Source organism: Eumetopias jubatus, unplaced genomic scaffold (genome assembly GCF_037043125.1).
Source record: "Eumetopias jubatus isolate StellerSeaLion01/CBP00866 unplaced genomic scaffold, mEumJub1_p1.0 scaffold_1, whole genome shotgun sequence".
Taxonomy (NCBI): domain Eukaryota; kingdom Metazoa; phylum Chordata; class Mammalia; order Carnivora; family Otariidae; genus Eumetopias; species Eumetopias jubatus.
In genome coordinates this window covers 150,795,898-150,867,986 of record NW_028274807.1, presented here as the reverse complement: position 1 = coordinate 150,867,986, position 72,089 = coordinate 150,795,898, and the positions used below count along the sequence as shown (strand labels likewise).

General features: G+C 45.7%; 1 protein-coding gene across 1 annotated transcript; it reads right to left on the bottom strand.

The window, feature by feature from the left end:
• Positions 1-35,150: 35,150 nt before the first annotated feature.
• Positions 35,151-62,829, bottom strand: DCLK3 (doublecortin like kinase 3). The gene is made up of 5 exons (XM_028106968.2): positions 62,399-62,829; positions 60,129-61,960; positions 43,227-43,359; positions 40,402-40,569; positions 35,151-38,178 (listed from the first exon to the last, which is right to left on the bottom strand). Exons 2-5 carry the CDS (start codon positions 61,818-61,820, stop codon positions 37,985-37,987), a joined length of 2,187 nt encoding a protein of 728 aa, XP_027962769.2. The 5' UTR covers positions 61,821-61,960; positions 62,399-62,829; the 3' UTR covers positions 35,151-37,984.
• Between the last annotated feature and the right edge of the window lie 9,260 nt (positions 62,830-72,089).

Sequence of the window (72,089 nt, the reverse complement as noted above, 5' to 3'; positions counted from 1 at the left end):
TGAAACCGTATCCTAATTGTCTGTCTCTGCCTGACTTATTTCACTTAGCATAATCCCCTCCAGTTCCATCCATGTCAATGCAAATGGGAGGTATTCATCCTTTCTGATGACTGAGTAATAGTCCAGTGTATATATGTATGACATCTTTTTTATCCATTCATCTCGGCTCCTTCCACAGTTTGGCTATTGTGGACACTGCTGCTATGAACATTGGGATGCTTTTATTTTATAACTAAGCTTGTAGCAGCGGGTAGACTATTTTCATATAACCTGATGATAATGCCACTCCTAACATCAAACCAATCATCAAATCAGAGTTCCTTTCCATCCAGATAATCTAATTTCACTTTTCAATTCAAATAAACATATTAATATAGGACCCTATTCCCATCTCAATTTGGAAAGCAACAATAGTCTAGAGTATTTTGAGCCTATTTTCTTCAATGATCAATTAAAACTTTTGAGTTGAACATCCTAGATTTATTAATATTGACCCGTTTAATGGCATCATCCAGTGGCACATGCAAATTTTGACTTAACTTTTTAGAAATGAAACCTTATGTATGAGAAAAATGGTATTCCCAAGTGCAAGGAAGATTTAAACCACAAATATGAAGAATAAAACTGGTGTTTGCCCAGGCATTGAAACAGCTAGTGAGCAGAGAAACTTACATACTCTTCCCAAGAAAAACCCAAAGCAACTCAGTTACAGGAGTGGGCATGTACCAATCCATATTAACAGAAGGGGACAACCCAAATCACACTAAGAAAAGAAGTGGTTCTGTAAACAAAAATGGTATACAGGAATTTTGCTAAGCCTTGATTGGCAGTGTAAAACTCTGATTATTTTAACAGAATATGGCTGTCTTTCATTCTTTCTCCTATTTTCATGGATCCTTGGCCTTCTAGAGTTCTATCAAGAAGAGAAAAGAGAAGAGAAGAGAAGAGAGGAGAAGAGAAGAAAAGAGGAAGGGAGGGGAGGGGAGGGGAGGAGAGGGGAGGAAATGGGATGATTGACAGCTGGTGAGGAGGATGAGACAGCAGAAGGTTTCAAGCTCTGAGGACCAAAAAGAATGTGGAAAGAGTGGGACTTTTGAGGAAGAAGCTCCCTAGAGTCTGTGAGCAAGCTAGCTAAAAGTGGATGAAAGGAGGGAAAGCTGAAGTCCACCTCCTTTTCCACTCTCCATTCCAGGATGCCTTACATGTCACTGATGGACTTTTAAGAGAGTCTTCTTCCCCTACTGAACTTTGCTGTCCTGCCCATCAAATATTCACAGCTTTGCAAATAGACTTGCATTTAGGTTCTGCCTACACCATAAATGTGATTTGAAAAAAGAAGAAAACTCCCAATGAGATTTGAAGCTTTCACTTTTCCAGGAAGGAGGAAGGAGGAAGGAGAGTGGCGGGCCACCCATGGGAACTACCTGAGGCCCAACAAGAAGCCAGACCAGTCAGATTCCTGGATTAGGAAGCACAAAACACACAGCTTCCACTCTGCACAATTGGGCGAATCCTTCACATCTCATTCACACCCAACTTCCTGCATCTTAGAGTCAGACAGGCCCTCAAGGTTGCTTGTCTTCAGGAAAGTGCACTCTGATTATCTTCATGAATCAAATGAAGCCTGGAGAATTTCCAGAGTCCTATAGTTAGGAAGTGGTGCAGAGATTAGAATTCAAGTCACCTGTCTCTCAGCTCAAAGAGAAAAGCACAAAAACTATAAAGTAGGCAGGCATCATTTGCATAATATGGAGAAATATAACATTTGAAGTTTATCATTCTATTAAAGAACAAAAATTCATCTGAAAAATTTGAAAGCCTAATTGTCTTTATTAAACAATTCATAAATCGGGCAGCATCCCATCTAGTAGAGAGATGCTCAAAGGAGTTGTACAAAGTGGAAGGTTTTTAATAGGAAGGAAGGTGGGGCAAGAATTACTAGGAAAAGAAAAGAAAAGGTTGTTTCAGTCAAGGTCACCTTCCATTAACGATGAGAGCAGAGGCCAATTACATCACCTTCCTTTAGGGGATGGACAGCCCATGTGACAGTTTACCTCACAGTGCTGACCAGAAAATTCCTGACTGACGCATTGAGAATACATTTCTGGAGGAAGGTGAAACTGCACTTAGGTTAGGTATTAAACCCCGGTTTGAGGACATGGCCTAGCATAAGTGACTACACCTTGGGCCTGTGATTTTCTTTTTGACAATTCCTTCCAGTAATTTTTTTCCTTCTATCTTCCCTTTCTTTCTCTCTTTTTTCCAGGGAATATAATCATGCTGTGGATTTTCTAATATATAAAAATTAAACATTTTTATCCTTATCATCATATTTTGCATAGCTGTGAACATGAGATTCAAGACTCAAAAGATCTTCTTTTCAATGCACAAAGAAACTGATGACCACATTACCTTTAATCATTATCACCAATCCTGTTTGGCAGAATTCTAAGATGACCGTGAAGTGACATTTGCTTTGATAAAAGTTCTGCCGTTTGTGAGTGGGAAGAACCTGTGAATATGATGAGAAATTTTTCTCATGATTAGGTTATGTTATATGGCATAGTTAACTTTAAGAAAGGGAGATGATCCAGATGGGCCTCACTTAGTTACTTGAGTTCTTTAAAAGCAGAGAGTTTTCTCTGGCTGATGGCAAAAGAAGTCAGTGATTCAAACATCTGGAGGATTCAACGTGCCACTGTTGGCTTGAACATGAAGAAGGCTATGTGAAAAGAACCTACAAGCAACCTAGTTGCTGAGGGTGAGCTCCAGCCAACAGCCAGCAAGAAAATAAGATCTTAGTCCTACAACCACAAGGAACTGGATTCTACCAATGACCCAAGTAAACTTGGAGACTGATTCTTTCCTGAGAGCTTCCAGGTAAGAAGGTATCTTTGAGCCCTAGAGGAGAGAATCCAACCATACCTTACTGGACTTCTGATCTACAGACCTGTGAGTTAATAAGTAAGTATTGCTTTAACCTTCTAGATGTGTGGCAATTTGTTATGCAAACAGACAACCAATACTCCAGTCTTGGATTTAAAATAAGTATATTCACACAAAAAGAATAAGATAAAGGAAAAAAATTTCAAGAAACTTTGTTTCTCCTGGTAATCCAATGACTGGACATGGATTTATACACCCTGGATGTGCTAGAATTGGCTTAGGGAAGGAGTTATCTATTTGCTTTCCAAATAGTACGTGTAATTAACAGTCATCCCTTCTGATTCTTGCAGTTACAAATGTTGAACTTTTGAGGGGAGAAGAAAAGCTTTTTAAAAAGAGTAGTAAATGTTTCTAGAGCCAAAGAGAACAAAGGAACAGGTTTTTTTTTGTATCTCATATTTGCATTTGAAACACAGGGGTTATTAGTATTCATGGTTGTCATGTTTATATCCAAAATTCATACACCATCTCCTCTAAAGGTGCTGTTACCAAAAGAGAAAGTTAAACATGTAAAAACCAGGAAAAAAAAAAGGATGCCAGATGTAAATCTACAGTTTTAGCAGTTGGGCAGTAAATAACAGGGAGAAGGGTGAATATCTCCTGAAAAATATCTTTAACTGTCATTACTGGGATAGTAAATTCAACTAACTGTAAAAACATGCCTCTTATAGAAATGGCTCTGTGAAATTATTCTCTAGGAAATGTGAAACTTTATACATTCATTCCATCAGAAGAGAATTTAAAACCACTCATCCATTACCAGTTTACAGATAATGAGAGATGAAGGTTCTGTATCAATAATAACAGATACACTGCTAAGGTCAGGATGCTTTCACAATAGCAGTGCAAAAAAAAGGAGCCCTACAGAGGCTCCCCTGATCCTGAAACATCCTAACAATAGGGAGATTGTTGGCTCACAAGGCAGGCTACCCCAGCTGTGCCTGCCTAAGAGGCGGGGAAGAGGAAATTTATCAGTGAGACTGAAGAATCCTCCAAAACCATCATTCCACCCTTCATTGGTCTTAACTCCCTTCCTCTAGAGCTATCTAGTTATAAAATACCAGCAGAGATGTATGTCGTTATACCACATTTGTTATATTTATCTTTGAATTTGGTTCAAGAGCAAAACTTTATCATGGTACATTGAATGAATATAACAAGTCAAACTTTTGTAAATATTTTCCAATTTATGTCCCCTTACCAGGAAGCCAGTTTCTCTGCCTGCATCAAATCGATTATGTCTGAAAAGAAAGCAGGGCAAATGTTGTATCAGCAAAGAGGATGACATGATGGAGGGTAGCCCACACCCAACAAGAGAAAAAGGAAGCCCACCCAGCTAGCTCTGGAAGACCCAGGCATTTCATAGTATCTAGCAGGTGAGGAGGCTCTGGAGGAATGCTGGATCTATAATAAGAGAAATGAAGAGGTGAGCTTTTCTTTCCACATTTGAATATGATGTGAGTAAATCCGGAACCCTCTCATACAAAGGTTTGATAGTAGACTGAACAGAGGGAATTAGGGAAGAATGGAGTCACCAATGACCCACAGCAGTAGAGTCAGAATGAACTCAGAAGCCTGCATCTTAAGGTCAAGGTTGGTGCCCAGTTTGCATTGCATGTCAATGTGTTGAGTGTTCCAGCTTGAACAGCTAAATTCCTGGCTTGCCTGGGAATTTCCTGGTTTTAGCACAGAAGTCCCATGTCTCAGGAAACCCCTCAGTCCTTCATGAGTTCTGTCTCTGTGTATATCAGCTTGCAACTGTGCATTATGAGTAAGTATAGTAGGAAATATAAGACAGAGAAATTTAATTAGATTAGGTACCTAGTTAACACAGATTTTAATAATGTGGCATTGCTAACCTTATATTCAAGGGACTGTAGAAGCCTAATAATCCTCAGTGGATTCTCATTTAAACTGCCTTTTGAGAAGTGCTTACTGGCAGAGTTTTGCATGAGGTCTGATTTCTTAAAACAAAACAAGTCTTAAACTGACCTGTATTGTCCTGACAAGTCCTTAAGATAACAATTATTCTTTACATTAAGTGTGCCAGGATAACATACACATATGTTAATTTGTGTTTGCTTTAGCTGCTGCAGGACGCCTGAAACATCCAGAATGGTGGGGACCAGCCAGCTGGAATAGCACAAAGGCAGTGGCCACAGATGCATCACTGACATGAACTACATTGAGCAGAAGGGGAGTGTGGGAACGAAGGGTCAGGTCACCACCTCAGTCAATGTCCTATCTACATGCAGGAAGGAAGGGCAGTTGGAAGGTAGGAATGGAAAAAGGCTTAAAGGTCCTGCCTCATCTTTACCCTCACTCCAGACAGAAGAGGAGTCACATGTCCACTGCCTTCAGCTACTAAATTTAGCTTCTAGAACTGATCAATGATCTGCTTTTCTCTCATCATCCAAAATCAATAATAAACTTACCAACGGCATCTGTGCAAATTATGAATACTTTTAGGGAAATGTGTCCTATTTAAATGAGTCACATTAATGCAAAAACCATGTAGGAAGGGTCAACATATAATAATAAGGAGCTCAGTATTAACCAAGCTCATTTGAATTTTAGGCCCATTTGAGTATTACTTTCTCTCTTCTCACCTCCCAGTCCCCTAAGACATGTGATAATTAAAAGTAAATTATATCGAACTGCATGAATAATCAAAAAACTAAATCATTATCTTCCAGTAAAAATACATTTTTATAAATATATTTTGTATATATTTCCAGTAAATATATATATTTTTTGAAACAAGGAATATGGTCATGTGCTACAGTCTTGGGCTCTGACACCATGAGAAGTGAAATGGGAAGCCCCATGACTTTGTAAATAAAGGATGCAGAAGACTGATGGTCTCTCTCCAGAGGAAAATGCAAAGCATTGTAAAAGAGTCTTTTCTCTATTAAGTATGGGGAAGAAAGGGGCCAGAGGCACCTCAGATCAGGAGAGAGAAATGAAAATGGGAAGGACTGTCACAATGTTAAATCCTGCTAAAGCTGCCCCTAACCGCCATGCATTCTCAGTACATAGGACTCTAAGGGGACATTTCCTGGCAGTGTTCCACCCAGATCCCCTTGATCTTCCCACTATTTAGACACGTCCCTCTCTAGCCTCTGCATTCCCCCCTCCTAACAGTTTACTTCTGGGGATTTCCTCCGAGAACTGCCCTTGTTCTACCAGAGCTGCATTGCCACAATATAAGCAAAGAAAGCCAGAGGCTCCCAGGAGTTTACATCCTCCCTCTATGGCCCGTGGCCAGTGACTGACAGGTAGACGTGTATAAAAGTCTAGCTCCCTCCTTGAGGGTAGACACATTCTGTGTGCGAAATTTGGGGCCAGAGAGGAGAATCCAGACATAGCCAATGAGCCAGCTACTATCCTCCATGTAGAGTTAAAGTTCTGTATCATTCATAATTATTAAGGGAAAAAAATCTCTATCAATCCAGATCATAAGGTGACAAAAGAACTAATCCTCTACAGAGGTGAATGTGAGGTCCAAAGTTAGGCTGCCTTCCAAAAACACAGAGAAGGAAGGTGCCAGCCTTCCCTTTCTTCAGTAACATGGAAAACATCAATGTTACTGTTATACCTAAGAATATAGGCTCTTTTGGACTCTGGTCCTGTCCAAAGATGGCAAGATTCAATGGGAAAAGCATGGGATGGGCTGGAATCAGAACCCATATCGTAGACCAGCAATGAACAATTAGAATTTGAAATTGAATAAGTAATACTATCACATTACACCCAACAAAATGAAACATGTAGGTAAAAATCTAACAAAATACATACTACCTATTGCAGAAAAGTTATGAAACTCTAATGAAAGAGATGAAAGATCTAAATAAACGGAGAGAGAGTCATATTCATGCTTTGGAAGATTCCATGCATGCTATTGGTATTGGAAAAAAAAGGATATAGCTATAGATCTTTGGGAAAGAATAGAAAGTACAAGAACAGATCACACAAATATTATCCAACTGTGAGGAGGGATGAATTGGTGAAGCACAGGGAATTTTTAGGGTTGTGGAACTATTCTGTATGACACCTGAACGGTGGACTCTATGCATTCATCAAAACCCACTGAACTTTATAGCACGGAGTGAAGTTTAACGTATGCAAATTCTAAAAATTATTTGGGGGGTCAAGAGAATCCTAGAATGGAAAGCAGAGTATAGTAAAATAACTTAACTATATTTACGAATGTAAGAAATAACTTCGCTAAAGGGGTTGGCGGGGGAAAGACTTTGATCTAAGTGTCTTTGGAAATGACTAGAGTTTGTAAAACTAAAGGCAAGAAAAACCTGCACATCAGCACTGTACTCTGGTTGATAAAGTAGTTTCCTATGGGAATAATGAGTTCACAACTCTGATACTGCATACATATATGCAACTGAACAATTAAGTAAACGGATGGCAGATGGTAGGAGCCAGGTTTCTCACTGTTGGAGCGGGAAGTTACAATTAAGATTAGAAAGGAGGCTAGAATGATCCATGTAGTAATAGAGTACAGTTGGAGACATCAGTATAAACTAATTTTAGCTTAATATAGATACAGATTGTTACATACAGAAATATGTATGGATATGTATATACAGATGGGTTAGTATGTACATATACATTTTCTTGCTCTGTCAGCTTAGAAGACCTAACAATGACACCCCAGTAGCAACCAGCACACCCAGCACCCAGATCTTGGCTTCTAAAATCATTCCCCAATAAAAGGAACCAGGGCTCCTTGGAAAAGTGGCTGATTCAAGGACTGGGGCAGGAAATATACAACATGAGCCCAGAGTATCTTGTAGTGTTAGGAAATAAGGCAGTACTTAAACAAACAACCTCACAATGATGGGAGTATGTGAAAGGGATACAGGAGCCAACTGAAAGACCTCCTAATGGCCCAAGCTGGAACAATTTGAGCAACAAAATTAAGTCGTATTGGCTTACAACCCAAAGTATGAAATAATTGTCCTTTGAAAAAAATGATTTTATTTTCCTTTGAAAGCAAAGGAGAAGGAAAGACTTTCCCAGATAAATAAAAGCTGAGGGAGTACATCACCACCAGACCTACCTTTAATGGTAAAGGGAGTCCTGCAACTTGAAATAAAAAATAGTAAATACCAAAACAAAAACATATAAAAAGTAAAGCTCACTGGTAAAGATAAATCTATAGGTAAATACAGAATACTGTAATACTGAAATGATGGTCCATAAAGCACTTTCAGTTTTGGCATACAATCTAAAAGACAAAAGTATAAAAAATAACTATAACTCAGGGCACCTGGGTGGCTCAGTCAGTTAAGCATCTGCCTTGGCTCAGGTCATGATCTCGGGGTCCTGGGACTGAGCCCCACATCCAGCTCCCTGCTCAGTGGGGAGTCTGCTTCTCCCTCTCCCACTGCTGCTCCCCCTGCTTGTGCTCTTTCTCTTATTCTGTCTCTCTCAAATAAATAAATAAAATTTTAAAAAAAACTATAACTCTAAAATGATGTTAATGGATATACAATATATAAAGACGTAATTTGTGATATCAAAAACATAAGGTGAGGTGGGGAGATGTAAAAGAATAAAGTTTTTGTGTACAATTGGAATTAAGTTTTTATCAGCTTAAAATTGTTATGTTTTACATAAGCCCTATGGTAACCACAAAGAAAATACTTAAAGAAAATACAAAAAAAAAATTCAATGAAACATAAAGGAAGGCAGCAAGAGAAAAAAAAGAGGAAAAAATAGCTACAAGAAAGACAGAAAACAATTAACAAAATGGCAGTGATAAGTCTTGCCCTGTCAGTCATTACTTTAAAGGTAAATGGATTAAGTACCCAATCAAAAAAAAAAAAAAAAAGCAATGACTGAATGGAAGTAAATAAACAAACAAATAAGATGAAACTATATGCCATCTTCAAGAGACTCACATTAGATGTAAAGACATACAGGCTGAAATGAAAAGATGAAAAAGTTTTCCTGTACAAATGGAAACCAAAAGAGAGCAGAAGTGGCCATACTTACATCAGAGAAAATAGGCTTTAAGTCAAAAAAAAAAAAAAAACTCACAAGAGACAAAGAAGGACATTATATAATGATAAAAGGACCAGGTGGACAGGTGGACATAATGATCAAGTGGACAGGAAAATAGCAATTATAAATATGTATCACCTAACATCAGAGGTCCCAAATATAAGAAGGAAACCAATATTTCCTTCAGTAGATTTTAGTACCCCACCTTCAATAATGGATAGAACAACTACAGAGAAGATCAATAAGGAAATAAATGACTTAAACAATACTGATTGGATCTACAGGTATAAACAGAACACTCCAGGCACCAGCAGCAAAGCACACATTCCTCTTAAATGCACATGGAACAGTTTCCAGAGAGATCACATGTTGGGTCACAAAACAAGTCTTAACAAATATAAGATTGAAATCATACTGTGTATCTTTCCAACCACCATGGAATGAAACTAGAAATGAATAGCAGTAGGAAAACTGTAAATTTCACAAATATGTGGAAATTAAACAACACATTCTTGAACAACCAATGGGTTAAAGAAGAAATTACAAAGGAAATTAGAAAATATCCAAGACAAATAAAAACAAAAAACATACCAACACTTATGGAATACAATAAAAGCAGTCTAGGAGGGAAATTTATAGCAGTAAATGGCTATATTAAAAAAGAAGATCCCAACTCAAAACCTAACTTCACACCTTAAGGAACTAGAATTAAAAAAAAAAAAAAAAAAACTAAACCCACTCTAGCAGAATGTATGAAATAATGAAGATTAGAGCAAAAATAAACAAAATAGAGATTAAAAAAATGATGAAACTAAGACTTGGGGTTTTTAATAGATTTACAAAATTGGCAGGCCCTTAACTAGATCAACTAAGAACAAAAAGAGAAGACTCAAATAACTAAAATCAGAAATGAAAGAGGAGACATTACAACTAATACCACAGAAATACAAAGGATCATGAGACTACTGTGAACAAATATAAACCAACAAATTGCACAACCTAGAAGGAATGGATAAATTCCTACCAAGGCTGAATCATGACTAAATAGAAAATCTGAGCAAATCTGTAACTGGTAAGAAAATTAAATCAAGAATCAAAATCCTCCTTAAAAAAAAGACCAGGACCAGATGGTTTCATTAAACAATTCTACCACACGTTCAAATAAAACTTAACACCAATTTTTCTCAAACTCTTTTTAAAAATTTAAGATGGAATACTTCTAAAGTCATTTTATGAGGCCAGCATTACCCTGATAACCAAAGCCAAACACAGATAAAAGGAAAAAAAAAAAAAAAAAAACTATAGCCCATATCATTGATGAATATTGGTGCAAAAGTCCTCAACAAAATACTAACAAACTGAATTTAACAGCACTTTAAAGAATCATACACCATGACCAACTGGGATGTATCGCTGGGATACAAGTATAGTTCAACATACACAAATCAATGAGTATAATACAGCACATTAACAGAATGAAGGACAAAAATCACATGGTCATCTCAATTATGCAGAAAAAACATTCAACAAAATTCAACACCTTTTTATGATAATAACACTCAACAAACCAGGAACAGAACAAAATTACCTCAACATAATAAATGCTATACATGAAAAGCCCACAGCTAACATTGTAAGCAAAGTTGAAAAACTGAAAGTTTTCCTCTAAGGTCAGGAACAAAGTAAGATGCTGACCCTTGCCACTTTTATGCAACACAATACTAGAAATCCTAGATAGAGCAACTAGGTAAGAAAAAGAAATAACATCTATCCATACTGGAAAGAAAGAAGCAAAATTATCTCTTTCTTAGACTGTATATGCTATAACACAGATGTGCCTTGAGGTCATTAGGCTAAGGGAAATAAGCCAATCACAAAAGACAGATACCATATGTTTCCACTTATATGAAGTACCTAGAATAGTCAAATTCATAGAAGGAGAAAGCAGAACAGTTGTTGTTAGGGGCTTCAGAGAGAGAGAAATGGGGAGTTGTTGCTTAACAGTATAAAGATTCAGTCATGCTAAATGGAAAACCTCTACAGATTTGTTGTACAACAATGGGCATATAGTTAACTATACCATACTACACCCATAAAAATTAAGAGGGTAAATTTATGTTACTTGGGTTTTACTATAATAAAAAAATAATAATTATTATCTCAGTGACCACAGGGGTAGGGGTGGTGAAAAGGTAGGGCTTCAAGAATTTTAGATTCATGAGTTATTTTTCCTGTAGATATTTTAAATAAGAGTTTTTCTTTATGGTTATATCCCATAGTTGCAAAATCAAACATCATTGAGCTCATGTAGGGTTTTATTTCACTTGGCTGTTGGGCAACACTAATGTCCATGTTTCCCTTTCACCACCAGCTCATTTAGTAGCTCACTGGTCTCCTCACACATTCATATCACTTTTATCCTGCTTATCACCCACTTGTGCTGGGTACTCTCTACTTGCTGCACCCTGGCTCTTGTCCACATTTCCTTGCCTGGTCCTTGACCCCAGAGGGCTGACCTTGGTGGAATGCATCACCCAGGCTCTTTTTCCCTCTGGTTTCTGTTGGCAGATGGAGATACCACCAAGCACCTGAAGGGCAGGGGAGAGAAGTTACATGTTTAATCCCTGGCCTCCTCCCAGCTATACAACATTTGACAAATGTCTGCATTTTTCTCTCCAAGGTTACAGCACCGTTCAAACAGCTCCTCTCTGACAGCTACAGGTTTTGCCACGTTCCCATTGCCATTCCCACCCCCTTGCCCATCACGGAAGGCAGTGGCTTCCCACAGATTTGGGTCCTTCACTGCCTCACCATCCCTTGTTGGTGTCTTTCACCATATCTACACTTTTATAAACACTCACCTTCTCATTAAACTCTCCTAAATTATATTTGCATGTGCCATCTGTTTTCTGTGGGACCCTGACCAATCCATCACTGTTAGGATAAACCAAGCACAGAGCCACCCCAACAAAGTACAAGTTTCAAGCAACAACTTTTTCCTATATTCATGGAGCGAGCACCATGTTAAAACCATTATCTTTCTCCACATTGCAAACCAAGCTTCCTCAGTAAACCAGCACATCATTTCCAATCTGCATTATGAAAGTTTGTGCTAGAGAGAAATGTCTGTATTGTGAAATCATGCCACAAAGGACTGAGTCTGCATCAAGGAAGAAGTATTCCAATGTCAGGGAAGACTGAGGGTGACAGGGGGTGGGGAGGTCTTGCTGGAGGGAGCCAGCCTTCAGCAGGTGGTGTCAGGGTGTGTCAGAACCAATCTTGAGGGGTTAATTCAGGCTGTTCTGAATGGCTGGCCCCAAGAAGACAAATCAGAGCAAGTGACACTCATAAGCAATAGGGCAGCAGAGGGTTCTCATGGTGATTAATGAAAGTCTTGGTCTCTGATTCCCTTAAACTCACAAAGAAAATTAAATTTCCCACCAGATCTCTCTCCTGCCTGGGGCCAGAGAAGCCAGTTGTTCATCCCCTTGGGATGTAGGCAGAGAAACAAGTTATCCTAAGAATATATAATTACCTGGGTGTCTAGAGCTGCCTCACCTTTCTCTCCAACTGCCAAGCCTCAGCTAAGCCACAATGGAGGAAGGGATAACCTGTACCAAGCCTCCTACCATGTGTAGGGCACTTGGCACGCATTGTCTCCTTCAGGATGACTCTCTGCATAGTCGTGCAGGATGGCCATAGATAGAGGGAGCCTTCTTGGCCTTCCTGATGAAACAGAAGTCAAGAAGCAAAGCCACTCTAGTTAAATATTCCAGGGTCATAGAAGAGTGTCCTGCCTTCCCTAATCCATTTATCAAAACAGAGCTAGGGGGCTTTAGAAAGGGGAGAAGGGAGGGTAGGTGTGAATAGGGGAAGCGCAGGAGATGTTTAGGGTGGTGAAATCATTTTGTAGGAAACTGGAATGGTGGGCATATGTCTTTATGCATTTGTCAAAGCCCATGGAACTGTACAACACAAAGACTGAACCCTAATATAACTATGGATTATAGGTAATAGTAATGTATCAATATTGGTTCATTGATTGTAACCAAGTGGACCACACTAACGCAAGAACTCTGTGCTTGGGATGGGGGTGGGGGAGGGTTGAACAATGAGTATATGGAACTCTGTGTACTATCTGCTTAATTATTCCATAAATCTAGAGCTATACTTTAAAGATTAAATATGTTAATTACAACAATGTATAATAATAATAATAATCCCATATACTGAACAGCTGCTCTTCCTATTGCTTTGCCGTGCATCTGGCCTTTCTCCCAATAGAGGAATAGGCTATGTTGTGACTGAGACTAGTGGCTGATGTGTACATGCATGACATGGGGGATGGTCCAGTATCAACATGCACAACTGCAAATGAGTATCAGAGGATGCTAAAAACTCCGTGGGGAAAAGGGGGAGGAAACCTCCTGGTCAAACATCTCTTAATTAAGGTTGTTCATAGTGACAGGAGGGCTCCTTTCTGATAACACTGATAGCAGGTGACAAAAATTGGGAAAGGCTGTGAAATCCTCCTGTGGTTATGTTTCATTTTATTGTTGTTTTTTTAATTTTCCTTCATTCATGAGTGAATATTTCTGAGGTAGGGAGGAGATAACTGTGTCCAAATTCCCATAATATAACGGTTATTGTAGTATTAAAAAAAAAAAAGCCTTAAGATTCTAGGAGCCAGCTCTGCCTCTGGATTTTTAAAGATATTCCATGAACCCAAGTCCAGTTATTTAAAAGAGTCTTGTGTTGCTTTGGGTTCCCAGGAGGGCAAAGCTGAGACGGGGGTGCAGCCAGTTTATTAGAAGTGTGATCCCAGGAAGCACAGTGAGGGGTGAGGAGAAAGAGGAAAGGAAGGAAAACCAATATAGGCAGGATAAAAGGACTTAGTGTTGTCAACTGCTTGCTGACACCAAAAAACTTCCATAGACTCTCAAAAAGAATCAGATAAGACCACTCATGGCAGGTTAAGACAAAAGCAAGACCACTCCATAATCATGACTGAACACAAAGATAAGGATACTGTGTGACCATGAAAATAATCAAATATCCCCTTTTTCTGACATAAGTGAGTTCTGCCTCTTTATCAACAATAACCCAAGATCTGCTTTGTTGGTCCTGCCTCTTAGATAAAAATTATTAAAATACCCAGTTGTCAAATTGCTCTGAGCTCCCAATTCAGCACTCAATTCGGGAGTGGGGGGATCAACTCATGTCTTACAAACCTTTTCAAAATCACCCAACACAAGTCCTCCTATACTAAAATCTCCTTAACTCTCTCACAGTCGCCCATGGTATGTATTTTCCCTGTTGCAGCCAACTAATCAACCTCACTTTGACTTCGGATGGGGTCCTATGGTCTTAGGCTGAGGGACAGTGACACCAATAAAAAATGAGTTATTGAATTAATTACCATCGTGGGCAGCTGGGATTCAATCCCACTGTGGACACTACAGACCTGCATAGAACGCATCTCAGAATTAATTGTGCCAGAAGATGGAAGACACCAGGGAATTAATAGCCGACTCCCACTCTCCTTTACTTGAGAGTCATCCCTGGCGCATTAACTCCTCTGCATTTTTGGATTGTGCCTGCATGAGGCTTGGCAGCCTCCCACAGCTTCAGAGGAATCTCAGCGATGGCAGAACAGAGAGGCATCTTGAGTTCTGCTCTCAAATGTGATCTGGGGACTCTGAAGTCTGTGGACCTGTCCACCAGAAGTGTGCTGATCCCAGGTGGTCCAAGAAGATGTGGTGCAGTGTCCTACACTGCTAGTGATAAGCCACATTTTACAGATGTAGAAACTGAGGCTCAGAGAGGTTAGAAATGTTGAGCTGAGGTCACATGGCCTTTCTTTCAATGTTAAAAAAAAAAAAAAACACTAATTTTTTTCTGCCAGAGACACATTTCTGCTCATCTCTCCTAGATGTGTTTCTATAGTACTGTAAACAAAAGAGAATGTGTTAAGCCCCACTTCTTACTTTATCAAATTGCAGGATGCAGTTTGGAGATCATCAGCTACCACAGAGCATCTTAAGGAATGTGCAAGACCCTTTGGAACAGGGAAACTCCTGTAGTCGTGAAACCCCTTTTCTCTTCAGAGGAAATCTTATGTGGAACATAGAGCAGAGATGAGGCCCAGAACTTCCCCAACTTCATGACCTCAGTCAGCTTGTGAGGCTCCTCTGAGAATACCCAAACTCCATAGAGCACAGATGTGAATCAAAAACAAAAGATTCAGATGCCTGCACTAGCCTGACCTCTATCAGCTTGTTACCCTTGAATGAATTATATTATTTTATCTCTAAGACAGGGCTCATATGGCCCTGGGATTCCAGTTTCTCTCTTATATTACATTGTAGAGCTATCTTCTTTATCAACCAACAATTGAGGGCTAAATGAGCTGATTAAACAGCCCAACCCTGCTGACATAATTCACAACTAATCTTGTTCATTCTCCAAGTGCAGATTCAACCATTTGATCCTCACCATGCATCAGTGGCACCTGCTGTGGTGCTCACCCTCCTTTATTATGTGTTCAAATACAGTGTCTTGTGCTCCATGATTATTGTTACAACAGATACATAGCTGAACACAGAGGCAAAGCAAAACAAAATCCTTTATCTCTTGTTTGCAATTTCCCTTAGGAAACAAATGGAAAAGCATGGCAAAGTCAGGGGATTGGCTGTGAAATAGACTCAGCAGAAACCAGAGGGCTTTAGGAGCCCAAAGATTCATAGAGGATGGAAAAGATAAAGGACAGGGGAATGCTTATCAACAGGCTGCTACATGTATTTAGGGGTGAAATGATACGACTTTGGGATTTGCTTTAAAATTCTCCAATATGATAAAAAGTGAGAGGACAGATGAAACAAGATTGGAAAATGCTGCTAATTATTAAAGCTGCATCCAGGGTACATGGAAGTGTGTTTCTTTTTGTGAAATTTTCTAGATCTAAAATCTTCACAATAAAAGGATGTGGTTGTGGAGTTTTTTTCCAAGTCCAGTGTGTGTGATGCCCGTCTTAAACACTTTGCATGTTATCTCATTTAATCTTTTAGGTTTTTTTAAGGTTTTATTTATTTATTTGACAGAGAGAGAGAGAGCACAAGCAGGGGGAGCTGCAGGCAGAGGGAGAAGCAGGCTCCCCGCTGAGCAGGGAGCCCTATGCAGGACTCGATCCCAGGACCCTGGGTTCATGACTCGAGCCAAAGGCAGATGCTCAACCAACTGAGCCACCCAGGCACCCCTCATTTAATCTTCTAAAAATCTGATTTGCTTTACCGATGAAGAATCTAAGAGTCAAAGCAACGAGGTGATTTCCTTGGAGTGCTTGAGCTCTCTAACTAGAATTAAGGGCTCATGAAAAGGCTGAGTTGGAATTGGACCTTGATTTCTCAGCATATAAAGGCATCCCGGGAGAGGGAACCACATGAAGAAACCTCCTCAGGTAAGACCTACAGGATGGGATCCACACTATGAGAAGATGGTTTCGCAACTCATAAGTGTGTATTTTATTACCCAGCTGGTACGAGCTGATTGTCTCATCGCCTGATCAACCCTGAGTGAACTAATTAGAGGAAGAACAAGATAATCAGGTGTTGAAGCAGAAGACTGAATGACCTGAGGGTGTTCTTGACTTGAACTGATCCAGTGACTTGCTGTCTCAGCTGTGTCCTAAGTGTCCAGTGTGAGAAGGAAGGGGGACAGGGATCCCTGACAGCTGAGTGAGGCAGAAATTCTGGCTCCTCCCAGCTTTTGAAAAACTAACTTTTCTTTCTCCTTCCTTTTTCACTCCCAGCTCCTGGCCAAAAAAAAAAAAAAAAAAAAAAAAAAATATATATATATATATATATATATATATATTTACTGAGCATACTTACTGCATGCTGGGCGGGGTGCAGGCAGGATGTTGGGGATTTAGAGGTGCAGTATCCCTCCAAGGGCTCCAAGGCTAGACCAGCAGCCACAAAGGGCAGTGATAATGTAAGTTCTGAAGGAGAGGTCTGTCTTTGGGTAGGACAGCTTAGAGGCAGGAGAATCCACATTCCACACAAGGCAAGGGTAGGGTTTGGGCAAACAAAAACTAGAGAGAGCTACATGAGGACATGTTTAAGATGTATTTGGGGAGTGGGCAGAGGAGGGCTATAAAAAGTTACAGAGGAAGGTAAAGAAAAGAATCCCTTTAAATTTGAGCGCTAGGCTTAGGGTAATACAGAGTCAATGAGGTTTTCCACGCAATGCAGAGAAGCATCTCATACACAATGGGGTAGATTACATTCTGGGGGCCAAATTTTTACACATCCCCATATCCACACCCTTTCCCATATGACTTTACAGTTTCCCCATGTAAGCATTAGTGAGTGCATTTCCCCATCTCTTGACTTTGGGATCAGCTATAAAACTTGCTTTGGCCAATGGGCTCTTAGGAGATGAGACAAAGCTAGCTTTTGCAGGGGCCCCTCCCTGTTGAACTTCTGCTGTTGCATGACAAAGATATGCCCTGGATCGGCTGTTGGTCCAGAGAGGATGAGACACACTCCCCAAGACCCACAGACTTGAGTGAGAACTGGAGCTTCCCCAACCATCACAGTCAAAGCCGAATGGCTCAGCCATGCCCCACTTTGATCAGAAAAACTCCAGCCAACTTGTGATATATAAACAAGTCACGCTGAGATCAACAGAGACATATGGCTGACCCACACTTATGAGCTGCATAAGTGCTTTTTGTTATATGCCACTGGGATTTTTTTGTGGTTGCTTGTTACACAGTAATAGCTGACTGATGCACTCACCATGCTTCTCTCTCCCCAAAATTCAGGGATTTTGTCAAGACTAGTCAATTCGTGGACAATCATGGGCACCTGAGAAGCTAAAGTGAGGGATTATGTCTCTCTTCTTGCTGTGGAAAGAAGGGCAGGATAGTGCTGGCAACAACTGTGGAAAAGGCATGGCTTGAGGTAAGATAATATGCACACAGTCCTCCTATATATTTGACCTGGCCTAACTCTCCCTAACCTAGAAGAAGCAATGCTTTTTCCTAGAGATTAGGAGCATTCTGGAAGATTCTGAGAAACTTTCTTGGAGTTGGAAAAAAAAAAAAACTGCTCTAGAAAAGTAAACATTCTAAGTCCCAAAACTTTAGACTCTCTTACACACACACACACACACACACAAAACACCTTTCAAACCTAACCAATAGTGTGTCTTGGGCATATTTAACACTATGATTTTAAAATATTGACTGACCCTTAACAATTTTAGAAGATTAAAATGGTAGAGGCATCACAACTGTCAACAACTCTGTTATTAGGGGAAAAAAATTGTACATTTCAGCCTGAGATCTTATCTCCTTTTCATGACAGCTGGTTCCAGGCAAGCTTGGACAAAGTAGCCATAAGCATTTATTGCTTCCCTAAGCCAGGAATCAGGGCTGTTAGCTGTTGAGAGAGAGAGAGAGTTGTCCCCAGAACTGACGTTCAAACCCTAACAAACTTTTTCTTTCTCACAGATGGAGATTTGGGCAGAAGTGAACCCAGACTGCTTTGTACCTTCCAGTGTGGCCACAGCCCCCAGCTGCCTTCATGTCCCCACCCCACCATGCATCAGAGACTGCTTCCCAGCAGATGCTGCTCAGCGTGTGTCCCCGTTGATCCAGGAAGAGATGATTTCCCTGAGCCTCCCACAGAATGAATCAGGACCTTTCAAAGCAGCAATTTGACAAGGCTCTTCTTACCTTTAGGAAGTTTTTATTTAGTCTTTTAAGGCGTATATAAAAACATGGACCTAGTCAGGGTATAAAAGTGTTCCTTTTGAATGTTTGCAGAGTGTGTGCATGAGCCCCTCCCACAGCTGCTCCCCAGCCTTTGGTGCACCAGAATCTGAACATTTCCCCATTAACAGCCCTGTCCTCTGACCCCCCAGCAGCCTCAACTCATCTTTCCCCTGGCCCTTTGCCCAAGTTCCAGCCCCTGCCTGGGTCTGTCCATCCACACTCTCTCTCACCCTGACATCTGGGACAGGGCAAATCTAAGTCAGGGAGTCTAGGTAAGGACTGGGCAGGGCTGCACACTTTAGAGCTTATCCATGAAGCTTCTCATTGCCGGGAGCAAGAACATCTTGTTACAGTGACACAATCCTTATCTTGTCTGACAGAAATATCCCATTTTGAGAGACTAAACCTAGCAGGGCAGAAAATGAGAAAGATACCAAACCCAGATTGTCAAAGAAAACATTTAAGAAGCCAATACAACACAGATCCCTCAGGTACAGGGTCAGGATGCAGGAGCCAGACCCAGGCACTGTTGCGCTTTGTTAAACTGAGGTCATTCCCTGATCAGAGCCACGCTGACTCCTCAAGCCCAACACAGCGCCCTGGGAACAAGGACAGATTCCAGGACGATCGGCCTCACATGGGAGGGGCCCTACGTGACGCTGCTCACAGCGCCATCTGGTGGCTCCTTGGTGACGTGCCAGCCTGCCAAGCCTAAAGACCCCAGCAAAATCTCAACCAGAAGGGTTCAGAAAAGTCAAAACTTCACCCTGCCTTTAGTTCTCTCTCCCACCTGCTCACTCTTGTTTAATTGTCAAGATTTTCCTGTTCCTTGTAATGCACATGGTGAGAAAAAAACTCCGCCAAACCTCAGTCCCACTTGAAGTAAAGCATTTGCTTCTCCGGGATGTATTAGACATCCAGTCAGCCAGACCAGTGCTGGAATATTCCAGCCCATGTGGAGTGCAGTGATTTTTCCCACTTGTCCTCCCCTTCAATGACTTTGTAAAGGCAGGAGATGAGAACAGAGAGAGCCTTCCGTGGCTGCCCCCCTGGGACTGCAGGGTCCTCTTACTCTTTGAATGTGATCTCCAAGGCCTGTCCTCAACCCAGAAGGAAAATGTACAGCTGCCAAATGATTTAGTGGCCAGTGGCACAACGTGGAGGCCTCTTTTTACCTTTTCCAGTCCACTTTCAAATACAGCAGAGCCAACCTCTCCTTACAATTAATGCTCATCCCAATGTTAAAGCACCATAAGGCGGCAATATCCAGCTCTCCTCAAAAATCTTACTGCAAACATGAGAAGATGGGTGGGGTAACCAAGCAGTAATGCCACTGACGACAGATGCCGCAGCTAGGAGTATGGTGCTGTGAGGGTATGTTCTTTCAGCTCAACCAGGCTTGGGAAGTGACTGTGCTCAGGTAAAAATATGCACTAACCCCCTGGCATGATAATCCTGATCATACCAGATAAATCACAGCAAAGAAAGGGATACAGAATATTCTGGACAGTGAGCAAGAGAGAAAATACTAGAGCATCATAAGCAAAACAGGCCATTGGGGTAATGTAAACATTAGCAGAATACTTTTTTGAGATATTAGCCTATGTTTTTCTCATGCTACTTTAATGTCCTTGGATTTCATGCAAGTAGCCTTTGTAAATTCTTCCCCTCAGGGTATTTTTTACAGAACAGGATGCAGATGGGACTTGAGGTCAGAAGCTTGTCTTTCTGTCCTCTGTAATGGCTCCCTGATAAATACTAGGTGTCCCAGGTGTGGAGTTGAGAGAGAGAAACTTATGCTGGCAATGAGAGAATGCGGGACAGGGCTGGGACTATCTGTGAGCCCCACATCTGTGATGTCGGGAATGTCTGAGTCATGAGGACAGCACTCTGAGGCAGGGTGGGGAGTGAGGGGGTCACAAGACCTCAAGGGGTACTAGGGTAGGGGACGCTAGACCCAAGGGCCCCAAACTCAAAGCCTCACCAAAGATTCTGGCATTCCAAGCTGAACCTGAACAGCCCCAACAGGCTGGGACAAAGGGTATGTCTCAGCATTAATTAGTGCAGACCCATGACTCATGACTGGAAAGGCCTCCCCTTGCCTTTACCCCTATAAGTGACCCCAGGACCCTGGCACGACCCCAGGGCAGAGAGGTACATACGGTAACACCTGAGGCGAAACCTCCAGTCAACCCAGCAGAATGGGACTCAGCATTAGAATATAAGAAAGGTGAAGACTCAGATTCACACCACTTCAAACATACTGGCAGGAACAGACTTTGCGGGAAACTGCCACTAGAATTACAGAGACCCAGAAGGAAACATAAAATGGAGACTGAAGGTAAAGACTCAGCAGTATGGAACTAAAATCCAAGCATTTAAAGCCCAGAGCCACACACAGTGCCCGCAGCGGACCTAGACAGGCCTGGTGTTTGACCACGATGGTGAGGGTGACTCCCAGATTGTTAGCAAGGACGTCCAAATCAGAGCCTGTGGTTGGCAGCAGTCGCACTTTGTGTGGCCCCCTTGTCTTTTGAGACCCCAGTAACACTGGTCCGAGCATCCTCTCCCACAAGCTGCAGGAAGCTCGGTGAATTCCTGGGGCGGCACAGCCAGTGCTCGGTCCTCTTAAGAAACTCAGGAGAACAGACAGGGTCACGGAGATGTCAGTTTTCCTCCCTTTCCAGACAAGCCCTGAGACAGCGATTTGCTTTCTCTCAGATACAAATTGTATTACTCCATCCTCCTTAAGACTTAGATCTATAGTCAGGTTTGTCCTCAAAAAGCAATTACATGGTTGTCAAAACCCATCAAGCTGAATACTTAACATTGGTGCATTTTATTGTATGTTAAATAGCCCTTGCCTTAAAACACACACACACACACACACACACACACACACTTGCTATGGGCATCTCTACAATCTGGAAACAGACAAATATATATGTCATCAAAGACATCTTCAATCTGTAAAATGTGATAGTTCCATGCTTTAGGACCCTCGAGACTTGGATTAGGTTAAAGAAGACAGAATATATATAATATTCTTATTCTAGGGTGTGGGTTCAGTCATTCTCAACACTAGGAACTACCTGGGTAGGACAGAGCAGGGAAGCAGCTCATGACATTGTGCCGGCATGCTGGTGTGCATCGAGTCGGGGCTGTGAGGGACGAAAATATCATTATGGCTTTTTTAAAAACTGGATCGGGAGGGGAGAGATCTAAGCTCAATACGCACCCACTGGGCTCCCTTGAGCAAATTTATTTTCTCTCCCTGGGCATTAGATATTCGACCGTAAAAGGAGTAAGATGGGTAAGGTGATCTCTACATCTTAAATTTTATGATCGATTCTGTATTTTATCTATCTTGCAGTACTCGGGTGACTTGCATTATAAATCATAGAAGATATAAGTGAGGCTTCTGATAAGCAACGGTCCCTAAGAAGATGCTGCTCTTCCAAGTTTCTGAATGGAAAACCAAGGCCACATAGCAACTTGAAAATGAAGTGCCTTCTGATCACCACACCAGAGAAGAAAAATGCACACTGGATTTCCATGTTGCTAAAGGTAAAATCACCACAACTGCATTTTTACAGGCTCCTTCGACTGGTTGAGAACCAGAGCACCCCCTTGCCGTAGCACTAGAATTAAGCCACCAGCCTGCAGGTGTGGGGCTCTGGAGTAGACCAGAGCCGAGAAGCTGACTGCCTGTGTCTAAAGAGGGTCCAAAAGTGTCCCAGCAAACCCTCGGCTGGTAGGCTAGAGCAAGGGCCACTTTTATAGCCTAGAAAAAAACAGAAGGCTGCCCAATGACCAAACCACAGCCCGGTCAGCAGCCTGTGCTGCATTAGGGCTAAACTTGGCCCAGATAAGGTCATTGCAGAAAGGGTGTTTTTAGAGAGACGAAGAAACAACAAACCTACTGCAGTGCAACACCGGCAAATTCTATCCAAAGCTGACCCAGGAACCCAGCACTGCGGACCCCAGTGTGATTCCAAATGTCAAGAGCACCACCTGCTGCCCAGACTGGGGAAAGTTTGGTTTGTCGGTTATCTCCTCCCCTTTCCCTTCAGCAACATCAAACAGAAAGTGCCTTCATCTCAACCTGGATGAGCGAGCTCAGGATCCGAAGTTCTCTCCATGATCTGAGAGCCATTTGTATGTTTTTGTGTTTATAATGGCCTAAAAAACTTCACACAAACTCGATCTCATGCTGGATCATCGTACTGATAGGAAGGAAAATCATCAAAACATTCCCGGCCTCTATTTTGCATTTGTTAGGATATCGCAAGGAAGTTGTGCCTGGTGCTACTATTTTAACTGTGGCGTGTTCATGGATCAGAACAGCAGTGGACGGCCTCCTCAAGGAAGTATTTATACTAAGTAAAAGCCAAAGGACTCAGCTTTGAGCTCTATAGCGATTGTAAAAAAAAAAAAATGGGGTGAAAACTGAGTCATCACAAGGGACTCAGGATGGTATAAGCACACCTAACTCGAAAGAATGTAGACAGAACAGTAAGGACCACATTTGCACTGCAAAAGAGCAATTTAGTGGAAACAAAACATCATCTATCCGATCAAATTGATATAAATTATGAGGTAGTTTTATTTGAAGCGAATTTGTAATTTTGTTTTGCTTGTATGATGAAGTATGAATTATAAGGATAAGAAATGTAGACCTAGTATTGTTCGAAATATTTGTTAAATTAGGGGCGCCTGGGTGGCTCAGTCGTTAAGTGTCTGCCTTTGGCTCAGGTCATGATCTCAGGGTCCTGGGATCAAGCCCTGCGTCGGGCTCCCTGCTCAGGAGGGAACCTGCTCCTCCCTCTCCCTCTGTGCTCTCTCTCCCTCTTGCTTGCTCTCCCTCGGATAAATAAATAAAATCTTTTTTAAAAAATATTTGTTGAATTATATAAAATGATTTACTTCTGCCTCCTTCTGACTGCTTCCCCCTCCAATATACACACACACATATTCAGTGTTATTTGTTGAGTGAATGGTCAAATTGTGTCAACACAGAGGGATCACTAGAATTTTCTCCCTCTAAAAGGGGCGCATATATGGCTCAGCATGAGTCAGGTTTGGGCTGCAGTGGTGGCGTGGTATATAGCAAACATCCCCCAGTTCTCAATGGCTGACAGTGTGACCACTGTCTGTCGTCCTCACCTGCAAGTGTTGCGGGTCAGTTAGAGCCCTTCTGGGTATGCAGGCCAAGTTCAGTTCTGCTCCACGTGTCTCTCATCTTTGAACCTAGGCACGCTCTTTTTGTGGCTGATGGCAGGGGCCCAGAGGCCACATCAAACAGGATGACACATCTAAAGCCTCTGTGTCCATCACATCTGCTCCCATTCTTTTGGCCAAAACAACAGGATAAGGAAGTATATTTCTCCCATGGAAGTGGAAAGAAGCCAGCACTGGGGGAGGAGGGAAAGCAGGGTTGTGGACAGACCATACAACCTATTACAGACCCACATTTGAGAAACACTGCCTTTAAGGAAAGGGATCATCTACATTCCTAGTCCTCCCTTTAAAAAAAATGTGTAGAACCTCCAATCCAAGTGGTAATCAAGTCTCTGCATCTTTTTTTTTTTTAAGATTTTATTTATTTATTTGACACAGAGAGAGCACAAGCAGGGGGAGCTGCAGGCAGAGGGAGAAGCAGGCTCTCCACTGAGCAGGGAGACGTGGGGCTCGATCCCAGGACCCGGGGATCACGACCTGAGCCAAAAGCAGCCGCTTAACCGACTGAGCCACCCAGGCGTCCTTCGAGTCTCTGCATCTTATTCTCTTTTCTTATTTCTGAAATCTCCGTCAGAATATCTTAAATGAACTGAGGACTAAACCACAACCAGAGGCCAGACCTAAATCCTTAAAAGCTGAGATTGTGGACCCGGCCTGCTGCACAGATTTGTGAGAGCCAGACTCCAGGACCCCCGCTCTCACCCCAGCTCTAAACAGGAGTGGCCGGAGACGGGGCTGAGTGGTCAGAGATGGGGCTGAGTGGTGTTGCAGCCAACCGAAAGCAAAATCCAACAGAGTGGCCCTCAGCCTGCTGCCAAGGCCTGAGGGAATGGGGCTGCAGGGTGACCTCACTTGTCCTCGGAGCTCCTCCCACCCCGTGCGCTGAGGGTGTGGGTAGCGAGCTTCCTGCTAAGAATGGCCTCGCTGTGGCCCTGGGCAGGCTGGCGAGGGGCCCTGATCCTGGCAGCTTCCGTCTGCTGGACCAGAAGAGGAAGTGCCCCCAGAAAGGAGGGATCCCATGGTGAGATGGCTCCCTTCCGTGAAGAGGAAGATCTGCAACTCGCTCTCCCCCAGCGTCCAATGTCATACAAATGAGACCAGTCTAATCTCTGAGGAAGAGCAATCAGAAAACGACCGGAAGGGGAGAGAGTGGGGGAAGAGCAAGACAGGGGAGGGGGAGGCGCAGGCTTCCAGTTACGGAATGAGTAAGTCACGGGGATGAGATGCACAAGATAGAGAACATGACACTGTAATCGTGCTGTGTGGTGACAGATGGGAGCTACACTTGTGGCGAGCACAGAACAACATACAGACTTGTCAAATCACCATGCTGCATCCCTGAAACTAATGTAACATTGTCTGTCAACTGGACTGCAATGAAAAAACGAGAAGAATCACCGGACGTACAAAATGACTCCACAGTGTAGAAGCAACAGCCCATAGTAATTAAAATATGGTGCTTCTGATACATGAGTTAACAGGTTAATGAAATTGAATAAGTCTAGATATAGTGATGCGTATATTGAATGACTGAATGTATAGAAGAAAAATTCGTATATAATAAATAAGATATTCATTAAAATTTTTTTTAAATGGATAAGTCAAAAATTGTGTCAGGACAGCTGGCTAGCCACTAGGGGGGAAAAATAAAACTCAACTCCCTACCTAACTCCTTGCACCAAAATAAATTCTGGATGGATGAAATATTTATAGTTTAAATGTTTAATAAAAATACACATAGGAAAGAGTTTTAATATTTAATCTCGGCATGGGGGGGGGCGTGCTCTCTAGGCAATCGATCAACATCAGAACCCAAAACAGGCAAGACCAGCGAGTCAGACGCCCCGAAGAGTACCGCGGTGCCTTGAGAGGGAAACTTACCAGGGGTGTGCCCCAGAGTACTGGGCAGCAAGCAGGAAATGACACTTAGGGATGGCACTAGAAATGCTGGCTCTCTCCTGCCCAGCCCACACTGTCCTCTTCTTAGAAAAATACTCTCAATTCATGCTCATCCAGAAGGGGCAGCCCACCACATCCCATGCCACCTGCCACCACCATCACACACAGCTGTCTGGGCTAGGGGTGGGCACCTGACCCAAGCCAGCCAATCGGAATTCCTCTCCCAGGAATATGGAAACAGATCCCTGTGGGTGAGCCAGTTAGCTCCAAGGAGACATGCTATAAGGTTACGGAGAATCCAAAGCCGGAGTAAGCATAGGACACCGATAACTGTGAGCGAGCAAATCCCAGGAGCTGGCGTGAAGCGGGCTGGTGTGCAGAGGAAGAGGAGAGAACACCCAGCCCCAGGCCTAGCTGAAAGCCCCTGGGCTACCTCTCCACGAGGCTGGACAGTCAGTGCAGGTGACCTCTGGTTCTTGTGAGACCTTTTTGGTGGGGTCCCCCCATGACCTTGCAGTAAGCCCCCTCTCTACCTGAGTCACTTGTGCTGCTCATCACCCATGCAACATCATGATTCCTGATGAAGATGCAGCTTATATGGATGCACATGCTAAGAAAAGCACCTAAGAAGGAAGAACAAATCAGACCTAAGGGAGGTGGGGGGAGGAGAGGTCACAGCTGGCTCCGTTCTGTTCTGTTTGAGAGATGAAGCAGACCTAAGAAAACCAGATGAGTGGAAACGGCGTGCAGTCACTCAGCCCTCAGAAGGTGGCCTGCATCCCAGAGCTTGGCAACAGAAGACACTCAGAAGCCGCAAATGTGGGACATAACGTCCCATGGTGCTTCTGTTATTTTCAAGGGAGTAGGCAAAGCAGAAAAAAACAGTGATGTTCAGCCCTTGAATGATTTTTAGGAGGGCTGAAAAGCCAGCCAGGCAGCTTGAAAGGGGCTGCCTCCCCGGTTACAAAGCCTGCGCTCTCTGATTCCAGGCAAGGGAACAGCCCTGCTGACTTTTCACAACCTTCCATTCTTTCCCTGGGATTGGTTTCCACCCCTGAGGGCAAGTGTAAAGAAAGAAGCACTATAAAAGGAATTACCCTCGGTTTGAAGACTCGGCTCCCCTCCTCAATCAGAGTGCTGTGTGGATGCCTTTGGGCCAAAGCCGGGCCTTTTATAAAAATAGAATCAAGCTTCGTGGATCACATTTCCGAGAATGGAGACTCTTCTTGAGAAAGTATTTCTGTTTTTGTTTTTTAATGAGTGCAAAGGTGCGGAGCATCCACAGCCAGAAAGAAGGCCGTTGGGCCTCAAAGAAATGAGAGAAAGGGAACAAAGAGCCGTCCAGCAGGTGAAGGGCCACTCTCCTTCCTGTTGTGATTTTTCTAGCCAGGGAGCCTTTGTCAAGTGGCCACGTCTCCATAGCCAAGAATCTGAGCTGAAAACAATTTGAATTGCTGCTGCTGCCTGAGGTGGATGAGGAAGCAGGTGTCTTCCCCTGGTCATACCTGCCCAGGAGCCTCTCCATGTGATCTGCAGTGCAGACAGGAGAGCCGGAACGCATTCAAGAGAGAGCCCACCCTCTACCTCTGCGTGGCTCGATGTGTCTTGAGATATTTTTTTTTAAGATTTTTTTTTATTTATTCATTTGCAACAGAGAGATACAGAGAGAGAGCATGAGCAGGAGGGAGGGGCAGGGGCAGAGGGAGAAGCAGACTTCCTGCTGAGCCAGGAACCCAACGCTGGGCTCGATCCCAGGACCCTGGGATCGTGACCTGAGCCGAAGGGAGACGCTTAACCGACTGAGGCACCCAGGCGCCCCGATGTGTCTTGAGATATTAATTGATGGTTTGTTGGTTTGGCATTTCCCCCCCCCCCTTCAATTCTAGCTGGTTCTCAAAAGGTACATGGCAAGGCAGAAAAGACAAGTAAACTGCAGGTTATCTGGTTTTGTTTCCAAAATCCATGGCCAGCATTAAGGTGAGGCAGGTGAGGCACTGTCCTCGGCTACAAAATCTAAAGAGCTACCAAGAAACTCAGAATCAGGATAGATAATATTTTAATGTAATAGTTTAAAAAATCAAAATTACTAAGTCATTCACCACAGGCTTGTTAAGTAATAGCCAGTAAATACTCTTGCTTGGCTTAAAAAAAAAAATTACTACAAAAAAACTCTGATTTTGGGGGCGCCTGGGTGGCTCAGTCGGTTAAGCGTCTGCCTTCGGCTCCGTTCATGATCCCAGGGTCCTGGGATCGAGCCCCGCATCGGGCTCCCTGCTCAGCTGGAAGCCTGCTTCTCCCTCTCCCACTCCCCCGCTTGTGTTCCCTCTCTCGCTGTGTCTCTCTCTGTCAAATAAATAAAATCTTAAAAAAACTCTGATTTTTAAGGTGTACCTTTAAGGGACATTCTGGACATTCCTAAATTTAAATTTAGGGTCTGAGAGGGATCTTCATTCACCTCACCCTAATCCAAGGCCTGCCCAGGGGAGAATCTGGAAGACCCATGAGGGTGGAAAGAGGGAGAAAGGAGCTTACAGAGAGAAAAGGAGAAAGAGTTCCCCCCCTTCCCAAACCATACAAAGTAACCTTCCCGGCTTGAGCAAATAGAATCCTACTGAGCAAATAGAATCCTACGGGCTTCAGAAGCCCCAGGGATCCAAGTGGAGGCTTGGAAGAATAATCAGTGCGACCAGATTATGGACTGTTGTACAAAGGATTCCCAGGCCCTAAAGTGGCAAGAGAGCAACAGAGAGGTGGGCTGGGACAGAGTGTGGCAGCAGGAACCCATGGGGACTGATCGCTGAAGGCTGCCCCCCCATGTGGCACTTCACAAGACCCCAGAACTGTGATCACATGTGGAACGAATGGTGGAGGTCACTGCCCAGCAACCAGCAGGATGGGGGTACAGTCAAAACATCAGAACATAAAATATCAGAAAATAAAATCATGCAGTAATAGTTGCACACCTGTAGTTTCAGACTAATATTAACACCTGCCATATCCAGACAGGGAAACTGAAGCCAAAAGGTTAATTAAGCAACTTGCATCAAGCTTGGATTTAAAAAACAAAAAACAAACAAACAAAAAAGACTGCGTGAATCTACATTTGACAAAGAAACATATCAGTTTCAACAGATCAATTTAAAATGACCTCCTTAGTTTTAGAAAGAATACTTATTAAAATATTTCCTGTTTCCAGAGTCACCTCCATGAGGCTCCTGCATAAATCTCTCTGTCAAAGGCCTGGGGGCCTTGCTGAAGGCTGATGAGAAAGTAGAGCAATCTAAGAACCAACTGTCTTCCTCCACCCTCCCTCTGCCCGAAGTTCTTTTGGGACGTTGGAGCCGAGAATTTATGCACACTCTTCCTTCTTTCAGATCAGGGGAGGGCCCAAGATCTCTCAAGTGAAGTATACTTTCAGATCATGATGAAGCTATTGGCTTTCTGTTGACATAAATTACACAGGTACCACAATAGATGAAGCGTCATTTTCTCTGTGCTGCATGGTTTTAATAATAGCAGCTGGGTTTCTCATTGTAATTTTTCTTAAGGTCAAATATTCTTCTTCAAGTATATTCGGTGATATGAAACTTGTCAGAACAAATCTAGATATATCTTTATGTTCTTGTATTATTATTCATTTCCCAGATCCTATCAGGGAGATAGACAAGGAGGAAAAAAATATACCATTAACAACAAAAGAAATATCTGATCCTACTCTGAATGGTATCTTTGTAAAACAGAAAAAATATAGCCCACAGGAAAAAGAGAAATCTTCGCTATTTATTCCAGTATCGTTTCTTTCTTGAAAACAATTACAGAGTTTTCACTGCTATTGGTTTCCAGCTTCTAGGACACCATCACTGTAAGATACACCCTAGGTTTAAGAAGAGCTTTCAAGGGGAAAAGGAAACTATATTCAGTATGCATCAATTGTAAAATGCACTTCAGTGGAAGAAATGCTATGATATGGAAAAGTGTCTAACTTCGAATAAGAAAGAACAGCCATGGAGATTCTTTCTCACAGCAACTCAGCTGTTAGTATTTGCCATTAGGGGGATGGCCACCCGGTGATGCCACACTGACACCAAAGGCAAGGTCATCAAACGTGGGATTGAGATCCAGAAAAAGGGAGAGATATGCTTTTCCAGGTTCTCTAGGCAAGATGACATGGAGGGAAGAGCTATGGCCTCCCACAGTTATGGGTTCAGATCCCAGCTCGGCCACCTGTGTGACGCAGGTCCTCTGTTTCCTCATCAGTAAATCAGAGATTTCTTCATTCATGCAACAAATATTTATTATGAGCCTAAAATTTTCCAGTCACTGTTCTAGACACTGATGATACCTAAGGGGACAAAACGGAGAAGGTCCCCGCCCTCCTGAAGCCTAGGTTCCAGGGGTGTTGGGGCTGGGGAGGGGCAGACATCAGGCCAACCGGGTGAGCATTTGAGATGCTGAGTTCACCGGAGGAAATTAAACAGGGGAATGGGACAGCGTCTCAGGGAGGCAGCTTCTTGAGGAGATAGCCTTTGAGCTGAAACATCACAGGGCTGAGGAAAATCATTCCAGAGAAAGGAAAGAGCCAGTATCATGGCCCCAGAGAGTGCTGACTGGGCTTGAGGAGGCACCATGGTGTTTATGTGAGGATAGCAACGCTAGCGGTGGGACAGGGGTGGGAGATGCGATCAGTGAGCGAGGGAGGTCCGTTCAGCTCCTACAGGCCACAGTGAGGAGTTGGGTTGCATTCCAAATGTAACAGGAAGTCATTTTAAATGGCGGTGACATGATCACATTCCTCTTTTAAAAATTCCACTCTGGCTGTGATCATTCATGCAAGAGGTGCTGGGTGGGATACTAAAGCCGCTATCATGGGATTGCCTGGGATTTGCTGAGAAAATATCAGGGTCCTGGCAGAGTTCCTGGCTCCACATCTGTGCTCCTAAATGACCACTATTAATTATAATATATATGGAACCCTCTGAATACCTCCTTCTTCTATTTAATACATTGCATGAAATGATCAGTTTTGGGGCCTGTCTCCCCAACAAGACAGAGCTCCTTGACAGCAGATACCATGCTATATTCATCATTGTATTCTTGGGACCTGCTACAGGGCCTGACTCATGACAAGCTCTCTATCATACTTGCTGAGTTAAGAGCTGAATGCACAAATGATTTTTTCCTGGTGGAAGGAACCCAAATAGTTTCTGTTCTTCCACCATGGGTGTTAAGAGATGGAAATTCAGGTTTGCAAAGATGAGTGGGTTAATAAGGATGGTTGATTCTCCTTACTGGGCACGGTAGGTGTGGTAGGATGCCAAAATGGCCGTAGATTCTAATCCCATCAAGCTCCTTCCATCAAGAGGTGAAGCCTGTTGCCTTGCCCCTTACATCTGAGCTGGCTGTGTGAATTGCATCAGCCAGTAATGTGGTGGAAGGGATGTTATGTGAGCTCCCAGGCTAAGCCTGAAGAGACCTCACAGCTACCAACCTCATGCTTGGAATCCTTCCACTGCCATGTCTTCAAGTCCAGGCCGGCCTGCTGCATAGAGGATGAACAGCCATGTGGAAGGAGGGGTCCCAGCCATCCTACCTCCTCTAACCAAGAACAACAAAGCACTGCCTAGATCAGGGCTGCCCAGCTGAGCCCAGCCCACGATCCCAATCCAAAGGCTCCTGAGAAATAATAAATTTGTATTCTTCTTAACCATTAAGTTTGGTTGTTTTGCAACAAGAGCTAACACAGCAGACCTAGGGTAGAAATTCAATGCAAGTCAGCAGGGGAAGGGAGACCAGTTAAAAAGAGGAGACTATCCAAAAGGCAGTGAACTCCAAAGCATGAATTAAGAGCCAGACTCCTCTTTTACTCCTAAATGCAAATGGCACACCACCCTACCCCATTTTAGAATGGGGAGGGTGCCCATATTCTGCTGCCTCGCTGAAATGGCCGAATCCTCCGTCAGCACCGGTGATGGGGTCGGTTTGCCGAGAACCTGTCTCTCTACAGCAAAGTGCCCTGCCAGCCCTCCCCTACCTACCTGCCCTTCTCTAAAAGCCTGATCTTTATCCATCCTAAGATGTCACTGATGGCACCTGCCTTTATTCTCCATCACAATGACTGGAACTCCCCTGCCCTGCTGCGTTGGAAGAAATAGAAGCCATCATTTTCCTCAAGTTCACCAAATCAGTCTCGGAAAAGCATGCAGGCAGAAGCCTCAGGGCCCAGTCTCTCTGAGCCATTTAAAAGGTGTCACCAAAATGGCTCACCTCCAGGGATCTCATGTGCCTCTGACACCACACATCCAGGAAAATAGGCTGCCAACCCCAGGGAGCGGCAATCCCAGGCAAAGGATGATTTAACAGCCTCCAAGAGCAAGCCCCAAATGCCACAACCTCCACTGTGATGCCGTGGATTCACAAGGGCCCTAAAACCTCTCCAGAATCACTTTGATCCAGTTTTTTTTGTCATTTTTGTCATCTTTACAAGGTCCCTGCCCCACCCCCCATGGCTCTGGGGCACTGAAGGGAAACGTCAGCACCACAGCAAGTGTCCCGGTGTAGCAGCTCCACATTCCCCAACCTCACACCAACACTGGGCTCGCCTTCCTCAAATCCTGCCTCCTCGATTCCCGTGTGCAGCAGAGCCCCCCCACTATCCTATCGGCTACCCAGAGGTCACCTGCCGTAGCTGCTCCAGGTGTCCCCACCTTCCCGTGACTCTCTGCATGAAAGGCATCCCCCAGATGTGGAAGCTTTAGCCCAAAACAGACCAGAAGTGGCAGGGAACTTAATCCATCAGGAAAACCACTCCACGAATGGAAGGACGGGCGTTGGTGGTTAAAACCCCAGCTCTCTTGTCCAGGAGTGGGAGGATTCTGAGGTGTGTCCTGCTCGGCATCTGGGAGCACCTCCACCCCGCCTCAGTTGCCCACAGCAGTCCTCAGGCGTGAACACCTGCTTGCTCGGCTTTTCTCCCTTCCCAGTCTCCCTTCCCCACTCTCACATTTCTTGGGAGATAGGTCCCTGTCTCAGCCTCTGCTTTGGAGAACCCCGTGTCCCCAGAACTTTCCCAGGCAGGGTTAGCTTCCTCATCTCCTGGCCAGAAACCTCCAGCACCACCTGCTGGAGCTTCCCTCCGCTCCGCAGCCCAGCTACAGGGCTGGAACCCCGATACTCACACAGGCCCCGAGAGTCTTGCTGATGCACTGGAACTAGTTCTAATTTCTCCCTTAGAAGAAAGGAAACCACAGTTGAGTCTATAACCCCTCTCTGAGCTTGTTGGTCCCTGGATTATATCACCCCGCCAAAATCACCAGGGCCCACCCATTCAGGGAGGCCTGGACCCAGAGCCATTCTGTGCCCTGGTCCCCTGGACTTTGCCTCAGTCTGGGCGGCCAAGCATTAGGGAGTCCATTCCAGGTACAGAAGGACCCCATCAAGACCCATCAAGAGGGTCTGGAAGGACTGGGGAAGGTCCCTGGAAGCAGCGGCCTCCTGCTCATACTAACTGGATATGAGAAACTCATAGGCTATTTCCCAAGAAAGCAGACTCTGAGGAGATGCGTGTGCAGGAAGTTTCCTGGGGACCGTTCTCAGCATCAACACCTGTTGGGGAAGGGGGTGTAAATCACGCGGGACTGGGTAAAAGGAATGTGAGACAGTTGAAGCGAAGGCGTTGTCTGGTGCCACAGGGAGATCTGGGATGGCCCTGCTGAGCTGTCCTGAGTTGAAGCAAGGGGCTGGACCTTTGTAATCCACAATGACCAGTCACTGGATGAGAGCTGCCCCAGAGAGGGGCATGAATGTGAGTCCGGAGATTCAGTTCCTCTGAGGGCAAGTCTGGGAGAGCAGGTGCTTCAGTCCAGAGGCAGGGCTGATAAGGCAACATGGCACCCATCACACCCAGTGTTAACAATACTCAGAGGCAGGCATGGTCAGAAACTTCTCTGCCACCCAGAGCAGATGAGGACGACGGAGTGACTGTCCCATGCTAACTTGAGAGGAGCTGGAGTTAAGCCCTAAGGAAAGAATGCCAAGTCCCTTGACAGCCATGCCCTGGGGCTTCACGCCTGGAAGGACCAACCATGGCTCCTAAAGCCACCTCCAGACCCACCCTCAATTCTCAACCAACCTGCAGGGGGGTAGTTTGCATGAGAAGCCCCAGGTCCAGCAGTACTAGTTCTACACAGCCTTTCTCTTCCCACGAAGCAGGAATGGGAGAGGTTAATGAAGCCTCTGGCTGAGTACCTTGCTTGCAGAAAGGAGCCAGCTGGGAATCACTCATCCGAAGGCACTGAGGAGCAAGCCTTGCTGGGTCAGAGCCGAGTAGAGGCTGGGGACTAAAGTGACAGTGCCACTCTGCCCTCGGGTTTATAGCTGGCAGCTGGCATTTTTGGTAAACCGGGTGACAATGAGCAAGTGAGGTCACTTCTCTGTGCCTCAGTCTCCCCATCTATTAAGTGGGGCTGTCATTTTAAGGTGGAAATGGGGTGCTTGCAGGAATTTCCTCCACAAGCTATGACGTGCTACCCCAATGTCAGAGTAGAAAGCAGTTTCTATGTTGCTACTTCTCAAGCATGTCCAGATTAGGTAACATTTTAGCAACAAAAGACAAAATCGTGTGGGAATCCCTGAGAGAAAAGAGGAAAGTTTCATGGCTCTTTGGGAGAAGGTAGATCAATTCAAAATCAAGTTGGCAATACCCTATAAGGTGACATTTTTTCTAGGTCTAAGAGAAAGTCTCCCATACGTGCACAAGGAGATGGATATACAATGAACACAGTGTTTTTGTAACATTATAGAATTAGCAAGAATAACCTTGATGTCCCTAAGGAGGGGAACTGAGGAAGCTAAGAGGCTGGATTCAAGAAACACTAAGGAAAATAAAGCCAAGGGGGTTGGTCTGGATTTGAGGTGGGGGACAGAGGTTTCAAAGAGGGTGCCTGTGTTTTGAATTTGCTCAGCAGTCCCGTTCCGTGCAAGAGGGAGCAATAAAGAAGGGCCAGGTATGGGGTGCTGATCACATATTCTGGACTGGAGGAATGTATGCCCACATGTGGATGCGTCACGTGGCCAGTTGGACAGACGGTCTGAGCCACAAGGAGAAGCCTGGGCTGGAGACATACTGGGAGGAGGGAGGTAGAGGATCATCTGCAAGATAGCGGGTACAGGTAAAGGGAGATTATGGGGGTAAGGAAGAGGATCTAGGACTGGGTTTGAAGAAACTACAACTATGTTATTTAACAGCTTTATTGAGGTATAAGTGACACACAATAAACAGCACATACTGAAAGTGTACAATTTGATAAATTTTGACATGTATACACCCAAAGATCCATTATTACATTCAAGATAATGAGCATATCCCTCGCCTCCAAAGTTACCTGGCGTTCTTTTGTAACTTCTCCTTCCCTCCTATCCCCAGGCAACCCCTGATCTGCTCCCTTGCTAGGATTAGTTCTCATCTTCTAGAATTGTATGTAGATGGGACCACACGAAATGTAATCTGCTTTGGTCTGACTTCTTTCCTTCACTCTAATTACTTTCTTTTTTTTTGTCCATGTCGTTGCTTGAATCAAGAGTTTATTCCTTGTTATTGCTGAATTGTAGTCATTGTATGGACGCACCACAATTTGATTATACATCGCCAATGTATGGACACTCAGACTGCTTGCACTTTTGAGCTACTACAAACATAGCACCTATTAATATCTGTGTACAAGTCTTGGTGTGGACAAACACTGTAACTTTTCTTGTAAATACCTAGGGGTGGAACGGCTGGATCATATGGGCGGGATATGGTTAGCTTTTAAAGGAACTGCCAATTTTTTCTCCAAAGAGGGGAGACTATTGAACATCCCCACCAGCAATATACAAAAGTTCCAGTTGCTCCAACTCCTCACCAACACTTGGTATGGTCAGTCTTGTCATTGTAGCCATTCTAATAGGTATACAGTATTATTTCACTGTGGCCTTACTTTGCATTTCCCTGGTGACTAATGATGAAACAACCTTTAGCAACTGGAAGAAGACTGAACCTAGCTATACAGGAAACCCAAAGGAGAAGACAGAGATGCAGGGAGAAGAGCATAAAAACGTGGCATCGTGGAAGCCAACAGGAGAAATGGCTCAGAGAGAGAGTGGTCAAGAGAATCAAATGATGCTAATGTGGCCTGAAAATTCTCATTTGGATGTAGTGCCTTTGGTGCCATTCCAGTGGCAACTGGTTCCAGCTTCCAGGCTCTCTCCACGTTTGCAGAACAAGAGTCCATGGTACTGCCTACTGGGTGGTACCCTCTCCTCAGGTGTGTGGGCCCCGGCTCCCTCCTCGGAGCCCCTGAGGTGAAAGCACCAGTCACCACTTTGCAGCAGTCCCACGTTTCCAGAGGGGATCACAGGCTCTGTCTCCTGGGAGGTCAACTGTGACATGATGAGCATGCGGAAGTTTTCTTAGGGAGTGGTCTCCGGCTGGTCACCTCTGAGAACGGAAAAAAGCAAGACTGGGCGAGGCCGACGCTGGATTGCTGAGGCTGGGATGGCCCTTCAGCACTGTCCCCACTGGGGACAAGGGAGCCGAGCCTTCCTTCCCTGCGTGGACCAGTCACTGGACACAGCCTGCCCCAGGAGGGAGGTGGGACCCTGAGCGAGGCGACTCTTCCAGCTGAAAGCGATGCCCGTAGATAGTTACTGCTGAGGACTGCCAACCCGGCAACCTCTTCCCTTCCTCCTCAAGAGGGATCAGGGCGGCACAGTCAGCCTCCACTACAAGGGGTTTCTCCTCCAAGTTTCCAGGTTCGTATCACCCAGCCTCTTCCTTTGGCCCCCCCACCTCAGATTGGAAGCCATTTCCTGCCGTTACCGCTGCTAGATCACTTCAGAGGCCCCAGTGCACTTTCGCGATGTTCCAACTCCCGCTTAAGGGATTCCTTACACTAAACACTCTCTCACTGTTCCTGGTTTCCTGATTGTCCTCCTCTGCCCAGAGGACTCCAACACCAGTAGGGAGAAGGGGGCGGGGTGAGAAGCCCACCCTGGTGGATTGGTTCTGTGTCCCACTGGCTGGGTTACATATATATAACCCAGAAAGGTCAATTTGGAAAATATCAGGATCATGTTTTGCTTTTGGCTCATGCATACCCCCGAGTCGTCTGAAAAGACCAACATTTCCATACAGGAATCTGGAATGAATCAGAGAACATGCATCCTGAAGCCTCCGTGTGTCTGCCCTGCAGGTAGGAACGTGGCTGAACTCTCTGAGCAGCTTGGAGCCTGAGTATAATCCATTTATGGCACTGCTGACATATTAATGCACTAAACGGCTCCCTGGTGGTCTGAAAACGTTAACACAGTCACAGCCTGAGTGCCCAGCTTCATGTGGACGTGACTCAGGCTCAGGGATAATCGGCTGAAAAACAGTATAAAGGGGTGCTGGAGGGGGAAGAATAAATCAATGATTTCTCCTTTCCATTCTTCCACCAGTACCAGACCGGATTTTCAGTAAATGCTGGACAGCAAGACCAGCACATCCCAAATAAACAGGTCCTGCCAGTTAATCAAGTGTCCACCACAACATTTAGATGTAGTCATATTGGCTTCAGGAAGCATGTCTAAACTCTACTTCCCTGGCTCCCCTCACCAGCATTAAGAAGTCATCGGAATACAACCCACTTCTGTCAGTCATTTTACTAATACAGAAAGACCATGATTCACCTTGTTGACCCTCACAGGGGGAGTTTAGATCCTGGTAAGCACCACTCATGTTGTTTACCATGAACTTGATTACGAGGAGGAAGCAAAACACAACATTATTACCAAAAAGTCCTCCCTGATAGTCTTAAACCCCCCCCCCAAAAAAATGTGTTAAAGTCTTCAAATATACAAATCTAAAAATATGTTACAACATTTAACAGTAAGACTCAAGTTCATTTTTTAAAATATGCTTTAAAATATACTAAGCATCTCTCTCCTTCCCCTGATTCTCCAATGAGGGGCAGAAGTCCTCCTCACTGAAGTCCTCCTCACCGTCGGCCTCCTGGATTTCTGTCTCGTTCTCTGTCCCTGGGGGAGAAGGGGGCTGCATAGTACCCGAGGCGGCCACTACGAGGCTTGCTCAGCAGACCGCTTGTGCTGCCTCCGGATGTGGCCTTCACTGCCGGGGGGCACCTCCTTCTGGAGGTTCGCTGTGCTAGTCTTTCCCGCAGTTTCAATCCAGGGGTGCTGAAGGACCTGGTGGGCGGTGTAGCGCTTTTTGGGGTCTACCACCAGTAACCGGCTCACCAGATCTTTGGCAGCTGTGGGAGGGTGAGAAGGAAGAGAAAATGAAATGAATGCAGGTGGCTCTGAATTTGTCCGCCCCGCGCACGAACTGAGATCACAAACGCCTATGTCAGCACCACACACTAGAGGGCGCTGCCCCACAGAACTTTCTGTGATGCTGAGAGCCTTCCATCTCTGCACTACCCACTGAGCATCTGAAACATGGCTACCGAGACTGAGCAATGGAATTTTTATGTGTTGACTTTCAACGAGTGCACGTTTCAACTGCAATAGCCATGAGCGGCGAGGGGCTACCATGTCGGGACAGCAGAGCCTTAGAGGATGTCTGTTCGTTTCTAGAGTCAGGGGGCCAGGCCCACCCCTGACAGCCATGGCGCCCCGCGCAAGAGAACAAATGGAGGCCACATACCATATGTCTACATATCTTACATTTTGAAATCAATCGTCGGGCTGTTAAATAAAATCTGTTCAATCTCCTTCCTAAGTTGGTAAATACGCCTTCACACTGACAAAGTTGAGAAACACGTGAAGGAAACCTAAGTACAAAACAGCACCAAGTCAAAATGAATTTCATTTCCTGCCCAAGATCATGACTGATTCTAGAGAGATGGGGGGGGCAACTGGTGGGCCAGGTGGCAGGCAAGGGGGGGGAGAAACGACTTCTCTGTGGCTTGTTGGCTCTCCCTGGGCAGCTCCCTGAGCTTCCTTTTTGATCACGTGAGAAAAACACCACCCACTTCTCCCTACCTTTCTTGGGTGATGACTCTTGCTTAAGATCAGCTGCTCACCCACCAATCAGCCCCTCCTCTACACCACTTTCCGGCCGCCTCTTAAGCATGGAAGCCACAGGATTTCTCCTACCTCGCCCCCTTCAAGCTGGGTGAGTTCTGCCAACAAAGTGCCTGGGCACCCACCCCAAACAGCATCACTCCATCAAGATCCCCAGAGGACTCAGTGGGGAGTGGGTCAGGTTTAAACTGGGAATTCTCAGACTCACATGTACAAGTGTGGACAACTGAACACCCCACCAACATGTCCAAGCTCTCTCTACCCCTCTGAACAGAGCCTCCTTGGCTACCCTGGGGCAATATAGGAAGTTTCTGGGTAAAGAGGTCTCCCCAGTCTTGGAAGTAGGCCTGCACCATTTGGGCAGAGAATTCTGGGGTTCTGATTAAGTGACCTAGAATGGGGGACCTGGGTTCTGGAGGACACATCTCCTTGGCTCCAGAATCCCCTTGCTCTGTGGGGTGGGTATAACCAGAGTAGGGCCCTCTCTAAGGCATGGGGCTCAGGGCAGGGGCCACCATACCCAAATCTAAGGACAGTGCTTCACAGAACTTTCTAAAATGATTTTCAGTCCTTCAATTCCCAAGTCACCACTGGCTTGCTCAGCTCAAGACCCTCACTCCACCCGCAGCACACCACCCCCCTCTCTCTACCTTATTTAAGGGGCAAAGAAAATGAAGCTTTCTCCTTGCCTCATCCCCCAACCCCAAGTAAGGAGACTGAGGCTGGGGATGAGGGCAGTTCAATAACTCATCTTAGATGACATGGTTGGGGAAATTGAGGGAAAATAAAGTTAACACTCCTATTCTACTTTTTAAGCTAGAGACTCAAAGACTCAAAACCCCCGAATATCCAGTTCCCAGTTTTATCAGGGTAATGGGTGGTACCGACAAATCAGTAGCAAAAAGAGGAAAGGGGGGTTTTGAAAGGGGCCAAAAAGGAGGAAGACCCGACATGCCTCTGTTCCACTTAAGATAGCTAAGACCGTCACCCGCTGCCTTCCAGAGCCTCCGTGCTCCAACTACACCCCTGCACAAACCCTGGCTGTTCACCAGGAAGATATGCATTCCCAGGCTGCTCAATTCCCAGTACTTCTATATCCGAGATGACTGTGATCTTTCCAAATGAGGGTTTATATTTCTGATATTCTTCAGTTCTGAGGTCCCTCCACTGCCTTAAGTATCTAGTGACTGCAACCAGTGGTCAGACTTTTTCACTGAATCCAAAGCAAGTCCTGTTTCCCAGAGTGCTATACAAATAAATCTCCACGAAGCTCACAGGTAACAAAGGATGAAGCGCAGGCCGACAGCCCCTCTCCCTGCCCGGTTCTGAGGTGGCCCCTGCACGCCTCATTACACAGCTGACCTAAAACCTGCTCTGCCGGCAGAACCCAGGACGGGCTCCAGCTCTAACGTCGCCTCGCGTCCCCCGCTTGGGGGAGCCAATCTCACCGTCAGAAATATTGTCCCAGTAAGGGGCCAGGAATTCGAAGTGGCCCAGCTGGATGATGTTAAAGAGCTCGTCCTGGTCCCTCTCCGGGCTGCGGAAAGGAGGGAAGCCACACAGTAGGATATACAGGATCACGCCTGCGGCCCACATATCCACTTCCAGCCCGTAACCTGTGCGACAGGCAGAGACACAAGCCAAACTGAGACCAGGCTGGATCAGACAGGAGGTGACAAATGTGGGGAACTGTGGTTCTGGGTGACCAAGGCCCGCAGCTTTCAGTAAGCACCAGCCACTTCTAAACACATGGGGGGGGGGTGCTTTGCTGCCAATGCCTACAAATGGGGGGTCGACTCCAGTGTTACCCAAAGCTTGGTCCTCAGACGACTGCCAGTTGGGCACCCTTTCTTACCGGTCTGGGATAAAATAAGCACAGAAACTGAAAGTAAACGTTTGGAAACTCATAGCAATTGGGCATGGCCATGACATCCAGCTCCAGGGTCAAGGACACGTCTCACTGAACAGAGTTTAGGGCAGAGTTCGGGGGTTGTCGAGCACACGTGGTAAGTCACGTGTGGCATGAGCGGTGACCTCGGCCCATGTAGAAGAGCTTCATGTGGGCCCGCACTATATTAGAAATTCTAAAACCTTCCCCAGAGACAACTCAAGAAGTCCTGGTCTACCCCAGCAGCCTCTCCATCCCAGTCACTGTCTTTTCACGTTGAAAAAATATTTTTACTGGCTCTCTCTTATCATCATAAAAAGACTGACATTACTAGCTGTATCCCCCCATGAGCACACAGACACACACAAACACACACCCACACATACTTCTACTTCCTGTAACGAGATTAGGGTCACATTGGACATATTTTATACCCTATTTCATTCACTTAATATATCATGGCATTTCCTATGGAGGAATTTCCTATAAAGAATATTAAAAAAAATTCTTCAAAAACATGATTTCTAATAGCTGTCAGTATTCCCTTTACATAATAAATCCTCTATGTTGCAATTTAAGTATCTCCTAACTTTCTTACACTATAATTCTGTGATGAACATCCTCATCTATTAAATATTTGTGCACATCTCTGACTATATCCTTGCAATAACTTTCTGGAAATTAAGTGCACAATACAGTAAAGGTTTACACAGTGAAGGTTTTTGATATGTACTGCCCAATCATCCTCACAAAACCCTATAACAGCAGTATGGACATTTTCAAGCATGTTCTAACTTTTTACCTTTGGAAAAGGAAAACACTCAGCAGCTATAATTGGGAAGTTGGATATTCATTATTAAGCCCCAGAGCAATGGTGTCAAGACAAATCAGCAAAAATATATATATATATTACAGAAATAAATCATAGCTGACCTCTTTGTGGCCAACTTCACTGGCCTTTTCTCAGCTCTGTACTACCTTTCACACTCCGGAGGGTCTGGCTTAGCTTGGCCTCCCATCTTGAAACGTGCCCGTCGACCTCTGTGACACCGTGCTCTCCTCGTCCGCCTGCTTCCACTGCCTGGTCCCCTGCTAACCCGTCCCTCCTTCTCCATCCCCCAACTCTGGGCCTCCCTCCAGAGTCTGTCCCCGGCCGCCCTTGCTGGCATCATGAGGCGCTCCTTATCTCGCCCGGATGGGCTGCCATTTCCGCGTTGAGGAGTCTCAAAAGCACCCGCTCAGCCCAGGGCCTGACCTCCCTGCCAACTGGACAAGTCCCCGTATCCATCCTCATACCTCTACCAAATCACTGTGTTTAAAATTTCAACCCACCCACCGCATCTCCCAAAAGAGCTTTCCAACACCCTTAGTTGGTATCAGCACCAAGGCTGTGGTTTCCCTCAGCATTCAGGGAGACTATTTGCTTTCCTTCTTTTACCCAGGTCATTGATACCTCCACTAAAATGTCTCTGGTTGTCACCACAGTACCATAGCCACTCTGCTGGCCACACTGAATCCAAATTCCTCTGCTCAGCCTCCCCCGTTGTGGAGAATCCAGACTCAACCTAGTCAGCCAACTAAATCGCCCTCTGCAAAACTGAGACCAGTCTTGTCAATGGCTCTACCACCCAACCCCCGTGCATAGTCCTGTCTCCCCGTCTTAGCTTCCCTGATGCTTCTGCTGCTGGGAAACTCTCTCCCTTCTCCCCACCAACCCCACAACCCATCCAGAGCTTTCCATCTTACATATGACACCTGAACTCATTTCTCCCAAAGTGCTACAGTGGCTAAACAGTCATTCATATATTTGGAGCCATATAATAATAATAACGGTTTCCTTTTTATGTACTTTATGGAATGTGTCACTAAAACAGTTCATTGGATCCTCGTATGATATACAAACTGGTAATAAATACTACTCATGGGGTTTGAAATGGGACACCTTGTTCCTTAAAATGCAAAGTTGGAGGAGGAATTTTTAAGCCAATTACCATAAGAACTGCTTCAAATTTTTCCCATTACAGGTAGCCTTGGGTCAGTGGCACAAATGGCCTTGCTTGTTTGAGTCCCCTGGCTAATTCTCCATCATCTTTTATCTCGCTCTCCTGCCAGCGCGCGCGCACACACGCGCACACACACACACACACACACACACACACACACACACACCCCAATCCCTCCACTGTAAGGGCAGCCCAGATGAGGAAAAAGTCCACACGCTTTGGTGGGGGCTCTGTTTCAAGTATCTCCATTAAAATCCAAGTGCAAGCCTGGTGCCAACTCTGAGATTTTTGATTGCCCCATATTGAAAAATATTAAATATTAAAAATAAGACATTTGTTAGTAAGTGAACCAGAGTCCCTTGGAGCAAGGTATAACACGTACCTTTCTCAGAAAGAATTTCAGGAGCTACATAAGTTGGAGTCCCACACACAGTAAATATAGGTCTCACCACATGCTTTGCAAGGCCAAAATCAGCCAATTTCAAGGTGGTAGATTTGTCCTCATTTCGCTGAACCTGTAAGAAAACAAAATCTCCAAATCACCAAAATTGTGATGAGAACAAAGAAGAAAAACTAATGAGACAACAAGCACGCAAGGTCAGGAAAAGCAAACGATAAACCTACTTGAGCTTATAGTTGATAAACCCAACCTGATTTCGGTGATGGATACTCACATTTTCAAGTAAAACACCAATGAGTTAGATTCACTGTGTTGTCCACTACAGTAGTACCATATTGCCACAGATGGCTATTAAAATTTGTATCAAATTAAAAATTTAGTTTCTCAGACGCACTAGCCACATTTCAAGTGCTCAAGAGCCATTGAGGGTTAATGGCTACCATATTGAACAGTGCAATTATAGAACCTTTCCATCATCACAGAAACTTCTATTGGGCACCACTGAGTTAGAACAAGGATCAATGATATTTTGAGCCCTGACTAGCATTAGTGAGGACTAGAAAATGTCTCTGGGGAATGCGAAATCTGGGCAGGAAAAAAAAAAAGGGAAAGAACTAGAAATTAGAAGGAAGAAGTAAGTAAGCAGTGGAGAAACGCTAGGTACAGACCCTAATTTGAGGACTGGGGAAGGTCTTAAGGACCAAACAGACCAGAAGTCTTTAGTTCCAAATCCAAGACTTGCCTCTGGATGGTCTTGGACCAATTTCTTTACTCATCTAAGCCTGTCTTCTCCTTTAAAAAGGGAGGGAGGTAATCAATTCCAGCAATTAGGCTTATGTCAGGAGTTCCAATCAGTGTCCATAATCTACCCTGCGAAGTCCTCCTCTAAAGTAACCAACTGTCCCAGGCCACCAGGGACTGAAGGGTTCCCAGGATGTGAGATTTTCATTTTTAAAACTAGGACAATCTCTGGGCACCTGGGTGGCTCAGTCCGTTAAGCATCCGACTCTTGATTTCAGCTCAGGTCCTGATCTCAGGGTCGTGAGATCGAGCCCTGTGTCGAGCTCTGAGCTTATCAGGGAGTCTGCTTGACATTCTCTCTCTCCCCCCCCACCCCTCCCCTGCTCTCAAGTAAATAAATAAAAAAATAAACTAGGACAGTCACAGGCAAACCAGGATGAGGTGGTTGTCCTTGTTTCCACATAATACAGAATTAATACTACTAAATTGGGATTTATTCATATATATATGGTACATATATATATGTATGAGATATATATATATGAGAACTGACAGACTGGGTTCTGTTAACATTTTTACATGAAGGTGAAAGAAGTTAGTTCTGACTCTTTAGACCCCACTTCCACCAGGTTTTGGAGAAGGGGAAAATCAGTCATTTTTAGAGCAACAGAAAAGATGTGACCCTCACTGTGAAATGAAGACGGAGAGCCCCTGCTCTCCTCTGTCCTCGTCAAAATGGATCCCACCTGCGTCTCATTCTTCCAAACAAATTCCGGTGGCCAGCTTTCTGATCACTGGTAAACCAATTCCCACTGCCCAGCTGATGTGTCCTGTCCTTCTCCCTCAAGGCATCTGCATGCTAGATGATGTGTTAGGAAGAGGTGGGTCTTCCCCTAAAGAAATGAATCTCAAGAGGTGAGTCTAGCAGATACTTAGACCACCATGCAAGACACAGCATAAGTAAAGATATGTTCTATTTCACGTAAAAACAAACAGCGAGGGGGCAAACCTAGCATATTTTGCAGTAAGTGAAAGGTGCATTGGCTCCCTCCTTGCTACGCAGGCGCTTTTGCACTCTGGGGAAAGGTTAAATCATCGGGCACATCAGAACTCCAACCTTCTTCAACGCTAGTTGGTACCCAAACAAGTAAGGCAGAAGGGCCACCCATAGGAGGTCTGGCCTCCAAACATCAGAGAGCGTTAAGACTCAGAGCAACAGCCTTCCCCCTGACCAAGTCTCAGGACACCAAGAAATAAAGGCAGAAGCCAAAGGATTCCCACGGCCCCTCGTTCCCGGGAGGCAGGAAGCGAGGTGTCACAACCCGGTGGTACCTGCCTGCTTCCAGCTCCGGCCCCGCGCGGGCCCTGCTCTGCAGCAATCCAGGTAGCCGCCCCTGGCAGCTGGTCTGTGCACACCAGGAAGATGCTGGTTCCCTACCTGGAAGGCGTTCCGAGCCCCTTTAGCAGCCTTGTTACCCATCCTTCCAACCTCATGTTCACAGAAAGCGGCCCACGCGATCTCTAGCAGGGAGCTTTGAACGGTAGATTCTGCAAGTGTGACATCTTTTCCTCCCTCCTGTCCTCTGCCTCTTGGGAAAGGTGCACCTGTCGTCACATCCTGCCTTTCCTCCCAACAGAAAGGACAAAGCTGGGGGCTGTCAAGGTCTTGGGCCCAGAGGGGAATTTATCCATAGAGGGCAGAGACAAGAGTGGAATCTTAAAAAACAAACAGAAAAAGTCCAGCTCCTAGAAACAAAGAGTAGAACGGCGGTCACCAGGGACTGGGGAAAGCTGGTGGTCCAAGGGTACCAAGAGAGATCTCAAACATCCTTACAAGAAAATAAAATGCCACAAAAAACAAAGCAGCTCTACGAGGTGATGGACAGGGAAATTAACGTGAGTGTGGAAATCCTTCCACAATGTATACGTGTATTGGATTGGATCATCATGGTGTACATTTGAAATATATCACAATTTTATTTGTCAATCACACCTCAATAAAGCTGGGGGGAAGAAATTAATGCATAGTTTTAATTAAAACACAAATTTTGTTACATATAAGATTAAGTAAATTTATACTTTGGAGTTTTTTCCAAGGCACGTTCTCAACAAAACTTCTATTTTCCACTTAAAAAAAAAAAAAATTACAGCCCCTATGGCCGTCTTGAAATCCAGACATACAGCCAGTGCCCTGGGGATCCTGGTCACACAGAAGTGCCCCCAGGAATACAGCCACCTTCCCCCCTGGAGGGACCCCTGCTGGACCCAGCACCACCTGAGGGATTGATGGCAAAAGCCCCTTTTGTAACAAATGGGTAAAATCAGGGTCGAGGTGACTGGCTCTGTCCCCTCCTGGCAGAGGTCGGCCTCAGGTCCACCTGCTTCTGGTTCTCCTGGAGGGGGGTGCTCTGGGCGGCTTCCTCATGTCCCGCACTGAAATAACCCTTTGCAGGACGATTCAGCGTCACACACCCATTACATGTACAGACTCTAAAGCCCAACAGCCAGGTGCAAACTCCAGCTCACCATTTACTGGTGTAACTGGCTAAGTCACTGGTCCTCTCTGTGCCCCCACTTCCTCATCTGTAAAGTGAGATGTGAATGAGATGTGTGGTGAGAATTTAATGAATTAATATTTGTAAGGTGGGATAAACAGTACCCCAGCACCTAAGAAGCATGACATAAGTGTTTGTTAAGTAAACCCTATTATTTTAGCCTCTGTAACCCCAAGAGCAGGACTGACTTCAGAGAAAATGAGAAGCATGGGAGGTTGTCCTTGATGTATCCCTTGTCCAAACCGAAGGCCCGTATATCGGGCAGGGCCCTGGTCCATCCTCTGCTGTGAAAGCTCCAGCCCCCCCTCAGCTCTTGCCTGCCCTGCATCTCCTCATAGAAGCTGAATGCTCACGGCAAAGGGGAGCTGAGCTGTTAATTACTGAGCTATGATAAAACAGGGACAAGGCTGGCTGACTGAACCCCAGGGGAGAGGCTCCTTGGGACCACCTATAGGAGAAATTATCAACTTGTCTGCAGGCACATGTTCTCACAGCTCTCCTGGAATGGGGACAAAGGTTGCCAATGCTCCCAGCAGTGCCTGGGGGGCCGAGGGCAATGGGAAGACCGGTTCTCCCTGTACACCAACAGAGCCATGGGCACAGCAACACCCAGAAATACGGGGCACGCACTCTCTGGTTTCCCCAGACAAGAGGAAGTTCTCTGCACTTGCTTTGGATCCTGCCAGTGAGCTTACTGCTCTTAGAAGAGAACGTGTCTTAATTACCGAGTCTGAGTTACCGCAGGCAACCTAATCAATGCCTCCCTAATTAACCTAACTGAAGGGAAAGTCACAGGTGCAGACAAAAATGCAATTCGGCTGTGGTCTGCGTAGCGAGACAGAGCCCAGAAGGAAACAGGGAGCTAATGATCAGAATAATTTAGACTAGAAAAACGAGTTGGGAAGGGGAGGACAACAAAATAGTATGGAGCCTAGAATTTCCAGCTGGATCATCTACATTAATCACATTTGCTGGGTAACTGCTGAAAAAATATGTCCCCCACAAATATTTGTATTCTCCCAACCAAATGATCAGCAGGAAAAGCATCTGGCTGCCTTGATAACACCAAAATAAAATACGCCCCCAGGAGAAATAACAAACTGGTCCTTTCCTCAGAGAAACCCCCCCCCAACTCCAAGCCCTGGCTCCGCTGAAGGACCAGCAGATTCAACATGGTGGACACTCAGTGTTTTGTTTCGCACATTTATTAGGTTAAATGTCCACATGCTGAGGCATGCACTTCCAAACACCGAATCCGCGTTTTACATCATTCTGTGGCCTTCCTAACACATGGCATGCTGCTTCTTGTCTCTTCACGGTTTCATCCCGCTCCGCGCGTGACTTGGGATCATCCCCACGGCACTGCCCACAGCAGGCGCTGAGCCCAGGTCTGGTTGAGATCTGTGGAGCCGTTTGTCCCTTCCAGAAAGCGGCTTGAGACCACCGGTGTTTTTAGTTCTGCTGTCTCCAGCTTCTACTCTCAGCAGAGACGTCACATCCTTTGGAGCCGTCCGTGTGACTTGCGGCTTTCTCATCTATTTCATCGACGTGAGCAGCTTAATTATACTTAAGGTCCTGCACTGACTGCGTGAGTTTCATTTTGTTTTGTTTCTACAGGCACCTCCCATTCTTGGCTTCAGAACAATTCCCTACCTTAATCGTGAAATCAAATGAGTGACATCCTCCCGGCATAACTCGTCCTCCTAGCATCCGAGGGACTTCTGAAACCATCAGCTTTTCCACCCAGATGGGAACGTGTGTAAAACACCCTCCCACCAACGACTGTTCACTTCTGATTGAAATCTCAACATGGAAGGGATCCCACAACTTTAACAGGCAGTTCATCCCATTTGTGGCCACTTTAACTTGTGAGGAGGTTCACCCCTGTGTTGATTCCAAATTCCACCCCCTACACAGTTGTCTGAGTCTGCCCTCGGGGAGGGAACTGGAGAAAGCCACACTGGTCCCAAAGGGAAACAGCTATCAGGATCCGCAGGTCACCTCTGGTTTCCCTAACTTCACATCTGAGGATCTTCCAATTGATCCTTATAAGACCTACTCTCCTGACCATCACCCCTTTCTAGCTCCTTCCTACACTAAGTTCATTGCCTGAACCAACAGCACCATCATCGCTTGGGCAGAGATCTGGGCTGCCCAGACCCACTGAACCTGAACCTACATGTCGACAAGCCCCCAGGGTGAGTCGTGTGCACCGTCAAGTCCTGGATGGTCTCCATTTCATCGATGCCTCTCTTAACAAAGAACCCTCAGAAATGAACACTACGTTCCACGTGTAATTTGATCAGGACAGTGGACCTCAGGCCTCTCAGTGAATGGGGCACTGGGTGGCCATAAAGACAGCCAAAGACTCCATTCGGTGTCCCACTCTGATGCCCCTCCCTCAGAAAGCCTTTTGAGGGGTTCAGAACATGCCACCCCAAGTTATTCCACTTTGACATATTGATTATTAAACAACCCCTATCTTCCACTAGTTTTCCCATGATTTTACTTGCCACAATTTGCTGTCCCTAAAATCCTGGAAACCCTTTTTCTTTTATCTTGTCACTTCTCTAAAAATGTATCGTTCTTTTACGACGCTCTATAAAGCCCCGATTTTGAACTACCCGTTGGAGTTACTCATCCCAGAGTTCCCCCATGTGCGTGTGCTGCATTCATGCCCTCCGTCTGTTTTTCTCTTGTTAGTCTGTCTTTTCTCGATTTAATTTCCAGGGTCCTGCCAAAGAACCCAGGAGGGTGGAGACAAAAGGGTTTTTTTCCTTCCCTACACGTTCGTGGGCCAGGCTGGCCAGGTTTGGCCCATAGCCCCTGTGCCCACATCTGAACTTGCTTCACTGACATTTCCATTTCTCTGTCTTCTGGTCCATAGAGACTCACTGCTCTGGGTCATGTTCCTTCCAGAGCTCGGTTTTCAGCTGCCCTCCAACTGCAAGAGTGTTAGAGATGAATTCACACAGCACTGTCAGGACTGCTGATCCATCTGCATGCATCACCCCCTTTCCCAGCCACACCAAAGTTCCCTGATTTGAATCCAGGTGTTCTCTATTATTTACATAAGCACCTATATAACACCTGGAGGGCCTCAAAGCTTCAAGAGGAATCTTTATTTTTCTGAACAATTAACAGCCTCCTGTCCTTCAATGGTACCTCAATTTAAATGTGACCTTGCAATGTTCATCTCTGAACAGAAGATGGCAGCAGAGTATAGACCAAGCAGCAAGTAGTACCACCGCCCCCCCACCCACCCCACCCACCCCACCCCAAGCCAAGAAAAATTCAGATGTGGTTAAGCCTACTTCTTACTTGATCCTTCATGGTCCTTCCGGCCTTTTCCCTCCAAGGTCCCATTTTCAACTGGCTATGAGGACTTTATGATCTTAGAAACCAACTGACACTGAAATACCAAAATACCAATGCCTAGAATCAATTTACATTTCAACAGCAAAAGATACCCTAATACAAAACAATGATTGAAAGCATCAGTGGAATCAAAGTCTTCCCTGGGACCTGTCATGACAGGCCAATGACAGGCCTTCATCTGGTACTTTTCTACTTCATTAACACCTGATATTCACCCAACAAACATTTAGATGCCTAGGGTTTGCCAGGTATTGTTCTAGGTACTAGGAGCAGTGGATGAAACAGGTAAAGTCCTTGCTCTTATAAACCTTCTTTCTATTAATAAATAATATTCAAATGAATATGTAGTGTTCCACAGTGATAAGTGTGGTAAAAAAGAGAAAAAGTGAAATAAAGGTTGTGTTGTCTGGTATAGTTTCCAATAACCACATGTGGCTATTTACTTTAAACAAAATTTAAAGTTCAGTTCCTCAGACACTCAAGGCACATTTTAAGTGTCCATGTAGTGGTGGCCACCGTACTGGGCAGTGCAGAGACAGGACATTTCCATCATCACAGAAAGTTCTACTGGACAGTGCTAGAAATGACAACGGCAGGGGCTGCTATTTTAAATGGGGTGGTTAAGGCAGGACTCATTGAGAAAGTAACATTTGAAAAAAGTCAAGCGTGATCCACATTCAAATTTGAGGAGAAAGCTTTTCAGGTGGAGAAAATAGCAAGTGCAAAGGTCCAGGGGCTTGCTTGGCCCAATGTAGGAACAGCAAGTAGGGGCAGGAGTGGAGAGAGTGAAGGAGTAAGCGGTTGGAGTGGAGCTCTGAGAGGAAGCCAGAGGCCACATGATGCAAAACCTTGGAGCTCACAGAAATGAACTTGGCTTTTACTTTGAGTGTGACAGAAAGCCAATGATGACTGAGGAGAGGAGTTATAGGGTCTGATTTACATTCGGAGATCACTCCGGCTTCTGGGAGGAAGATAGCCTTTAGAGGAAGAGAGAGGACCAGTGAGGAGGCCACTACCATAGTCCCAACAGGAGATGATGGTGGCTTGGTCTCTTGTGGTGGAGTGGAGGTGGGGACAAGTGCCATCCTAAGGGCGAAGATAAGGTTTGAATGGGGAGGGTGAGGAAAGGGGCTCTGGGGCAGCTGAGCTTCCTGCCACCAGCAGCTGGGCCAGTGGGGGCCCCATGTGACAGAGAAGGTGGGTTGCAGCCCAATATGGGGATGAGAGCCCGCCTGGAGTTCAGGATGGAACAGAATGTGGAAAACCACAAACAGGGCAGACGAGGGGGGGGGGTCTGCCCTGTCTTTCGGCGGGGGGGGGGGGGTGTAGTTCATAAAACTGGGGTAGTAGCTGAGGGGGACGTGGAGAAAACAAGGTTTGTTTTCTTAAGTTGGGAGATAGCACGTCTGTTTAGGTGATGATGCAGCCGTGTTCTGGGCTGGAGAAGTATGGGAGAAGCGCAGGTTCCGTGTGAAACCCGGTTTCGGCATCCTGAGTTTGAGATGCTCATCACATCAGACAATCAGGTGGTGACCTGAAGTGAGCGGCCAACCATGGGCCCGCCCTACATGAGCCAGGGAACATCTACAGTCCACCCTCCACTCTTCAGCATCAGGGCTGGCCACACCCAACACTGGATTAAAAAGACACGGCATCCAGGGACTACCCCCCCAGGCTCTGTGGCCAAACAGCCCCTGCTGGGGGATCTCCGGCCATCCCCTTGGTGTGGTATAGCCTCAGTTTCCCCACGTGTACATGGAAGTAATGAAGCCTTCCCCATAGGGTTGATGCGAGAATTCTATGAAAATGCAGAGTGCATAGAATCGTGACCAACGTGCTAAAATGACATGACAATAAAGTTTGTGTGTGCTCTGATGGGACACGGGCTCTAATCAGGTGGGAGCACAGAGTCAATGTCTCAGTGCAACAAGTATAGGTAGTGATTCTGCAGGCACAGTCCTCTACTACCACCCAAGAGATACCAGACAGTGTCTGGAGACATTTTTGGTTATCACACCTTGGGGATGCTAGTGGCATCTAGTGGGTAGAGGCCAGGAAGCCGCTAAACCTCCTACAATGCCCAGGACAGCCCCCACAGCAGAGTCATCCTGCCCAAATGCCAACAGTCAGTGGAGAATCCTGGTGTAGAACAAGAGAAATAGGGCCATCACCATCAGGTTCAGACTAAAGTGACTACCCCCTGGTAAAAGAGACCATTGAGGTAACTAGCAGGATGTTTCCAAACCAACGCCTGGACTAATGTGTGATTTCCATACTCTCCCCTCTCTCTGTATGGAAACACAAAGAGTATGCTCCTCCTCACCAGCTTCTCAGTCTCCCTGATACTGGAACCCAGCCAGGTCCTCCCCTCCACCCCCCATCTCTCAAGGGACCAGAGTCCACATTCAGCATTGAACTTTCTAAGGAAATCATTTAATCCAGTCAAGCAATTGAACTGTCAACATGTGTTTTGCAAAAGAGCTCAGAAGTAGGATTGGAATTACCTGGATTTTTGTTTTAGCTCTGCTTACACCAAAAGAGCCAGATGGCCCCCACCTTGACTTTTTCTGAGCCTATTTTATCACCTACGATATGGGAGAGGTCTCTAGACTTCCCACGCAGACCTAACTTTCTGTGGTTATGCTACAATCTACCAGGATTTGAAACCATGCAGCAAGAAAGGATCTCTTTCATCTCAGTTTTAGCACTTAGGGACAGAAAAAAAAAAAAAAAATGTTAAGATCTGCCAAGCACCAGTCTAGTAGAGTGTCCAGGAGCTTGAATGGGTCCTGGGTTCAAATCCCACTTCTCCTCATTTGCTGTGTGACTCTGAGCAAGTTACTCAACCTCTCTGGGCCTAAGTTTCCTTCCCTGTAAAGAGTGGTAAGTGCACTTACTGCACAGGGTGTATACAGCAGGCAGCAGGAGGAAAGGGCCTGGAGCAGTGCTGGGTCTATAGCAAGCACCGTGTGTTCCCCATCACAGGTGTAATCCAGTCCCTTTGAATTAATTAACTAAAAGGAAGTGAAGATTTTTGCAGTCTCCCTGATTCTATCCTTCACCACCTTGAGTCCCTGACATTTGTTAAAACCAAAGTTTTACCTAAAATAATACTAGAAACATTACCATTTTGCAGCCACACCTAAGTACCTAAAAGCTAAAGAGCTTTCACTTGCCCCCCACAACCCGGGAATGTGGGCGGGGCTTGATCCGCAGGTAAAAAACAAACTGACACATAAAATCCGGACTTGAAAACAGATAAACTAGCGGAGGAGGGTGGCTGGAACCCCAAGGTCATTCTTGGCACAGCCCTTGAAAGAAGCTTCCCTGCAAGGACCCTTCTCGTTCCCTATCCAAGAGCCCCACCCCCACACATGTGGAAACCAAGCCCAAAGGGCATGGCTACCCCAGAGGCAACCACAGCTGGACAAGGAGACAGTGTGGGTCAGGGCGGGAGGCCTGGGGGTCTGCGTGCAGAATAACAGGGCTGTTATGTCCCCACCAGGGCAGGGTAAACAAAAGCAGGCCGAGAGGAAGGGAAAGCATTTGAGAGATGCCTTGTACCATAGAATGAGGAGACCCAACTTTCTATGAGGCTGGGGGGCCCCAAGAGATCCAGAAAAATAACCCCTGAAATTTGGGTGACTCCGGAAACAGAGACCTGGCAGGCACTTCTTATCCATGCTTTCCTGAAAACTGCAGTCCCCCAGATTTGTCCTACATCCAGCAGTCCCCCAGATCTCCTGAAAGAGCACTCGGCAGCATCCCTGTGACCCCACAATGGGGATGCGGAGAAGAGTGAGGGAAGACGTGGCAGCCGCTCCCCCCCCATGACCCTGAGCCAGACCCATGCTGAGGGACCCATCCTGGCCAATGAGATAGAACAGGAAGTGTGCTGAGGAGCTCCTGAGCCAGCGTCCTCCACTTGAGAAAGGGAGAACACCAGCAAGAGTCCACCCCCTATTTCTCCTGCCATTTATGTGAGTGTGACAGTGTGATCCTTGGCGCATGGCAGACACTTGGGGGCCCTGAGGGAAATGGCAAAAACTGCCTTGAGATCTCTGACCTGCTCCATTAACCATCCCTGCAACCACTTGTCTCCAGGCTTCTTGTCACTGAGACAACTAGATGTCTTCATTATTTGAGCCCTTGCTCCACAAGGTATGCTCTGCAGACCATTAGCACCACCTGGGAACTTATTATAAATGCAGCATCTCAGGCCCCTCCCACACCGACTAAATCAGCATCTGCATCTTATCAAGATTCCCGTGCAGGTGGCGATTTAAGAAGCGCTGATTTACCCCACTGCAGTCACGTGGTCCCACGGCAGCTGGAAGGTAGCTCACAGCTGCAACAAGGAGAGCCAGGAAGGGTGTCTTCTCCCTCTCCTATCCTCTCCTCAGCCCTCACAATGCACCCGCTCCCCTGGATGCAAACACACAAGCAGTATCTCCACGGGCACACATCTCTATGTTTCCGCCTCCAACTCCTTCCCGGAAAGGTAATGAACTAACATAAAACACCAAGCCCACCACGGTATGGCCGTACACGTAATTTATCAAAATTCCCAAGGTCAAGGTCCTACCCAGGAAAGCCAAAGTTATGATCAACAGAATTACTATTGTCATGGTCACCATTCCTTATTCAGGGGCCTCCAGTGGTGCCCCGGGACCTGACAAGGTCAAAACATCAGAGATGGTTCCTACAGGGGAAATTTACCATCTTGAAAAGGCACCTGGGGTCAAATGCCTGAGCATGTGGCCCACATGAGATTCTTAGACAAATCATCCTTTAACCTGATTCTATATATTCTATCCGACTGACTGAAAGGGATTTTAAGAGTTTTGTCTCGATACGGAAAAGTGGAGTCTCCTTGCCCAAACGGTAGTTAGAAACTAAAGGTTGGGGTGGTATCAACAGTATACCCGCATCCACACAGAATGCCCAGTTCTATGGAGTCCTGAGCCAGAAGCCCCAGTCAGAACGTTACAATCACGTCAGCAAGGTTTAACGAATGAGAAAGTGGGAGAAGACTCACAGCTGAGTTTGCCCCGCCCCATCTCTATCTCTGCGCCTGGATCTGTTTGAATCTGCCCCTCTCCTTCCTTCCTTCCTTCCTTCCCTCTCCAAGCCTTCCTCTCCACATCCTCACATAACCCCTAACACGTAGGACATCTGGAAGAACCTGAAACAGTGCCAGGGGTTTCAGATTACTGCAATTAGACAACCAGATCTTAGACCCTGGACACTCTCTGAAGGGATTTACCAATTTGCTTCCTCAGATTAAGCGCATTTTGAAAATACAGATTTTGAAGAAACCTAATCTTAGATCTTCAAATAGCTCACAAGAAATAGCTCTCAGAGCAGCAACAACACACATGAACACAAGTATTAAGACTAGCAGATTGCTGTTATGCACCTTCACTAAAGGACCTGAACTTCAGGACTCCTTGGGGGAACGGAGTCACAATTTTAGAAGTGATTTAGCAACATTCAGCAACATTTTCAATCGTGCTTTAAAGTTGTCTCTGTTGCTGATAATTTACTACAGAAGCGCTGTATTATCAGACCATCCACCCTCGTAGGTGACTCTTTCAGAAGGAACAGAGGAAAACCTCAGTTATCAAAATGACCCAGTATCTAGAATTTTGAAGACTTTAAGAAATTTCCTGAAATTTCTGGCTATGTGGTCAAGCCTTAGACAATATGTGGGTTCACTTAGTATGTGGATACTTTTTATTTTCCTGGAAACTGTTAAAATGGAGACCATGAGCCACTCTCACTGATACAAGCCTAAAGTCCTAACTCTGATGTCTCCTCCTGGAATTCACCCTGGGATTGAGATGGTCTCTTACAAACCTGTCTTCTCACAAACTTGATCAATATTGGCCAATGACCGAAAGGCTTATATCACTGCACTTTTTCTTTCGTGATTTCCTGTTATCACTGAAATCCCCATTTCTTGATTTTATTAAGTATACCCTAATGAGGTATGCTTCATAGGCATCAAATGTTTAGTGAATGCCATCAGTATATAAAGGCATTCATGAATACTTGGGGCTGTTAAGGAGAGGACCTGGACGCCTCTGTCTTAGATGCTAAGGGGAAAGAAGACTGAAGCTGGAGCTGGAAAAAGAGAAGCCGTGCCGGCCAGGGAGAATTATGCACCGCAGACCTGCTCACAGCACGAAGCACTGAGTCCTTCTTGTGCATCCAAGTAGAAGTGGAAAAAAGAACTTAGAGAATTAAAATGAACAAAATGACTGGATAGATTTCTTTTCCAGGGAGAACGGGCAAGGAGTGTGTTGGGCCATTTTTTATCCTTCCAGATTTTCCTTACCAGCCTTGGGGACGTCAGTCACAGCCTTGTCCTAGTTGCATTCAGCAGTTAAAAACCTAGAAAAGTCTGTTCCTTCCCAGAACTCACGAGAGGCCAGACAAGAGTACCACCTTTATCCTTGATGAGCTGTGACCTGACCCCACAGCTGCCCACCACCATTTGCCCTGGATTCCGAGGGTCTCTGCTCCAAGCACTTTGCAGCCACCATGCCTGCTGCCCATTTTCTTCCTTTCAGCCTGTTTCCAGGGCGGGAACCTGTCCCTTCTCTTGCCCTTCCTCTGGGACAGATGGTCTCAAATGACCTTGCTCCTGTCTGACCTCTCTTCAGCGTCTTCCCCCACCCACTCGCTCAGCCTTCTTTGCTGTAGGCAATATCACAGCTATTGGCCATCAGAGGCCTGGCCTGCCCACTTCCCATCCTGCATGGGCTGCTCTCATCATCCTCACCTCTCTGGCTCCTCTCCGCCCCCTCCCGTCCTCCCAGGGCCCCGTCAACACACAGCACATTCCAACCCTACCAAGGGAGGCACATACTGGCAGAAGAAGCAATTAACATTTCTGCAAGCTGGAAATTCTCATAATTAAAACTTCTTTTGCAAGATCTCAGGAGTCGAAATAACCAAAGGGAAGAGGAGCGCTAGCATCTTATCAGGAAGTGTGATCAGTACAAATAGATAAAAACTCAGTAATACAGGCCTAAAATTGTACCCCGGGGCCCAATTATTAGACACGAGTATTTCTGTTGATTAAAATAACATGATAAGCTTGCTATATTCATAAAGAGTTCTCTGCACATTCAGAAAGTCTCTAAAAGAAGCAACAGTTATAATCACTCGTGTAGTCAGGTATTAGTTCTAACGTGAAATCCCTTTCCTAAGTTTAGCAAAGTCAGGTCTTAACACAGAGTGGCCACCTACTGAAGGATAAAGAAACAATCACTTTGATAATACAAAGCTCAGCACAAGCGCAAAACACTAAATTGAAGGCAACTGAAACACATTCATTGAGGGACAGTGTTCACCACGGTGGTATTTAGGACTGGTAAGTCTTAGAAGACCAAGCAACTTTGTGATGTGTTATCAGACCAGCAAGTTGAGAGATGACACACTTCTAAGCCCAGACAATGAGCCCACTGCCAAATCCAACACTATCCAGAACTCTGTCTGAAAAGCCAAAAACACTGACATTAGAGAGCATTTAGACTTGACATAACAATATGTTGAACTTCACTCACCCAGAAAAAGGACTAACGTGGCTTATAAATGTGACAGACCTGTTCATTTTGATAAATGCAAGCTGACAAAGTATCCACGGGACAGAAAAGGTATTAAACTATTTCACAAAAGATGTCTCAAATATGGAGCTTTTGGCAGTTTCCGAAGGAGCCATACCACCAAAAAAAAAAAAAAAAGGTTATTTAAAAAAAAGTGGGCTTTCCTTGAAATCATAAAAAAGGGTCTAAATATAAGTTGTAACCAACATCAATGAATAACTCATGTATTGAGACTAAAAAATTACAGCTCCTCTGTAGCTGTGCCTTCTCTCTAGAAAACACACACACGCGCACACACAAACACGTACACACCTCATTGCCCTTAAGGGCACTAACAACAGACATGTCCTGACATTTAAATCCAGGCAGAGTTGTCAAATGACCTCTCAAAGGTCATTTGACAAAGCTGACCTCTCAGCCAGCTTGTCCAAACTAAACATATTCCTTGCAGTTTCTCTAATTCCTCAAGTAAACTTCTCCATGAAATCTAAACCGGTGCTTTCTCTGTTTTAAAAACTGCTGACGAGTGAATCCATAACACAAGTAAGAGCTGCTATTGCCCAAGAGATAAGCTGGCTCGACACACTGGCTCAAGGACCCGGTTGAGAAAATGCAAGCTGAGATGACTGTCCCCAAAAGAAAACAATCCTAGAGAATACATTATCTCATTCCACATACTCAAGAACTTGTATAACCATTATAATGCTTGGTTAGGCCCGTGCCCAAAATGGTCAGCTCAGGGGGACCCACCCAGGCCTCTAATCAGAACCTCTTCTGCTGAGACAATTCAGTGAAACTATCAGAGGCTCATTCAAATATCTCCATAATAAACAGTGAACAGTGCACCGCACATGGAGAACGCGCGGGCTCGGACCCAAAAGACAGAAATAATCAAAAAGCAGTTGAAAAAAGGATGAGAACACTCAGCTAAGGAAGAAATGAATTTTTTTCAGAGGGAGACATGTGATGGTATTTCAGACCTCTCAAGAAACCAGTCAAACTGCTTCTTCAATTCTATAAATTTGGGCCAAAACAAGGTTGCTCGACTTTGTGGTCAACATTGACTTCATTTTACCAGATACCTTGTTTGATTTACTCAGTATTTCTGTTTGCTCATGGAAGCAGTTTACAGATAGATGAAGGCACCGTGGAATGATGTTCCCAGGCTGGGTCTACAGGCATGAAATTTAAGAAAACAGGGTAAAGCCCTGCCAAAAAGGAAAACAAAAACAAAAACGTGGCTCATGGAGATCATTTTCCCCATTCGCTGGTGCTCTATCTGCAGCAATCTGGCTCTGGATACCTGCTCGGTGGCTCAGTTGGTGCCTTCAGCTCAGGTCATGGTCCCAGGGTCCTGGGATCAAGCCCCTCATCAGGTTGCCTGCTCAGTGGGGAGTCTGCTTCTCCCTCTGCCTGCCGTCTCCCCTACTCGTGCTCTCCCTCTTTCTCTCTCTGTCTCTCTCGCTCTCAAATAAATAAATAAGATCTTAAAGGAAACAAAAAGTAGGATAAAGGTGGCAGAGGGTGACCATGTGAAGCATGCTGTCCTCACAGAGACCACCAGGAACACACTTGCAGTTCAGGAACACTGGGTTTACAGCCTCATTGCAACAAGGGAGAATGCACACCACTGGGATCCAGTAAGCCAAATAAGAGGGTGTCCGAAGGACTTTAACACTGGGGTTGTTAGGTGATTTGGGGGAGGGCTCAAGAAAGCAGGATTTTGCTCCAAATTGGATACTGTCAGGAAGTGAGAGTAATTCTACGACTGGGTGTCTCAGTAATTCTTACCAAGAAGGTAAGGAGGAAGTCACCCCTAGTAGCCAAAAGTGCATGTGTGGCCATCTTTGTGGTTTGGACAATCTTGGTTTTATCTGCATTTGGACATGATTGTAAAGGAGTCTTGCTTTTGTCTGGATCCATCACGGTAGTGGAATGTCCTTATCCGATGCTGGTGTTCTGTGAGGCTGTCTATGGTCAACAGGAAAACATCACAGCTGAGCGGTGAATGCCAGGTCAGCTCCCAGACATCCTCCTTCAGCCATGCCAGACAAGTACTATTGCTATTTCTCTTTTATAAATGAGTAAACAAAGCCCCGGCGAGGTGAAAGACTTATCCTATAGCAAGTAACTAAGAAAGCCAGGTTATCGGACTCCTGAGACAGCCTCTCACCCACCTCACACAAGGGCCCCTCTGCAGCGCTGAGCCTTATGAATACCCCTGACAAGAGGTTCTCTTCAAAAGGCCAGAGGGAGTTTCCGTGCGAGGGTGATACAAAGCCCACAGGGGAATCTGCTGCGGGCACCAAGGCCAGAGGCTGTGCAAATACACCCGAAATTAAGTCCACCCGGTCACTGTCAAGGCGGAAGCATTTTTCTCCCAGGAATGAGGAAGCACTTCCCATTTTATTTAAATTGGAAGGTTGCTTTTTCAATAATGTCATCAACACCAACCCATCTCAGCAACTTAGGACCTATAACCAGAGTTTTAACTACTGGCACAAGAATGTTAAAATAACACGAAGGCCGTGTTCCCAGAATGGGGGGAAAACAGCGCAGGAGACATGCTTCCCGACCATCAGGAGGTCAGGGCTTACCAGCAGGTTTTCCGGCTTGAGGTCCCGGTGGACGATGCTCTTGTCGTGCAGGTGCACCAGCGCCCTGCACAAGTCCATGAGCATGAGAGCGGCGTCGCGCTCGGCGAACTTCACGCTCTCCATGATGGCGTCGAAGAGGTCCCCGCCCTGCACGTACTCCATGATCAGGTAGATTTCCGCCTCCGTCTCGTACACCTCGTGCAGCTTCACGATGTTGGGGTGGGAGAGGCTCTGGATGATCAGGATCTCGCTGTCCACCATGTCCTCCTTGCCCTTGAGCTTGGACTTGTCGATGATCTTCATGGCGTAGGCCTGCCGGGTCTCGCGGTGCCGGCACTCCTTGACCACCGCGAAGTTGCCATCCCCGAGCACGCGGCCCGCCTCGTAGTGCTTGTGCACGTCGGTCGCCAGGAGGCCCGCAGGCCGCCGCTTCCGACCGCCCCTGGGCTCCCTCTCCCCGCGAGCGGCCGGTTTTCTGGCCCCTGACGCCGGCGTACAGGGCTGCTTCTCCCGGTCCGCGTCCTGCTCGCCCCCGCGCGGCTCCGGAAGTGCCTCGGGCTCCGCCTGCTGCTCCCTGGGCGGCCGGCTGCCTGGCCTGTTCCTGCAGGCGCTCCTGGCCTCCCTCCTCACGTCCCGCAGCCCCTCCTCTCTGACGGGCTGGGCTTCACTGAGCTCCCTCTTGGCCTTGGCGGCTGCCTGAGCTTGACCTTCCTGACCTTCGGGGTCTCTGTCCTCCTTCTTGTCCAGGTTTTTCCCGGGCCTCCTCAGCTCCTGAGGGGGGTTCCTGGGGCTGCTCCTGGGGCTCTCGCCCTTCCACCCTTCCTCCCCGGCTGCACGGTGGGCCTCGGGGGACCGCCTGCAGCTCCTGGTCCTCACCAGCTTCTCCGCTGCGTCATACCTGTGGCATTTCCCCAAGTCCAGCTCGCTGGTCCCTAGGGACAGCCGCTCCCTCTGCAGGCCCTGCTGGAGCTCCCTCTCTCTCTTGCACTTCTCACATCGGATGGGCTCACCCGAGGTCCTTTCGATCTCCACGCCGGGGGGTTTCTCTCCACTCGCAGGTCTCTCCAGAGTGGCTTCCCTGGGCGGCCTGCCGCCCGACTCAGGCTCCCACTTCCCCCCGGCCCACTTCTTCTGGGGCCTGGCCCTGTCCCCCAGCGCTGGCTCCACGGGGGCCTTTCCCTGATGTCTGATGGCCGCCTTGGACCGGGCAGCCTCACCGCAGCTCTTGGCAGCCTCGGTCTCCCCACAGTGGTGTCCCCCTCTCAGGGCCCTGCTGTGAAGCCTGCTTCTCAGCCTCGGAGAAGGGGCTCGGCTGTGCTGGGTCAGTGTCAGGGCCCGGGCTTTGCTGGGGTACAGTTCTTCTATAGCTACCTGAATGTTCTTCAGCGTCAACGGTTCTTTGCCCATGGCTATGAAAGCATCCCCTTCCCGGAGGAAATCAGAGACACTCCTGATCTCCCTGCCCTTGAGGTTGAAGAGTTTTCTCACGCGATCGTTCTTCCATCTGGGAAAGCCCAGGGCCTCAGAGATGTCCGCCAAGAGCTGCTCAAAGCTCTGCACGGACCGCCTGTTGAGGAGCAGAGTGATCTTCCGGAGGGGGTGACCACCCAGCTTCACCACGGTCACCACCCTGGGCTTTAGGGTACTACTGTCAGCATGGACGGAGTGAAGACCATTCTGAGGGCTGAACATGGGCACCACGGAGCCATGTGGCCCCAGGAGTGGTTTCTCCAGATTCCCTCGGCCAGCAGGCAGCCATGTGCCCTGCAGCTTCTGCTCCGTGATTCTGGAGCTTAAAGATTTTAGCGAGTGGTCACAGAGGCCTCGATGTTCTGCAAGAGGAAAATGACAACACAGTGTCAGTCATGATGGGTTCAAAGAGCCCTTTGGCCTTCACCAAAGCTCTACTGAAGGTCACTGATTCTATTACGGTTTTATAGAAGTGTGATCTTTGAGGATCTGCTTAAAATCTTGGAGCCTGTGCACTTTTGGTCTAATCCCCAGTCTCCCCTATAAGAGATCAGGAAAGTAGAACGAGTCTTCATTGGGCCTGAGTGGCTCCTCCAAGCCTCCCAGGAGCCCCCATTATGTGCCACACCTTGAGAGGCCTCACTAGGCATGGCCTGACCCTGGAAACACAACTTCTGCTACCCTAAAGTGAGCTGTCTTTCAGGGATATACAGCTGAGATAAAAGGTCCAAGCTTCGCTGCCCAGGAAATACCAACAAGAGGTCAGAACATTCTGGAACCTTAACCAAAATCTCACCCACCTCTTTGCCAAGAAGAGTTTTTTCAGCTTGACTTTCAGCTCACTCAAGGTGAGGTGAAAATGTGAAGAGGTGATGACCACAGACTCTGAAGACAGATCTGGATTTGAATCCTGGCATGGCCACTGGGTACTTGCGTGAATGTGGGTAAATTACTCAGGTTTCTGTTTTTTCATCTAGGAAGTAGGAATGAGAACACCTTCCTTCCAGGGTTTTTGTGAAGAGCAAATGGGAAAATAATTAAAGTTCACTTAAAGCGGTGTTTGGCGCACAGTAATGGCCAGTTATTAATACTGTCCTTACAGTCTCAATATTTCTTTTGTATGATAATTATCATTTTGGTAGTAATATATTATATTGATAAGGCAGAATTCACTTGGCATCACAAGAATTCATGGACCAGCGTGACATGGTGGCTATTTCTTAAGGTTGCAAAAAAGAAAGAAAAGGAAGGAAGGAAGGGAGGGAGGAAAGAAGAAAGAAAGAGAGAAAGAAAGAAAAGAAAGAAAAAGAAAGAAAGAAAGAGAAAAGGAAAGAAAAGAAAGAGAAAAAGAGAGAGAGAGAAAGGGAAAGAAAAAAGGGAAGGGAAAGAGAAAGAGAAAGGAAGTTGAAACAAGTTTCAGTGTAGGTATAGAAACTTTCTTCTCTAAATGATTTTTCTTCCTGATATTAAAAAAAAAAAAAAAGGAAAGAAAGAAACCAAGGTCATATTAATGATCAGGGCTTTAATAATGAAAATGTGCTCATTCTCAATGTATTTCCTGATAAACTGCATAATTGAATAAAACAGGACATATTTCCTGATCAACTCTGCCCAGCCAGAATAAAGCAGTTGAGGCAAAATTGGTTCAATTTCCATTTCGGTCCAGGTCAGGAAACAGGAAAATGACAGAATGTGTCACCGAGTTACACCATGAGGGTGGGCTGCGGATTACTTACATTACCCCACAGGTCCATCTGTCCTACCCTACATGTAGGAATCTGCCGTTTATACTTCCTTTAAAAAGAGATTAAAGATAATCATTTTTATGTGCATTTGAATTGTAGCAAGAACCCCAGTTGTGCCAGGATGCGCAATTTGGCCCAGCATATTTACACAGAATGTTTTTTGTTTTTTAATTATAATGCACAATCTGTCCTGAGATGATTTCCATCTAGACACCGGTGTCAGATTGGATGACAAGTAATGGCTGGTACTGATCCCATATGCCATCAATTTATGAGCTTAACACTTACATTTACAGTTCAACTATTTATGGACATCTGTTATTCCTTTTCTTCTCATAATCTCTGTAATCTGCCTCCATTTTTGTCAGAGAGTTGAGAGGAAGAAAGATCTACCGCAGTAATACTGGTCTGTGTTTCCTCACGGGGAAAATTAAGGAAGGACACCAAGGAAGAGGGCCTTCAAATGTGTGTGCACAAGGGGACTAGTGTTGTCATTTGTTTTCCTTGTGGTGCTCCTCACAGGACCTGCCATACATACTTATCAGGCTAAGTCAATGGAAAAGAATTCTCTGTTCCAGGGAAGGGAAAGGAGAGGGATTTTTAGGGGAGAACCAGAAGGACAAAGGAGCATTTGATGAATACATTAGGGATGCAGGAAGAGTTTAGCATGGAAGGGGGCTCAGGGGGGTCCCAGAGAAGGATCCAGCATGGGATGTCAGGGAACCATACAAGAGTCCTCATGAAACAGGACAGACACTGGTAGTGCTCACACATTGAATAGTGACCAAGGATGACAGTGAGGTGAGTCATGATGGGACCTGTGGCCTCAAGGTGCAGTGAAACTAGGGAGTTTAGGTATGGTGATCGATGACTTGGCCCTGTGGTACCCACAGTCAGGGTAGGGGAGGGGCATGTTCTCAGCCAGATCCAGCCCTGATTCCTGGTGGTGAGGGGAGTACACTGGGAACACCTCATCCCTGAACCCAGGAGAGGCTCCATAAGAGTGGTCCCCATCCCAGGGCACAGAGACAAAGGACGTGAAGACAGAGCAGCTCTGCTCCACCCCCATCGGGCATGTGCAGTCCACTGCCCAGGCAATCACAAACTCATTCAAAACCTCTGGTGTCTGGGGGCAAGCGTGAGAACTACCAATCCCTCACCTCCCCAACATAACTGGGTTCTGGCTGCATCAAGCTACTAGGCAGTGCTAGGAAAACACAACATCAAGGTGCAAGCCCTCCTCCCCCCTTAAAAATCCTTAGTCCAGAGCAAAGTTTTCTTCTTTAAAGGTGAGAGAATCAAATCAGGAGACCCTGAATGCCTGGTCTGTAAGCAGGGAGAGGAAGAATATAGCACAACCTTTGGGTCTGTCTCCAGCAACAGCCTCACCTCCCGAGGACAACAGTGGTACATTTAGGCTAAATAGAAGCAGCAGTATCCTGGTACGTACCCCCATCAAGCCAACCAGAAAGCTAAAGACCAGCTTGTGTCTACTTATCACCAACAATTTACAAAATTGATTAAATAGAACCATGTGAATTTGCCAGTACTTCCATTTTGACCTGCAAAAGAATGGAAATTTCACGTGACTCAACCTAAAATGATCTAGGATAATAACCCCTACATCAACCACAAATAGTTAAAGAAGGTAGAGATAGTGAAAATTAAACACCCTAATTCCCAGTCCTCGGTCACCAAGCCTGTAGCTTCCCACAAAGTGACACAGAAAAAGATGCTGTTGTAGCACTCTGTTTTTCTAAGTTTCTACAGCAACATAAATTGGCCTTGACTTGACAATACTGCTGCTTTTGCCTCAGACACCCTAAATACAAATGTTTATAGGGTTTCTCCCCAGAGTCATTCTAACCCCCCAACACACACACACACACACAGCAGAATAAACACTGCTTACTCTGAGCCACTCCTCTGCTCAAGAACCTACAATGGCTCCTTATTACCTTCTTGGGGGGCCAAACTGAAACTCCTCAGCTTGATATGTAAGGCCCTCCATAATCCAGTGCCCTCTACCCATCCCAACTGCACACCCACCCCCCACTCCTTACACCCACCCAAGCCTCAACATCTTGTAAGACCTGGGACCCATATCCACTGCCAAACCTTCCCTGACCTCACTATCACAGTCAGCTCCCTCCTCTGAAGCTCTGGTTGTTCCTTCACGTGAATGCTTGAGACTGGATACAGGCACTTGGCTGCTGGACATCTGGTCTATCCTTCAGCACATCTCACTATTAATGATACTAGGCACTGCAGATTTGGGGAACCCATTCCCGGCACTAACATCCAACATGAGTACCACGTCTCAGTCTGCCAGCTCTCCTTGTAGACAACTGAATGTTTCTCCTTTCAGCTCTGGTAGACGTCACACCCCAGACCTCCTAAAGAGATTAAATGAGAGAGGTGGAAGAAAGTGCAATCACAGACATCCATTTAATACAAGGAAAGCTGCCAAAGCAGCATTTATAAAGAGGGACTGATAACAGGCAAGGGAGAGCATTTCTTCAGAGTTTGCAATGGCTTCATTTTAGAGGCATGCAAAGAACACCAAACACAGGGTCAGAGACCTCACTTAAACCTGGTTCTACCAGGCTCTTCCTAGTCATGTGACCTTGGCAGAGTTATAGAATCTCTCTGCGCCTCAGTCTCCACATCTGCCAACCATGATACCTCACTCATGCTGAAAGTGCTCAGCAAACGCTTGTTTTTCTTCCCTCTCCAAAAGAAAACAGGTCTTGTAACCTTGGATATCCCCCAAATCCATTGTACATCTAGAGAACAAAGAGAAAAAGATGCTAAGTGTGATTCAGCAGGTGAATTTGTCACCCATGTAGTGTTTGAAATAGGAAACCAGTAAGGACAGGATAATAAGAGGAATAGTCCAGCAAACTGAAGCATACAGCAATTCTGGGAGGCTAAATGAACTTCCTGCTCACTGATCCTAGGATTCTCTGACTGGTGTGAGCCAATAACTGCACGGGCATTTTGCTCTTATTGCTTCTAACAGCTTTGGCCCCTGGCAATCCTGTCTCCTATCTGCTGCCACGATTCAGATGAGGTAGCATAACCTGATTCTACAAGGGTCAGCTCTACACCTTATCATGCTGACCAGGCTAGCACAATGATGGGAAGTCACATTAATCCCGTTTCCTGTGTGATCATTTAATAACATTTTGTTTAGGCTGCTAATCATGGAGTTTAGGATCAAGATTTTAAAAAACACAAACTATTCTGCTAAAATTAATCTTTTACTTGTCTTTTTTAATCAGAACAAAAAGAATGTACCTCTTCCTAGTCATTTTCAAATCCTAACCCATATGTCTAACAAAGAAAAACAATGTCTGAGGTCAGCACTAACTTCGGAATTCTCACCTTGGTTTCTAGAGAGCTATAATGACACATGAGAAAAAGAAATGGGAGAATCACACCAAATTGCTATCAGGCATAAGTAATACATAATCACTTTTTAAGCATTTACAAATTATAAGTACTAAAAGAAATGGAAATTGGTGTTTCAAAACATCTGGTAATATGCAATACAACAACAAAGAGTGACTGGAAGAAAGTCAATGCATCTAGTGGCATATAACCCCCTTTCCTGGCAGGGAAGCTCCTCCTAGAATACTTTCCCTTTTATTGAACTCATATTTCTGAGTGGTTTCACCAGATTGATCACGTGTGGCCCCAGGACGCAGCGCTGAGAAACTGTTCACTTCCATTCTTTTGTTGAAGATGAAGAAGGATCAGCTGGAATCATTTTTTCCTTTCACTGAGTAATCATTTGTCCTGGGCTTTTTCCAGGGGCTGTTTGGGAGCAAACTCATTTTGTTCATATGCAGATTATGAGGCAGGAGAAACATTTGTGAACTTACATTTGATTATGCAAACATCCAAGGAGGGTTTTCTAAATGAATAAAAAATTGGAATGCAGCCTCCAGTCACTAAGCCTCAAAAATGCTATTGTTTCATAACTTGCAAGCCTAGCCAACGTCTGTATTAATCAAATAAAGCTGAGGTAATAAGATGAACCTGACGTGCTATTTATTTGCCGTCATTGCTGATGACACTTCAGTCTCTAATTAATGATGTCATTACTTAATCTTTATTACCAAACAGCACATCAACTGAGACATCAGAAACAGAATAATTAAAAAGACTCTTTTCAACTCTCATCTCAGAGGTGCCCGTGGTCTGGGTTGTCTTTTAATCTGCTGACCTACTCATGCCCATTTTCCTATGTACCTCCCAGCTTATTGGCACAAGAACCTTGTATGGTCCCTGAGTGAAGGATATTTGCCAGTCCTTGTTATAGCCTGCCTAACAGATGCCTGATACTTTTTTCCTAAGCTACTCACTGATTTAAAGATGGAATTTGCTAAACAAAAAGCAGAATCAGATCCATTAATACAGAGAACCAACTGGTGGTTGCCAAAGTGGAGGCGTTGGGGGGATGGGCAAAATGGGGATGAGAGGGGGAGGTACATGCTTCCAGTTATGGAATGAATAAGTCATAGGCATGAAAGATACAGCACAGGGAATACAGTCAATGATACTGTCGTAGTGATGTACGGTGACAGATGGTGGCTACACTTGTGGTGAGCACAGCATAACATATAGATTTGTTGAATCACAATGTTGCACACCGGAAACTAATGTAACATTCTGTGTCAACTGTACTTAATTAACAAAAAAAAAAATCAATGAAGAAAAAGAAGAAAGCGCAAAGGATACTGACCAGGCAAAACTAAAGTTGCCTATACAACCTTGTTACGGGTAGAACTGTGTCCCCCCCGCCCTTGAATTCATCCAAAGTCCTGAACCCCCATCTCTCAGAGTGTGACATGATTTTGATAGGGTTTTCACAGAGGCAGTCAAGTTCAAATGAGGTCCCTGGGATAGGCTATAATCCAACATGACTGGTATCCTTTTAAGGGCGTTAAGTTTGGACACACACAATTGTACAGGGAGAATGCCATGTGAACATGAAGACGGCCATCTACAAGCCAAGGAGAGAGGCCTTCACTGGCTCCTTCCCTCACGGCCCTCAGAAGGAACCAACATTCCCAGCATCGGATTTCAGACTTCAAGACTCCATAACCAGGAGTCAACAAATTTCTGTTTAAACCAAAAAAAAAAAAAAGGAATGAAAGAAAAAACATTACTGTCCCAGCTACTTTGGAGTTGCGATGAGTTAGTTGAAAGAGGGTTTTAAAGTGAACAAGCTTACATATCTCCTCACTTTCAAAGCTCATCCCATCCCCCTCGGTAATACTCTTCCTCCCGCCTTTGGGTTTCCCTACACCATGATCCCCTGATCTCATCCCGCACACGCTACCCACCTCATTACCCCATCACACTTCTCACTTCCTCTTCTGCTGGTTTTATTTTGTCTGAAGAACTTTCATGTTCCATGCAAGCCAGAAAGCATTTTCCTCTCTCCCCAAACATCCCAGGACACCCCACGACAAAGAGGACCGATGACCAAGGGAGGAACTTTTCCCCACTGTCACTATTGTGCCTCCTTTGGCGTCCAACTAAACTGGCTAAGCCGCAGCTCCCATCCCCAGTGGCACACACACCGCCTGGGGACTGCGTTCACGTACAGGAACTGATTCAGCCAGTCAAGGTCTAGGATAGGTCCTGAGAGCCTGCATCTCTAACAAGGTCCCACGTGATGCCTATGCTGCTGGCTCATGGACCACACCTTGAGAAACACAGACATAGAGACAAGTTCCAGAGTATGCTTCTGGGAATGCCGGTCACCCATAAGCAATTTCAAAGTGGCCCATAAACCAATTCCTTAAAGTAGTATTACAACCCACAGTACCTTTATTTTCACCATGTGAGTAAGGAACGTATGGTATGTAATTAAAACATGACATCACCAGTGCAGTGCAACAGAAAGTCCAATCAGACTGTCCTTGCCTGAGTTTTCCTTTAAGGACAGCAAACAGAAGTGAAGGAGAGAAGGACCACTTTGACGACCCAGAGTGGACCCGCGGCACGAGACTCACCTGGGAGCTTGTTGGAAATGCACAATTTCAGACCCTAGCCCAGACCTATAGGATCAGATTCTGCATTTTAACACAATCCCCAGGTGGTCTGATGCATCTGGAAGTTTAAGAAGCACTGCTACAGACTACCTCTTGCATCCCCAAAGTGGCTAGCTGAACCAAAATACACAGACCATGGCGCTGGAGATTACAAAATCCTTGGACTAGGGCATATGCCTTTGATTAACCCTGAAAGCATGGTGGCATGACCCAACCAAATCCCAAGTGGGATCCAGGGGCGGCTCTGGCCCAGGGGTGGGTTCACTTCTGTGGAATCTACATGCACCAGCTGCCAAATGGGCAGACAAGGGAGTGAGCGAAGGGGGAAGAAGGAGGTGTTTCGTGCACAGGTACCAGAAACCTGGGAGGAAGGAAGAAGAAAAGAGACGGTGACAAAAGAGGCGTGGAATGGCATCTGCACCTGCCCTCCCAATCCTCGGAGCACAGAGTCAATGAGGGACACTAAATGAGTTGGGTTTCAAAAGCCTGTGTGAGGCTCTGGGACGCAGGTGACAAGGTGCAAGAGTAAACAGAGGCAGCTGCCCCGCCTTCCCCAGCACAGCAGAAGAGGACAATGCGGGGCCTTGGGGACACACTGACAGCAAAGGTGGGGGAGTGAGGAGTGACTTAACCACTGGAGAAAGAATAGGAGCTGCAGTGTACCTGAGCACAGGTGACATCCTGTCCTGGGGACTCAGGGACGCTGGCTGAGGTCCTGTGTATGCAGGTGGGGCCACTGGAACTCCAAGCTGGGCATTAATATTAACATGGCCTCAGACATTCCAGGGACCACAAGAATAACCATTTCTCTCCAACAGTTTTTCCTCCAGATGAACCCTTCTCCCGCTTTCCGATGATTTCATCACATGAAGCTTTTATGCTCCTCTTTTCCCCTTCGGCTCTGGGTTTGCTGAGCCTCACCAGATGCCGCCCTGTCGCTCATGTTGTCCCCCTTTGCGACATCCAAAGCTGGGTTGCTTTGACGGAAGCATCCCCTGGGGACAGCTTATATTTCTGTCTCACCCCTGGGTTTACTGTTTCCTCCCAACACGCCCCAACTCACCCACGATCTCATCCCTGGGGTGTCACCTCTCACTCAGTAAAATTCCAACAGAGCATGGCTCCTTTGTTTTCTATGACCTGGATTTTTAATCCTAATTGTCGGCTGCGGCCCAAGAAACTTGATTTGGGCTGAATTTTGCTTTTCTCGGTGCTGTTCAGAGAGGCTCTTTGGAAGGAGAAAGTACAGGCTCCAGCTGACTTGATGCCTCCATGACCTCATCTTTTCCTTTTTTCTGGCTGGTTATCGCACCCAAGGGCCTTCTCCAGACCACCAGTCTCCACTGGCCTGTGTCCTAACAATATCTCAACACACTGGGCTAGCTAGAGCTACACCACAGTCCATTTCTATAGGGGGGGTGGCAGAAATGATTCTACAAGCAAACCCCATCTTCTTTTTTCTAGAGAGACTGAGCACATCTATCCCTTTCTGCATCTTCATGCTTTGGTTTGGATGGATCTCAGATTGATGTGGAGACACTGGGAATATTTGAACCATCTGAAAGTGCCTGGCCCTACAGACTCTGACTCCTTGTTTATCAGCTGCTCATCTGCGGGGCCAGCGGACCCTCTGCTAAGCATTATTATACAGGACAAAGGAGGCAAAGAGCCTGTGGATTCCTTAAAAAGCATTTTTTTCAAGATTTTATTTATTTCTTTATTTGACAGAGAGAGACACAGTGAGAGAGGGAACACAAGCAGCAGGAGAGGGAGAAGCAGACTCCCCGCTGAGCAGGGCTTGATCCCAGGACACTGGAACCATGACCTGAGCCGAAGGTAGACGCTTAACCACCCCTAAAAAGCACTTTTTAAATGATTTTGACCTCTTGATAAGACAGCCACCATGTACAACATATAAATAAATAACAAGCAAGTAAAGCATCTTAAAAGGAAATGTTTCCAAAAAATACATAGTTTTCCCTCATATTCAGGAGTGACAACATATTGGGGAAAGTACTGGGGCCTTCTACATAAAATAATGATAAGGGAATACTATGAATTATTTTATGCCAATAAAGAAGACAACTTAATAAAATGGATGGACTCCACGAAAGACACATATTACCAAAGTTCCCTCAGGAAGAAATAACCTGAGTAGCTCCACTGTGCTCTTTATCTGAGGTTTGGGTCCATCTGACAGAGGAATAACTTTCCATAAATATTGAAGACATGGTCATCACACAATTGATCGAGTTTACTGCTAAAATTCTCAGAAACTGCTTATGTGGAAATACACATCCTTTGTAAACAAAAGTAATGCCTTGGATCCATTCTAAGGAGGATGCAAAGGGAACCTTAAGGAGGATGTGTGGAAGCAGAGACTGTGTTGGTGAAACTCTTTGCACGTTAGAACCAAAAGGCCAGTAGCCCAACACCCTCGATTTTTAGATACAAACATAGACAAGAGAGGGTACACAATGGGCCCAAGGCCACACAGCCAATTAGTAAGAACAAAAACAATCAACGGCCTCAGGCAAATTTAGGGGTATCATTCGTAACCGTGGAATAAAGCAAAGCACATGGGACCAACGAGAGGAAAGAGAGCAGGTCACCAACCCATCAACAGGACCTAAGCAAAGCAGCCTTTAACCCCTAATTGTTAAAGCAGCCAGCATCCC

Bases quoted from the DNA above. Each gene is read 5' to 3' on its own strand.
- DCLK3 (XM_028106968.2), bottom strand. From the start codon at position 61,820: ATGTTCAGCCCTCAGAATGGTCTTCACTCCGTCCATGCTGACAGTAGT. The intron at 43,360-60,128 runs GTAAGCCCTGAC...GTTTTCTTACAG, and splicing joins TCAAGCCGGAAAACCTGCTG to GTTCAGCGAAATGAGGACAA. The intron at 40,570-43,226 runs GTACGTGTTATA...CCTGTCGCACAG, and splicing joins TGAAATTCTTTCTGAGAAAG to GTTACGGGCTGGAAGTGGAT.